This window comes from Haliotis cracherodii, unplaced genomic scaffold (genome assembly GCF_022045235.1).
Source record: "Haliotis cracherodii isolate W230 unplaced genomic scaffold, xgHalCrac1.p SCAF_4, whole genome shotgun sequence".
Lineage (NCBI taxonomy): Eukaryota > Metazoa > Mollusca > Gastropoda > Lepetellida > Haliotidae > Haliotis > Haliotis cracherodii.
This window is the reverse complement of record NW_027266297.1, coordinates 71,916,745-71,988,833: the sequence shown is the minus strand read 5'-3', so window position 1 is coordinate 71,988,833 and position 72,089 is coordinate 71,916,745. Positions and strand designations below refer to the sequence as shown.

The 72,089-nt window shown below is 42.4% G+C and overlaps 3 protein-coding genes across 3 annotated transcripts; 1 reads left to right on the top strand and 2 right to left on the bottom strand.

The window, feature by feature from the left end:
• Positions 1–27,624: 27,624 nt before the first annotated feature.
• On the bottom strand, positions 27,625–51,080 carry LOC139480420 (uncharacterized). Its single transcript, XM_071263488.1, has 8 exons — positions 50,783–51,080; positions 45,980–46,111; positions 45,059–45,261; positions 41,892–41,989; positions 40,752–40,965; positions 36,427–36,552; positions 35,676–35,862; positions 27,625–27,740 (listed from the first exon to the last, which is right to left on the bottom strand). The coding sequence occupies exons 1-8, from the start codon at positions 51,078–51,080 to the stop codon at positions 27,625–27,627; spliced, it is 1,374 nt and encodes a 457-aa protein (XP_071119589.1).
• A 6,921-nt stretch (positions 51,081–58,001) lies between these two features.
• On the bottom strand, positions 58,002–63,606 carry LOC139478763 (small ribosomal subunit protein eS21-like). The gene is made up of 6 exons (XM_071261377.1): positions 63,538–63,606; positions 63,371–63,440; positions 61,420–61,483; positions 60,664–60,735; positions 58,758–58,813; positions 58,002–58,079 (listed from the first exon to the last, which is right to left on the bottom strand). Exons 2-6 carry the CDS (start codon positions 63,418–63,420, stop codon positions 58,070–58,072), a joined length of 252 nt encoding a protein of 83 aa, XP_071117478.1. The 5' UTR covers positions 63,421–63,440; positions 63,538–63,606; the 3' UTR covers positions 58,002–58,069.
• A 936-nt stretch (positions 63,607–64,542) lies between these two features.
• On the top strand, positions 64,543–71,147 carry LOC139478594 (methylthioribose-1-phosphate isomerase-like). The gene is made up of 5 exons (XM_071261140.1): positions 64,543–64,725; positions 65,989–66,227; positions 67,552–67,721; positions 69,283–69,684; positions 70,113–71,147. Exons 1-5 carry the CDS (start codon positions 64,594–64,596, stop codon positions 70,247–70,249), a joined length of 1,080 nt encoding a protein of 359 aa, XP_071117241.1. The 5' UTR covers positions 64,543–64,593; the 3' UTR covers positions 70,250–71,147.
• The last annotated feature ends 942 nt before the right edge of the window (positions 71,148–72,089 follow it).

The window sequence follows — 72,089 nt, the reverse complement described above, 5'->3', positions numbered from 1 at the left end:
TAAATATTCACATAGATAGATATGTATCTTTCCTACAGATCTCTGTGAGAACATTGTCTTACACCTATACAATAAACAGCCAGGTGCAGCTGGGTCATATGGCCTACTCTCAGACAAACCGGTACATTTGATCAGATTTAACCGTGATAAAGTATTTATAAATGATATTTAAACTACGGTTGTGCGTATGTCTTTTTCATCTGATCACTGCGTATCCATGGAAACTATGTTTTAATATGTCAATATTTCTTCTCTTATATATAATTTAAGCACATTTACTTCAGGTTGTTTTTGAACGAAATGACACCTGGGTACAACGCTCAAGATGCTAATATCAGAGGTGAAGTAATATCAATCTTTAATTATAAGATCTAATTTCATTATCAATTAAATGATGCGAAATCATATGATTCAGCAGCAAGGTATCTGCATGCTACGACGAAGGCCAGCGAAGATTTGAAAGTACAAAGTACAAATACAATATACAAGTAAATTACAGGCTACTGTAAATGATACACCTTTATTTGCCCTTGTATTACTTTTGTATTTTCATATGCATCTCTCACAACTCGTAAGAGGCGCTTTGTACAAGTTTCAATGTATACTACTCAAAAGAAGTTAAGGATCACCTGATTCTTTCATATTACAATAGTTAATCTCTCATGCCATGAAATATGTAAGAATCGGGTGATCCTTAACTTCTTTTGAGTAATATATATATATGATTTGTAACTTGTAATCTCTCTACTCTTGCTTTAATGTGATATTTGTGATCATGCGTCGTCTACAACGTCATGAGCGCTGAAGGGCTACTGGCATGTTTCAACTTGGTAGAACTCAGCGAGAGGTTCAACTCATGTTCAATGTGTATCAGTCTGTAATTTGCAGACTTTGGAACAGATTTCTGCAGACACATAATGTTCACGATCGGCACCGCACAGTGTACCCTAGGTCAACACACAAATCCAGGATCGTATAATCAGGAACAAGGCTTCAAGAAATCGAGCCCAAACAGCCAATCAAGTCGCTGTTCATTAGCGCCATGCCATCGGAGCTCAAGGTACTGACCAGGTGATCATGCTCGGCGGTGTACTACCGTCGCCAAATTCTAGCCAGACGCCAAAGGTGTTTAGAGCGTAGAAACTATGGGAATCGCCGTTGGTCTCGTGTAATGTTTTCAGAAGAGTCCAGATTCACTCTGGACTTTCAGGATAGGCGTCGACCTGCCTCGAGGCGTCCTAAAGAACGTCACGCGAACGTCATGCAAACGTCAACGTAAGGTGACATGAGTGATTTGTAGGTGGGTCTGTAACGATATGTGTGTGTGTAAGGGGGGGGGGGGGGGGGGGGGGGGTCGGTCACTGGACAGTACAACCGAGACCGAGACATCATATTGTCGTCTATGGTTGTACCGTTTGCGCGCTAGGCTGTACCACGCTTTTATCTGATAACGTTCGTGCCCACTGGGGCATGATCGGGAAACGTGAGCGCTGTCGTCAAAGGCCACCCAGCCGGACTGGGCCAGGCGCTGCAAGAGGAGTGGTGTTCGAGAAAACAAATGATCAGTCGTTGGGCATTGCTCATTATTTGTTTGTTTGTTGTTTAACGCCGCACTCAGCAATATTCCAGCTATATGGCGGCGGTCTGTAAGTAATCGAGTCTGGACCAGACAATCCAGTGATTGACAACATGAGCATCGATCCACGCAATTGGGATCGATGACATGCATCAACCAAGTCAGCGAGCCTGACCACCCGATCCCGTTAGTCGCTTCTTACGACAAGCACAGTCGCCTTTTACGGCAAGCATGGGTTGCTGAAGGCCTATTCCATCCCGGATCTTCCGTGACGGCCTACTCAATATTAGTCAAGTCGTCACCTAAATCGTTCTTTTTTGACTAAACATCCCTATCGTTTGTCTTAGTTGTTTGCACCCTTGCAATACACCGCCAACATGTTCTTTTGATTGTCATGTTACACCTTGTCCTCCCTTTGACCCCCCCCCCCCCACCACCACCACCACCACCACCAATTACTAACGCTCGGTACGTGTTTGTATTTAGTCATCTGTTGTGGAATACCCCCAACGTTTCGGATATGTTTCGACGGAAAGTGGACATAAAAAAATTATGTCTTCAGGACAAAAGAGAGATTATTAGTTTTGAAATATATCCGTGTAATTACAACGAACCAACGGGATATTAATGGCCCCATTAAGGCATACACTTGTTAAAGATAAATGCATTTCTAGACGAGGCATCTTTTATCTTCTGATACATCAACCTGCTACAAAGGGTATTCTGTTAACCAGGGTGGCTGATTCCCACATTTGTATTAATCACGATGTAACAACGTTAACATTATACGTAGGTATACAAAGGGAGGTGATGCATCAAAGACCGCCATCGTGTTACTGCGGGGCCTTCACGTACACTGGTAATCTATTATAGCTAAATGGGTGAGACTGCAGACATGTTTTTGATGTCGGTAATGATGACACGTCAGTGACGAGTGGGAGTGTTGCGTTCGCGAACACAATAAGAATTGGGGCCGATTCTCAAAATGATCTTGGGATGGATATTCGTCGACGTACAATTGCTGGACAAACACTTCACAACTTTCACAAACCATTTTGGCATAGGTTCCTTTGTAAAAAATCTTTTAAAACTCTGATTCGCAACAAAAAGTATCGCTTAACGCTTGATCTGTATTGAACTGGATGACAAGCGCCAAATGTAAGTGGTAATCTTTAGTTTTCTGTTTCTCGTGTCAAAAACTTTAACGCAATAACAAGATGAAAAGTAAGCATGAAAATAAAATTGATGGCCCGCTGATTAAATCATGAGCGCTGTGTCAAGCGTTATCTAAATATACAGGTGATTAAAGGCAACTATAAACCCACACGCCTCAGAGGCACACGGATTCATATAAGTATCACTCTCATGGGAGGTCGAAAGAAAAGTCCCATTAAAACGGACGTGACAAATTCAGAGATCACGATTTATTTGCATTTTATTTTGATTCATTCAGTGACGTGTGAAACTGTTGATGAAACTGCTGCCCTCAACCCAGTGGAATGAAGATGAAAGACTCTGAATAGTTGTTACGTTACTGGATTATAGGCATGGACACATTGTCCCCATTGGCTGCATGACAATCTAGCATTCTGTTTGATGTGATACAGTCTTTCGTTCCAGGATCTGCTACAACAAACCCTTCCAAGGTGATCTTACATCTAAACACGCTTGTCATTATTGCTTCATTCGGTGGATATTTTGAAATCCCAGTCGTGGGAATGTCATGCCAATGATGTATTTAATTCATACCTTTGGATTAGTTGAACGGTACAAGGGTTCACGGGATGTTCAAGGACTAGATAAAAGGGTTTGACTAACACTATTAAGAGTTCACTTCAGTTCGAACCGTTTGAGCTTAACGTAAGATTGAACGCACGATTACCGCCAACACGCTAGAGACCCCTTGTGCAACAGTCCCAGCGGAGTGGCACAGGAATGAAATGCTCATATTAAACACATGACAAATACAAATGTGACAAGTAAATCAATGTTTCACCGTTTCCATTGTTTCGAACTAAATGTTGCTTCGTCTCATTGGACATGATGGAGATGAAAGAGACTTGGTAATGTTGGGGTGTCGAAGACTGGTTATATGCATCGATTTCCACACGAAGTAGGTGGCACGTACAATACTCTTTATTCAGTTAAAGAAACACTTTGGGTGGAAGGAGGTAATGCCTCGTGAAGGCCCTCCACACTTTTGTCAATGCTCACCTTCATCTCGAGGCCCCTCTTAAACCGACACGTGTTATATTAGGCGTATTATGAGATAACTTTTTTAAAAGCTGTGACAATCATGAAAATACACATTCAAGAGGTTTTAACTAGGGCATATTTTATTTGAGAACACGATGAAGCGTAGATGTCGGACTGTGTTTGCAACGTGCACGTTTTGGGCGTTACAAAATATTCAGACTGGTGTGCAACGTTGACGTATTGGGGAGCTTACATAAAATGCAACGTGAGCGTAAGTTGGGGTTTAGGCCATATTTAAGAAATAAACGACGAGTGGGAGTTGTCTATCGTACCATTAAACACTGCAGAGAGAATAAACCTCTGCATGCTCGGCGATCACGTGCTGTACTACCGTCGACAAATTCTAGCCAGACACCAAAGGTGTTTAGAGCGTAGAAACTATGGGAATCGCCGTTGGTCTCGTGTTATGTTTTCAGAAGAGTCCATATTCACTCTGGACTTTCAGGATAGGCGTAGACGTTCCTCGAGGCGTCCTGAAGAACGTCATGCGAAAGTCATGCGAACGTCAACGTAAGCTGGCATGAGGGATTTGTAGGTGGGTCTGTAACGATATTGGGGGAGGGGGGGGGAGGGGGGGGAGGGAGGGGGGGGGGGGGGGGGGGTATCAGTATGAGTGCCAGAACGCCAATGCCCATTTTCCATGGGCGGGTCACTGGACGGTACAAACGAGTGAACATACTGTCGTCAATGGTTGTACCGTTTACGCACTACGCAGGACCACATTTTTGCTTTCCAAGATGATGACGTTCGTGCACACTGGGACATGATTGGGAAACGTGAGCGCTGTTGTCAAACGCCACCCGCTACGTTAGCCGAACTGGGTCAGGCGCTGCAAGAAGAGTGGGCAAGACTTCCTTAAGTTGTAATTGGGACATGGATTTGGAGCAGGCAACGTCGTTTAAATATATTTCAAGGCCAGAAAATAATCAGCCTCGATTATTCCATGAAACAGATTGTTTTGGGCCTAAAAAGTCAAGTAACAGTGAAATTTTGTGTAAATAGGTCAGTAAAAATCGGTGATGACACCGGGTGTTCCCGAAAACGAGTCTTTTTTGACAACACGCACCTATCGTCTTTGACCCTTAATATTCTCTGCCAACATGTTCTTTTGATTGTCATGTTACACCTAACCCTTCATTTGTCCTACCCCCATTACTATCATTCGATACTTGTTTGTATTTCTGCAATCTTCTGTTCTCGAAAATCCCCTACGTATTTGGAGAGTATAGTTTCGACGGAAATTGGACACAAAGATTTTATGTCTTCCTGAAAATAGAGAGATGATTAGTTTTGAAATATATCCAACGGGATATTGATGGCCCCATTAAGGCATACACTTGTTATGGATAAATGCATTTCTAGACGAGGCATCTTTTATCTCCTTATACATTAACCTGCTACAAAGGGTATTCTGTTAACCAGGGTGGCTGATTCCCACATTTGTATTAATCACGATGTAACAACGTTAACATCATACGTAGGTATACAAAGGGAGGTGATGCATCAAAGACCGCCATCGTGTTACTGCGGGGCCTTCACGTACACTGGTAATCTATTATAGCTAAATGGGTGAGACTGCAGACATGTTTTTAATGTCGCTTATGATGACACGTCAGTGACAAGTGGGAGTGTTGCGTTCGCCAAAACAATAAGAATTGGGGCCGATTCTCAATATGATCTTGGGGTGGATATTCGTCGACGTACAATTGCTGGACAAACACTTCACAACTTTCACAAACCATTTTGGCATAGGTGCCTTTCTAAAACAAATATTTTAAAAAAATCCATTTTGCAACACAAAGTATAACGGTTTACACTTATCTGTATTGAACTGGATGACAAGCGTACAATGTAACTGGTAATCTTCAGACTTCTGTTTCTCGTGTCAAAGCGTTTTAAGCAATAACAAAATGAAGAGTAAGCATGAAACTAAAATTGATGGCCAGCTGATTTAATTATGAGTGCTGTGTCAAGCGTTATCGAAATAAACAGGTGATTAAAGGCAACTATAAACCCACACGCCTCAGAGGCACACGGATTCATATAAGTATCACTCTCATGGGAGGTCGAAAGAAAAGTCCCATTAAAACGGACGTGACAAATTCAGAGATCACGATTTATTTGCATTTTATTTTGATTCATTCAGTGACGTGTGAAACTGTAGATGAAACTGCTGCCCTCAACCCAGTGGAATGAAGATGAAAGACTCTGAATAGTTGTTACGTTACTGGATTATAGGCATGGACACATTGTCCCCATTGGCTGCATGACAATCTAGCATTCTGTTTGATGTGATACAGTCTTTCGTTCCAGGATCTGCTACAACAAACCCTTCCAAGGTGATCTTACATCTAAACACGCTTGTCATTATTGCTTCATTCGGTGGATATTTTGAAATCCCAGTCGTGGGAATGTCATGCCAATGATGTATTTAATTCATACCTTTGGATTAGTTGAACGGTACAAGGGTTCACGGGATGTTCAAGGACTAGATAAAAGGGTTTGACTAACACTATTAAGAGTTCACTTCAGTTCGAACCGTTTGAGCTTAACGTAAGATTGAACGCACGATTACCGCCAACACGCTAGAGACCCCTTGTGCAACAGTCCCAGCGGAGTGGCACAGGAATGAAATGCTCATATTAAACACATGACAAATACAAATGTGACAAGTAAATCAATGTTTCACCGTTTCCATTGTTTCGAACTAAATGTTGCTTCATCTCATTGGACATGATGGAGATGAAAGAGACTTGGTAATGTTGGGGTGTCGAAGACTGGTTATATCCATCGATTTCCACACGAAGTAGGTGGCACGTACAATACTCTTTATTCAGTTAAAGAAACACTTTGGGTGGAAGGAGGTAATGCCTCGTGAAGGCCCTCCACACTTTTGTCAATGCTCACCTTCAACTCGAGGCCCCTCTTAAACCGACACGTGTTATATTAGGCGTATTATGAGATAACTTTTTTAAAAGCTGTGACAATCATGAAAATACACATTCAAGAGGTTTTAACTAGGGCATATTTTATTTGAGAACACGATGAAGCGTAAATGTCGGACTGCGTTTGCAACGTGCACGTTTGGGGCTTTACGATACATTCAGACTGGTGTGCAACGTTGACGTATTGGGGAGCTTACATAAAATGCAACGTGAGCGTAAGTTGGGGTTTAGGCCATATTTAAGAAATAAATGACGAGTGGGAGTTGTCGATCGAACAATAAAACACTGCTGGATGAATAAACATTTTTATCGTTCAAGATGATAACGTTCGTGCTAACTGGGACATGATCGGGAAACATGAGCTCTGTCGTCAAAGACCACCCGCTACGTCAGCCAAACTGGGTCAAGCGCTGCACTGGGACACAAGACTCCCTAAAACTATCATTGACACATGACCGCGGGTGTTCGTGAAAATGAATGTTTGACCAATCGTATGGCATTACTCATTATTGACAAAGTCGTCACCTCAAATGTTCTTTTTTCACTACACAACCTATCGTCTTTCTTGGTTGTTTGCACCCTTAATATACACCGCAACATGTTCTTTTGATTGTCATGATACACCTAACCCTTCCTTTGTCTTATCCCCCATTACTATCATTCGATAACTGTTTGTATTTTTGTAATCTTCTGTTTTCGAATATCCCCTACGTTTTGGGAGAGTATAGTTTCGACGGAAATTGGATATAAAAATTGTATGTCTTCCTGAAAATAGAGAGATGATCCGTTTTGAAATATACTGAACCGCAAAGGAAACCTCACCCCAATAACATTGCATGAAAAGTTGTCATTTAAATATCTGGGTTATTTTTGTCAAAGTTTCCAAAATTTATCATTATCTTCTCCGGAAAAATGAAATTTGATGAAAAAAAAGCAGATGACAATAAAACCGATCGCCCTAACGCATCACGGCAACGGCCATTGTAACCCGATGCACGTGAGTTCTGTGCAAATTGAAATGCACATGCGTTCCCCTATTTCTTGCCCTATAAAAATCCACCCAGATCGGATAACATTCATTCGTTATTGAATTGCTGCCACATGCCAAGATTGACAAGAAATCAGCTACACCAAGCCCTTGGACGATTGCAAGCTGGACCAACCGCCCGGCAAGTAGCCAATGCATTTCACGTCCAAGTAAGAACCATATACTGGCTGCAGCAACGGTACCAGACCACCAACACTTCAGATGACCGACCACGTAGTGGAAGACCAAGGGTCACCACCCGACGTCAGGATCGTCAGATTGTGCGACAGCATCTTCAAGATCGCTTTGTTACTGCTGCGGAAACTGCTCGACAGACCATGTGGACACACAGGCGACACATCACTGCGGACACCGTGCGTCAACGATTGACGAGCAGACACCTCCACTGTCACAGGCCACACCGAGGACCCATTCTGACATTACGTCATCGCCGGGACCGTCTTCAGTGGGCAACACAGCACCAGCATTGGCGCCACCAGCATGGAGAAGAGTCCTCTTCTCAGACGAGAGCCGTTACTGTATCTCAACAGCAGATGGCACAGAGAGAGAGAGAGAGAGTCTGGCGACGCCGTGGGGATCGTGATTCGGATGCTTTTGTTGTTGAGGGACACTCGTGGGGTGGTCCGAGCATCATGGTTTGGGGTGTAATTGGTCTTGCACAGAGGGTTGGCCTTTTGGCCTTCCAGAACATCGGTCCAGGGAGAACCAAAGGTGTCACAGCAGCTCGATACATTGATCAAATCTTGAGACCACATGCCATACCTCATTTGGCACGTCGCCGCAACCGCAAGTTTCAGCACGATAAAGCCCGTGCCCACACTGCGAGAGCAACAAAAGACTTCCTCCAGCAGAATGGCGTCAGAACCATGCAGTGCTCTGACCTCAGTCCCGATTTAAATCCCATTGAGCACCTGTGGGACGAGATTCAAAGACGACTGAATGACGTCCGACCAATGCCGATAACTTCAGCTGAACTGCGTCAGGCGTTCCTCAGAATGTTGGCTCAAATGCCTATGGCCTTCATCAACCTCCTCATCCATTCCATGTGTCGACGTTGCATGGCAGTCATCAATGCTCATGCCGGACACATGAGATACTGACTTGTGATGCCATTTTCTCAGAGACTAGTGTTGTGTTTCACTTTAAGAACATTTGACACTTTAATTTCAACCTTGATGACCAGTTTTGCCAAGTTTCATCTTTTTAATATGTCTAAAAGTATGTTTACAGTGTTTGGACAAATAAGGTTTCTCATATATCTATCCATGTTGACGTTTTCTGCGGTTCAGTATATATCCGTGTTATTACAATGAACCAATGGGATATTAATGGCCCCATTAAGGCATACACTTGTTAAAGATGAATGCATTTCTAGACGAGACATCTTTTATCTTCTTATATATCAACCTGCTACAAAGGGTATTCTGTTAACCAGGGTGGCTGATTCCCACATTTGTATTAATCACGATGTAACAACGTTAACATCATACGTAGGTATACAAAGGGAGGTGATGCATCAAAGACCGCCATCGTGTTACTGCGGGGCCTTCACGTACACGGGTAATCTATTATAGCTAAATGGGTGAGACTGCAGACATGTTTTTGATGTCGCTAATGATGACACGTCAGTGACGAGTGGGAGTGTTGCGTTCGCCAAAACAATAAGAATTGGGGCCGATTCTCAATATGATCTTGGGGTGGATATTCGTCGACGTACAATTGCTGGATAAACACTTCACAACTTTCACAAACCGTTTTGGCATAGGTTCCTTTGTAAAACAAATATTTTAAAACTCTGATTCGCAACAAAAAGTATAACGGTTAACACGTGAACTGGATGACAAGCATACAGTGTAACTTGTAATCTCCAGTTTTTCTGTTTCTCGTGTCAAAGCCTTTAAAGCAATCACAAAATGAAAAGTAAGCATGAAAATAAAATTGATGGCCCGCTGATTAAATCATGAGCGCTGTGTCAAGCGTTATCGAAATATACAGGTGACTGAAGGCAACTATGAACCCACACGCCTCAGAGGCACACGGATTCATATAAGTATCACTCTCACGGGAAGCCGAACAAAATGTCCCAATAAAACGGACGTGACAAATTCAGAGATCACGATTTATTTGCATTTGATTTTGATTCATTCAGTGACGTGTGAAACTGTAGATGAAAATGCTGCCCTCAACGCAGTGGAATGAAGATGAAAGACTCTGAATAGTTGTTACGTTACTGGATTATAGGCATGGACACATTGTCCCCATTGGCTGCATGACAATCTAGCATTCTGTTTGATGTGATACAGTCTTTTGTTCCAGGATCTGCTACAACAAACCCTTCCAAGGTGATCTTACATCTAAACACGCTTGTCATTATTGCTTCATTCGGTGGCTATTTTGAAATCCCAGTCGTGGGAATGTCATGCCAATGATGTATTTATTTCATACCTTTGGATTAGTTGAACGGTACAAGGGTTCACGGGATGTTCAAGGACTAGATAAAAGGGTTTGACTAACACTATTAAGAGTTCACTTCAGTTCGAACCGTTTGAGCTTAACGTAAGATTGAACGCACGATTACCGCCAAGACGCTAGAGACCCCTTGTGCAACAGTCCCAGCGGAGTGGCACAGGAATGAAATGCTCATATTAAACACATGACAAATACAAATGTGACAAGTAAATCAATGTTTCACCGTTTCCATTGTTGCGAACTAAATGTTGCTTCGTCTCATTGGACATGATGGAGATGAAAGAGACTTGGTAATGTTGGGGTGTCGAAGACTGGTTATATCCATCGATTTCCACACGAAGTAGGTGGCACGTACAATACTCTTTATTCAGTTAAAGAAACACTTTGGGTGGAAGGACGTAATGCCTCGTGAAGGCCCTCCACGCTTTTGTCAATGCTCACCTTCATCTCGAGGCCCCTCTTAAACCGACACGTGTTATATTAGGCGTATTATGAGATAACTTTTTTAAAAGTTGTGACAATCATGAAAATACGCATTCAAGAGGTTTTAACTAGGGCATATTTTATTTGAGAACACGATGAAGCGTAGATGTCGGACTGTGTTTGCAACGTGCACGTTTTGGGCGTTACAAAATATTCAGACTGGTGTGCAACGTTGACGTATTGGGGAGCTTACATAAAATGCAACGTGAGCGTAAGTTGGGGTTTAGGCCATATTTAAGAAATAAACGACGAGTGGGAGTTGTCTATCGTACCATTAAACACTGCAGAGAGAATAAACCTCTGCATGCTCGGCGATCACGTGCTGTACTACCGTCGACAAATTCTAGCCAGACACCAAAGGTGTTTAGAGCGTAGAAACTATGGGAATCGCCGTTGGTCTCGTGTAATGTTTCCAGAAGAGTCCATATTCACTCTGGACTTTCAGGATAGGCGTGGACGTGCCTCGAGGCGTCCTGAAGAACGTCATGCGAAAGTCATGCAAACGTCAACGTAAGGTGACATGAGTGATTTGTAGGTGGGTCTGTAACGATATTGGGGGGGGGGGAGGGGGGGGGGGGGGAGGGGGGGAGGGTATCAGTATGAGTGCCAGAACGCCAATGCCCATTTTCCATGCGCGGGTCACTGGACGGTACAAACGAGTGAACATACTGTCGTCAATGGTTGTACCGTTTACGCACTACGCAGGACCACATTTTTGCTTTCCAAGATGATAACGTTCGTGCACACTGGGACATGATTGGGAAACGTGAGCGCTGTTGTCAAACGCCACCCGCTACGTTAGCCGAACTGGGTCAGGCGCTGCAAGAAGAGTGGACAAGACTTCCTTAAGTTGTAATTGGGACATGGATTTGGAGCAGGCAACGTCGTTTAAATATATTTCAAGGCCAGAAAATAATCAGTCTCGATTATTCCATGAAACAGATTGTTTTGGGCCTAAAAAGTCAAGTAACAGTGAAATTTTGTGTAAATAGGTCAGTAAAAATCAGTGATGACACCGGGTGTTCCCGAAAACGAGTCTTTTTTGACAACACGCCCCTATCGTCTTTCACCCTTAATATACACTGCCAACATGTTCTTTTGATTGTCATGTTACACCTAACCCTTCATTTGTCCTACCCCCATTACTATCATTCGATACTTGTTTGTATTTCTGCAATCTTCTGTTCTCGAAAATCCCCTACATATTTGGAGAGTATAGTTTCGACGGAAATTGGACATAAAGATTTTATGTCTTCCTGAAAATAGAGAGATTTTTAGTTTTGAAATATATCCAACGGGATATTAATGGCCCCATTAAGGCATACACTTGTTAAGGATAAATGCATTTCTAGACGAGGCATCCTTTATCTCCTTATACATTAACCTGCTACAAAGGGTATTCTGTTAACCAGGGTGGCTGATTCCCACATTTGTATTAATCACGATGTAACAACGTTAACATCATACGTAGGTATACAAAGGGAGGTGATGCATCAAAGACCGCCATCGTGTTACTGCGGGGCCTTCACGTACACGGGTAATCTATTATAGCTAAATGGGTGAGACTGCAGACATGTTTTTGATGTCGCTAATGATGACACGTCAGTGACGAGTGGGGGTGTTGCGTTCGCCAAAACAATAAGGATTGGGGCCGATTCTCAATATGATCTTGGGATGGATATTCGTCGACGTACAATTGCTGGACAAACACTTCACAACTTTCACAAACCGTTTTGGCATAGGTTCCTTTGTAAAACAAATATTTTTAAAAATTCCATTTTGCAACACAAAGTATAACGGTTTACACTTATCTGTATTGAACTGGATGACAAGCGTACAATGTAACTGGTAATCTTCAGGCTTCTGTTTCTCGTGTCAAAGCATTTTAAGCAATAACAAAATGAAAAGTAAGCATGAAACTAAAATTGATGGCCCGCTGATTTAATTATGAGCGTTGTTTCAAGCGTTATCGAAATATACAGGTGATTAAAGGCAACTATAAACCAGCACGCCTCAGAGGCACACGGATTCATATAAGTATCACTCTCATGGGAAGCCGAACAAAAAGTCCCAATAAAACGGACGTGACAAATTCAGAGATCACGATTTATTTGCATTTTATTTTGATTCATTCAGTGACGTGTGAAACTGTAGATAAAACTGCTGCCCTCAACGCAGTGGAATGAAGATGAAAGACTCTGAATAGCTGTTACGTTACTGGATTATACACATGGACACATTGTCCCCATTGGCTGCATGACAATCTAACATTGAGTTTGATGTGATGCAGTCATTTGTTCCAGGATCTGCTACAACAAACCCTTCCAAGGTGATCTTACATCTAAACACGCTTGTCATTATTGCTACATTCGGTGGCTATTTTGAAATCCCAGTCGTGGGAATGTCATGCCAATGATGTATTTAATTTATACCTTTGGATTAGTTGAACGGTACAAGGGTTCACGGGATGTTCAAGGACTAGATAAAAGGGTTTGACTAACACTATTAAGAGTTCACTTCAGTTCGAACCGTTTGAGCTTAACGTAAGATTGAGCGCACGATTACCGTCAACACGCTAGAGACCCCTTGTGCAACAGTCCCAGCGGAGTGGCACAGGAATGAAATGCTCATATAAAGCACATGACAACTACGAATGTGACAAGTAAATCAATGTTTCACCGTTTCCATTGTTTCGAACTAAATGGTGCTTCATCTCATTGGACATGATGGAGATGAAAGAGACTTGGTAATGTTGGGGTGTCGAAGACTGGTTATATCCATCGATTTCCACACGAAGTAGGTGGCACGTACAATACTCTTTATTCAGTTAAAGAAACACTTTGGGTGGAAGGACGTAATGCCTCGTGAAGGCCCTCCACGCTTTTGTCAATGCTCACCTTCATCTCGAGGCCCCTCTTAAACCGACACGTGTTATATTAGGCGTATTATGAGATAACTTTTTAAAAGCTGTGACAAACACAATGAAGCGTAAATTTCGGACGGTTTTTGCAACATGCACGTTTGGGGCGTTACGATATATTCAGACTGGCGTGCGACGTTGGCGTATTGAGGACATTACATAGAATACAACGTGAGTGTGAGTTGGTGTTTAGGCCATGTCTAAGAAATAAACGACGAGTGGGAGTTGTCTATCGTACAATAAATCAATGCAGGGAAAATAAACCACGAGGGGCTATAAACAACGACCACGAGTCGTTTATTTCTTATATGAGATATACATTATGTACAGCCTCTTTTAGGATGTTGATAATGTACAAGCTTTACAAATAGTTACCTTAACTTTAATAACAATGACTCCATGAATAGAATCAGACCAGGTTCACATTGTATATGACAACAACCTTAACGATACGACTGTCGTAAAATGTTCAGGTATGGGAGTTATGGTCACCTTAGCGCTAGGATCGCTTTGTACAACGCCACCGAGATCCCCGTTGCACATAACGTTGAGACTGCCTTGTAACGTGAACGTGTTGGGGGCGTTACATAACGTTCAGACTGTATTGTAACGTGAAAGTGTTGCTGGCGTTACATAACGTCCAGACTGCCTTGTAACGTGAACGTGTTGCTGGCGTTACATAACGTTCAGACTGCCTTGTAACGTGAAAGTGTTGGGGGCGTTACATAACGTTCAGACTGCCTTGTAACGTGAAAGTGTTGGGGTCGTTACATAACGTTCAGACTGCCTTGTAACGTGAACGTGTTGGGGGCGTTACATACCGTTCAGACTGCCTTGTAACGTGAACGTGTTGGGGGCGTTACATAACGTTCAGACTGCCTTGTAACGTGAACGTGTTGGTGGCATAACATAACATTCAGACTGCCTTGTAACGTGAACGTGTTGGGGGCGTTACATAACGTCCAGACTGCCTTGTAACGTGAACGTTTTGGGGGCGTTACATAACGTTCAGACTGCCTTGTAACGTGTACGTGTTGGGGGCGTGTTACATTACTTTCAGATCTGCCAACGGGCCCGGCTGTCTGGATGAATCAAAACAGACCATGAATATCGATAATAGTGGACATTCTAAATAAGTGGTATTGTGTTACCAAACTGTTACGAGAAGCTGTACTTTACTAAAAAAATGTTATCCCAAATATAACAGTTGTTGTAGTATGTATAGTCATGGCGAAGATGGGCAAGTTTTCATGAATAAACACAGATTTCAAGATTTAAAGAATCTAGCCATCTGATCAGTCAGTCGGCATTTCGTAAATCCCATCTGGCCTGAGGTGTGTTGCAAAAAGCCAATCGCTTGCACGCGATGTACAGCGATTCGCCTTAAAACTTTCATCCGCTTGCAATCGCACCAAACGTTTGTTGAGGTCGCTTTGTTCTTGAACCAAAATGGCGGCTGACTGAAATTCGAGTTTGACAGCGGAACAAATTATTGTTGACTGGATCAGCTGCGAAATGGGCAAAGGCAGCTAACATCCCTGCATCCCCAGTCTACTTCACATCTTAAAAGTAGTCATCAAAGTCATAACTTTCAATTACGTTCTTCAGTTTGGAAGTGATCAAATTGCTTACTCTGAGTGATTCGTATGCTTGCAACGCGCCCCTGTAAGGATAGCAAGGCGTAATAATGTTCGCAGTGACGTCACTTGCTTGTCACGTCACAATTGACCCTAGTCTTGCTTCATGTTACCATACTGAGTCTGACGGCAGTCATGGGACAGATTTAATTTTATCATCCAAAACTCGCTCCCACATGAGATATCGCCTGGGTGAAATCAAGCGGTATCTACATTGTAGATATCGCTGCAATGAAATTGCATCACAATGCTTTGCATACCATTGTGACGTAATTGTTACCATGACGTCACAATCGAATAACATCACCAATGCCTCTGCTGCTGAAGCTGTTAACAGTACCTGTTACTATAAACTGAAAAAGTTGGAAGAATGATGTTGGATGACATAGAGAATCTCACCCGAGATTCGTTTGATATCAAATATATTAACACGAGTTGATAAAAGTGGAAAACTCCCGAGGCTTGCACAACTATGACTTGTAACTTGTAAAATTGTAAGTAGCCAGTTCAGCTTGTAAAATCACTCAGACTCCTCATAAGACACGTGTACCTCGTATCCTTACCGATGATAAACATACTGTATTTAGTTTTATCTCAGAATTGTGAATGTAGTCTGGCAGTGTAACAGCTTTTCCAGGTTAGCGTCTGTCCACAAACACATGAGGTCTTCAGCACCCATGCTTGCCGTAAAAGGCGACTATTCTTATCGTAAGAGGCGACTAACGGGATCGGGTGGTCAGGCTCGCTGACTTGGTTGACGCATGTCATCGTATCCCAATTGCGTGGATCGATGCTCATGATGTCAATCACTGGATTGTCTGGTCCAGACTTGATTATTTACAGACCGCCGTCATACAGATAGGATATTGCAAACTGCGGCGTTAAACAACAAACAAACAAACATGAACAAACAAACACATGAACATTAACCCATGTCGTTTACCCCCGCACGTGACGTGTCCGTTATGTGCTTGCAATATTCTTACAAACGACAACTGATAGCGTGCAGTTTACATGCTGTCTGCATCTGGATTATTGCTTACATTTTTATATGTGGTGAAACAAAGTGGAAAGGATTCAACAGGGTCACTGCAGAACCGGTATGTGACCACTGTTATGGAATGTGTTCATACCCTGGTTCTATAGATCCGAGGAACAACAATTTCACAATGTGGAATAAAGCCTGTGTCTTATGTACGACAAGGTGCAGTCGGGTAGCCTTGTGGTTTAAGCGTTCACTCGTCACGCCGAAGACCCGTGTTCGATCCCCACATGGGTACAATGTTTGAAGCCCATTTCTGGTGTCCCCAGCCGTGCTATTGCTGGAATATTGCTAAAAGTGGCGTAAAACCTTTCTCACTCACCGTTTTGTTTTACTCACCTTGGTCTTCTTAAAGAACACATCTTCCCGAGGCAAGGGCGTTTACTGACTATAACGTCCAGTGTCCTCCCTTGCCGAACTATCCTGGAATTTCTAGGATCGATCGTAGCGCCACCAGTGGCTATTACGAGTTATGCCCCTTCTATGTCCCTCCTATTGACAAATCACATTCGACCTCTCATATCAGTTGTATTTGCTTCAAACAAAATGGCGGGGCACTGTCAAGACGATCTGATCGATAATCAAGATCAATATTGTAATACCTCGCGAAGTGCATCAGATCACTTGAGCATCTTGATTAAAAGATTTGCAAAATATCTGTCGAGGCCCAGTTGGCGACACACATGCTATGCAAATCGCTCAGGCGACCGAAATCTGCACGTTGAAATCCATGCTTGTGGACCGGATGTCTAGTTCGTGACGCGATTTTGATTGGACTATACATAGACACGTTAGTCCAGCCAAGCCAAAATGTTACTACGAATTTCCAGCCTAGTTCGGTAAGTGTTGAAAGTGGACTTTTATATTCAGTTAACGCCCTTGCCTCGGGATGATGTAAAAAACCAATGCTTTGTGAGATAAAAGTGATCAAATTACGCTTGAATCTAACTCTATGTATTATAGATTAAACTAACTTCCTGGAGTGTGATGTTTCGGGGAATTGATGTGTATATTCTTTATGAGATGACATCGCTGTAATGACCTCATATTGTTCTATTATTACTGAGATCATGGGATCAGACAAAGAATTGCGGCTACTGGCAATGCTTGAAATAAACTTTGCTGTGATAATTGGAATGTGTATGACATATATCAGGCCACATATATACTCCGATACTGTGTGGGATGGCGACATCGGCTCCAGGTCTAAGCCTGCATGCTATACCATGGGTTCCAATATGGCCGTCGGCACCATGCGTCATTCTCAGATGTGTTTTATCTTTTATGCAGAGCATCATGCCGTGTAGCGATGTTAAATACCCATAGAGTCACGGATACCGAGTCGGGGCATTTGGAACACCGAGAATTGTCATTATCTTACTTCTTGCCTATCAGCTGCTCCACTTCAAATGTTCCTTCGTGATTCGCTCCTGGCAACGTGGCGCAACGTGGTTTCGCCTATACATTGCCTGAGTGTGTGAAATTTCTTAGCGAGGTGAGGTGAAATGGGGTTTAACGTCGCGTCCAAGATTAAGGCATGCGTGCGTGCGTGCGTGTGGCTGCTTGAACTAGTCCGGACTGATGCCGATTGATAGTGCTAACCCACTGAGGAACAATGCTGCAGTTTTACAAACACACGACCAGTCCTTGTTTTACCCCCTTAATGCCGAACGTCACGCAGGGTAACATAAGTATCTTTTAACGTCTTTTGGTATGACGCGGCCTGGGATCAAACCCCGGACCTTTCGTTCTCCCGGCTGACGCTCTACCACTAGACCACGGAGGCGGTCTTCTGAGCTGAGGCCCACATGTGACCACATCTTCTTAGAAAAGAAAATTTGGTGATTATTGGGTAACCTACTAGCTGCTGGGAAGAACGAATTGTCTGCCCCTCGTAATGTTACTGTCACGTGACTCGAATAGGGCCTCATTCATTATTCATGACGTCACATAAAATCTAGGTGATATTTATCATACAGAAGATAACGTCGAGACTCACTGGGGATATACGTTGACTTCTGGTTTCTCTAGACAAGCTGATGCTCTCTTGTTCAAACTATTCAATGACACAGGGTTTTGTGCACTGTTACACAAAACCCTGTATCATTGAGTAGGTTGAACAAGAGTGTTCAGCAATAAGGGGATCCGTCCACGCAATGAGACCCCAGATGGCATTAGCCTCAGATTGCCCCAGATGTGTCAATACTAGGACTTGGAGATAGTTTTATTTATCCAACGCGTGTAAAGCCATTGGTAATACCACGAGTTCCGCCATAGGCAACCTTGATCGTCTGGCATTTAGTCATGGCGGCACGGTCTGTTGGTTCGCGAATAGACGGGATATACTCATTTCCCGCCTCAACGTCAAGTGGTTGACAGAGCTCTCCATCCTGTCGGGACGATCCATCAAAGCCAGCTGGAAGCATTCTCTGGCTCGACTCTTGGGCAGGAAATCCTCACTTGCAGAAGCGGATAATCTTGTGTTTTTATGTGTTGGATAATGTATCTCTCTGATCAAGAGTACACACAAAAACAGATGTATTTCAATGGAACAGACATGTGTTTTTACTGTAGATCAATCGCGATGTTTCAGTCTGCGCGATATGCACCATTGCCTCTTCAGAGCTCTCTTTCAGCCCTCCAGTTAGTAAATACATAAGGTCTGATCTTAACGCGCAGGGTCTGATTTGCATAACTATTTTCATTACCATATTTCTATATGTAATAAGAAATTTTTAAGTCTTCATTCGTATAAATCAGATTCAACATACTCGCACACCTTTGACATAAAGGGAAGGTTGACTATTTGGTTTGTTGCAGTCATCTGCCTTGTTAAAGTCTTGTGGATAGTTTTGGTCACTCATGGGAATTGGGAATTGGCTTTTTGACCATTTTTAAATGACATCAGATCATCGATATACAAGTACCTGAAGCTTTAAATAAACATTTTGGCCAAATTCCCTTGTTGGGATTTTGGTAATCCGAGCAGAAATTCCGATTCATACGCATAAAGAATCAGCAAGAACGTGAGCTCAATTAGTATCCAAGGAGATGCCTACTTTTTGCCTAAATGTCTTATTCCCCCATGTCACACACATGTTATGAGTGAGGAAATCCAGCATTTCACATAATGTTTTTTAACCAAACATGGCATCAGCTTTCATATTTAGTACGGTAACAAATGCCCCTGGATCAAGGAATGAAGTTTTTCCTTTAGTTTGTCGTGTGGGGTAGGGGTGTACAAAGTTAAAAAATATACGTGGTAGTAATTCCACGTCTTAAATATTTTCTGCGAATATAGACAATATATAGACAACAGTGCATTCAGCTCCAGTACGTAATGTTCAGGGATAGGCGAAAGGCTCATGGGTGTACTTTTTGCGACAAAATGGAAACTGCTGACAAACGCCATTAAATCATGCCAAGAAAGTGATGCGCCGTTCAAGTTTTTTTTGGCGAAAGCTTCTTGCATTGATAACATGAAAGCAGCAAATGACATGAAAAATCGTTTTAAAAATAAAGACGTAGATATAAAACACAACCTAGTTCACTACACCACATTAGCTAATATATAGTCAATTTGCGAAATGGACAATGACATATATCAACGAATAAATTAGAATGAACACAAACGAAGCCGAATTTATATTTATTTGCCAATGATGTGCCTATCCTGCCTTGACCAAAGATGTACCTATCCTGCCTTGACCAATGATGTGCCTATCCTGCCTTGACCAATGATGTGCCTATCCTGCCTTGACCAATGATGTGCCTATCCTGCCTTGACCAATGATGTGCCTATCCTGCCTTGACCAATGATGTGCCTATCCTGCCTTGACCAATGATGTGCCTATCCTGCCTTGACCAATGATGTGCCTATCCTGCCTTGACCAATGATGTGCCTATCCTGCCTTGACCAATGACGTGGCTATCCTGCCTTGACCAACGATGTGCCTATCCTGCTTTGACCAATGATGTGCCTATCCTGCCTTGACCAATGATGTGCCTATCCTGCCTTGACCAATGATGTGCCTATCCTGCTTTAAGCATAACGAAATCTCTCCCAGCACTAACAGCCTTACTTTCAGACATTGCATGTCAGTGCAGCCATAGTTGAAGGTATACCCAAAACTCAGCTGCTATATTAAAAAAGAAGAATATATCATAACATCAAACGATTGTAATAGACAGTCTTCCACCAAACATTTTTTTCTTGCTCTTGTGAGAATACAGAATACCGCCTTTGATGCTAGTTCTTTTAATATTTTGTGCTTTTAGTGGGGGTTGAAAATATTCGTCTTTGAAATGTTGACAGTAAGTTTCTATTTTTTAGCAATTTGAGTTATCTCTCCGGTGCAGTTAAATGCACCTCGATGGGATCCAAAAGGTGAAGTGAGGTGAGGTGAGGTGAGGTGAGGTGAGGTGAAATTGGGTTTTATTGCACTTATATAGCGACGTGCATGCACGTGTGTGTGTGTGGCTGCTTGTAGTAGTCCGGACTGATGCCGACTTATAGTGCTAGCTCACTGAGATATCATGCCGCAGTTTAACATGAATACCCAGCTCAGACAAAGTATACTGACTCCGAACCGACCAGTCCTTGTTTTAGCCCCTTAATGCCGAGCGCCAGACAGGGTAACAACAAGTACTGAGTGCGGCGTTAAACAACAAACAAACAATCGCTGGATTGTCTGGTTCAGACTCGATTATTTACAGACCGTCGTCATATAGCTGGAATATTGCTGAATGTCGCGTTAATCAACAAACAAACAATCACTGGATTGTCTGGTTCAGACTCGATTTTTTACAGACCGCCGTCATATAGCTGGAATATTGCTGAATGTCGCGTTAAACAAACAAACAAACAAACAAACAAGTTGGGGTCTCGTCTTGTCAGCTGCGAAGCCATGAGATAACCACAGATCTGTTCAGTGCGGCATTCAATAACACGTACATGTATTGAAAATAAAGGTTGTGATAAACTTCGGGAACAAACCAAGGATTGGGTTACACATTACATTGGGAATGAAAGGAAGGGCTTTATCAGGTCGTGTTAAACATCGGGAGCTCGAACACTGCTCTCCTGAAGACTTAGCTTCAGTCACGTCTGTACATGCAAAATATCACTTACCCTGCAAATTTGGAAAAATGAAAACAGAAAAACACTTACACGAAACTATCTCCTTCACGCGGTTCTTTTAAAATGGTAACAAGTTTGCACATCGTTACATGAACTAGGAAGGAGCTACCTACGAAATTATTACTTTCAATGTTCATTTCATCACAAATGATTTATTTCTGTCTTATTTTTAAACATGCCAAATGTGTCTGGCACGTTATCACAAACGTGATATATCAGGAAAAGCGAATTAATTTAACTTCACTCACTGATATCGTTCTGTCTACGTTAAAAATATGTATGTATATAAATCTATTCTTCTTATTTCTAGATGCGAATGTCTACGTCGTGTCGGAAGTTAGATTGATGTCCCCGACGAGTGTCAAGTTGACAGCTTATGTAAATATACATGCAAATGCATTCATTTATATAACACTTATGTATATCACTGTCGTGTCCTTTTCTTATTAATTTGTAATATGTATGACCGGGTCCACAAAAACAAAATCTGTTTCTTGAAACTACTTTGGGAGATCCTGACGGAAAATATCATATTATTAATCCCGAGGAAATTGGTTAGTCTAATGGTAAGGAGGTTCGCCAACAATTTTCCGAGACAGCTTAGTGATTGTAGCGGGGCGTTAAGAGTGAGGGTTAAGTGGCTCAAAGGATAAACTGTTTCAAAACTAATTATTTTTTGGCATTTTATCTGCTTGAGAGCCATCCCGACTTATTCCACGGTTTACGGAGTTTCCTTTAGATTGGGGAGGTCATTGAGAAAAGGAAATACAATTGTGTAGTTCACGGAAGCCCGCTAGGGTATGTCCATATATATTATTGAAATTTCAACAACTAAGTATAAGATCCATGTTGCTATCTTGAAAATTGAAGTTATTATGTTGAAAAACCAAATTATTAAGTGAAGAGAGTATTGTTTTACGCCGCGTTTAGCAATATTCCAGCAATATCACACGTTGTACCCATGTGGGCAATCGAACCCGGGTTTCCAGCGTTACGAGCGAACGCTTTAACCACGAGGCTACCCCACCGTCCCAAGTAGAAAATTATCTTGAAAACTATCTTTCATCATATACATCAGTAAGTTTTCTGAAGTTGAAAAATTGATGTTTTCATTGCAGTGAACATAAAACCTGATATTCTACTGCAGTGAACATAACACTTTGACGGAACTATTGTCTTAAAAGAGATACCTCCCCGCCAATGATCTCCCTTTTTGTTGTAAGTGTCTTGGTCGTTCACACACTGTTAAACTTCCTATTTACCTAAGTCCCACGTTGATATGGCAAAATAAGGACAGATGGTCATTTATGGAGTTAATTGTTCTCTTGAAAATGTTTCGTTATAAACGGTACATTTCACATTTTACTCGTCAAACAAGACTGTTCGTTTCGCAAAGCGCCATTATTGTTACTTGACCAGCGTGTACTTTTTCGCTTCCAACAGCGGTGTCGTTGATTTAAAGAACTTATTTTGTTGATTGTGTGTAGATATCTAAATGTATGATAAAAAATTTCATTGACATCAAAAATGTTTTGTTACTTTTGCTTATGTTTACGATTTTGCAAACACGGAACTACTTTTTCAGTCGCAGTTACAAGAGGTGGTGAACGTCACTGCGTGTTATGCATTGAAATTATTCAATTTTCCGGTAGACAGCGACACAAAAAGTATATGATGAATAGGATATCACATGTGTCTCGTGAATTAGCCAGTTTCTCTCAACTCGTGACGGTGGAAGGAATATTTTTCCCGTCACGTGAGAGAAACATAATATTTCACTCGACTCATGTATATCCTCTGTATACTATCCCGAAAATTCTATTTATCAAAACAAAACCCATTATTTTATAGTATCTACAAAATTCAAGATACTATGTTTATGTTCCAGACAAAAAAATAATGCGGCCCGAACGGGGTTCCGTGGTAGCTTGATATGTGTTCTATTCTTTTAATAAGAACCTAATAAAGATAGGGTGGTGACAGTTCCCAGACTGTTATTACATTGCTGTCTGTGGCATATAACTGCATCCACACCTTCTGCACGTACTTATGAACCACCCATTCTTGCCGTAAGAGGCGACTATGCTTGCCGTAAAAGGCGACTATGCTTGCCGTAAGAGGCGACTATGCTTGCCGAAAGAGGCGACTATGCTTGCCGTAAAAGGCGACTATGCTTGCCGTAAAAGGCGGTTATGCTTGCCGTAAAAGGCGACTATACTTGCCGAAAGAGGCGACTAACGGGATCGGGTGGTCAGGCTCGCTGACTTGGTTGATGCATGTCATCGTATCCCAATTGCGTATATCGATGCTCATATACATCACTGGATTGTCTGATCCAGACTCGATTATATACAGACCGCCGTCATTTAGCTGGACTTTTGATGAGTGCGGCATTAAACAACAAACAAACAAAACTTTTGAACCGTTTGACACACTACGCGTAATAAGCGTGAAAAGTGGGCGGGCGCGTGTGGCTTTACATTCTGTTGACATTATTTCAGCAAGAAAAACGTGCAATTTATGGTTTACTGCATATAGCGACGTCTTGAGGTAGATTCTTACACCGGTATCGAGCTGGAGTGACAACAACCAAGTGATGAGAGGTAAATATGCATGACATGTTGTGATAGGCAGCAGATTAACACTGACAACATGGGTAACAGATAACAAAGAGCATACAGATAATTGGGTGAAGTCATTAAGTAAAAAAAACACACAGCACACAGGTAATGAAGACAGACGTACAGTAAGGATAAGGATTAAAGGGGTTATACAGTTGTGACAAGCTGATTGGATCCTAATTAAAATAGTCTATTGCTTAATTAGATCTTCATAGGCAGGCGAGATATAATACACTTGACCTCTGTTGATCCTAAGTTCGTGGCTGCGATTTTCTATAGCTTCTGAGAGCTTTCAACATCAAAACGTCGCTATATACCAGAAGTTGTTAACCATAAGTTGTACGTTTTTCTTACTTATTTGCCAACTTCTAGAATGCCAATAAAACAGTTATTATTCCAGCAATTTCACGACGGAGGACACCAAATGGCTTCACACAATGTATTTATGTGGAGCATTGGACAAGAGTTCGATTCCCATCAAGGGTACAATGTGTAAAGCCCTTTGGTGTTCCCTGGCATGACATTGCTAGAAAATACGAAAAAGGCGTAACACTTTACTGATATAAAATTGAGTTGGGTTTAACACGCCTTGAGCAGTGTTCCCGTTATATCACAGCGTGTCAGTTTGATGAGGGGGGAAAACCGAAGTGATGCAGGTCTCAGACGTTGATGAAACCCACAAGCACGGGTATGGTGCTGACAAACCAAGAAACAATCGGGGCGAACCGGGATTCGAACCCTCGGTTGCTTGCGTGCACATCGAATAGCGGCGTCTCAGACGACTGGGCCACCCGTGTCCCCCACTGGTCAACGTGAATAATAGTGAGTATAGTTTTATGCCACTTTTAGCACTATTCAAGCAATTTCAAGCCCAGAAATGGGCTTCACCCTTTTTGGGAATCTTAAGCTGGTTTTCGGCGTCTCGAGCGAACGCTTTAACCACTCGGCTACCGGACCGCCCCGAAAGTCAATAATAAATAGCACCACAACAATAATCGATGTGTTTATAAGCGTCCACAGTAGTTTCTGTCTGTGCGGTGATTCAGTCATCCATAGGCAATTGTCGCCGGCGTTGAAGCGTTAAAGCCTCGTGGTTTGTATCGCGTGGCGACGATCACATATCCCTATCAGGGCATTGAAGAAAAGCTTCCGTGAAACACATTAAACTTAGCGATACAAAGCATCCTACTGTTTTCCGTAATTGCCGCACCACTTAATCAATGTTATTGCTGGGGTATCGCACATCGATATCGATTAGCCGTCCATTATAATTGACGTCGGTGTTTATAGCTTTCGTCGTCACGCGAGACAATTCACAGTTAAAACACATCTCTATATGAACAGTGCTTAAAGCTGCCAGTTTCGCCCAGATTAACTTCCTGTATACTATTTGTGAACATGTTAACTATACCTCCAACACGTGGGATGACATATCGTGACAATACTATCTTTCACATGCTTTTACAAATAATTTTCAATTACACATTTCTTTTTTAACTTAAAAACATGAAATGTGAGAGACAAGTTAGACATCACGAGACTTAAACGTTTGTTTACGGCAAGATGTTTTTCAGTCAATTCTTCAAGAGACAATTCTTCTGTTTAGGTTGAAGTTTGTTTGTTGTTTTAACGCCGCACCCAGAATTATTCCAGCTATATTACGGTGGTCTGTAATAAAAGAGTCTGGACCAGACAATCCGGTGATTGACATCATGAGCATCGATCTATGTAATTGGGATACGATGACATGCATCGACCAAGTCAGCGAGCCTGACCACCCGATCCCGTCAGTCGCCTCTTACAAGCAAAGTCGCCCTTTACGGCAAGCATGGGTTGCTGAAGCCCTTTTCTAACCCGGATCTTCTCTGGTCTCCTTAGGTTGAAGTCAAACAATGTTGTTTCACCCTAAGCACAATAAGTTTCAGAACAACCAGCAAATCCAGTGAACGATTTTTCAATTGAGAAAAATATGACAACTTATATTTTCAAGGATTTTCGGAAACTGGCTTCTCCCCGAGGCAAGGGAGTTAACCAACTTTCAAAGCCCAGTTTCAACGTGCCCCGGGGAAGATGGGGAACTGGGGGTCTTTTGTTACCCGGATGTAAGTCACAATTATGAATAAATGAGGATTTTAGGTGGATTCAGTCATAACGCGTCATGCGATGTATCAATTCGTTAAGTTTGTTTGTTTGTTGTTTAATGCCGCACTCAGCAATATTCCAGCTATATGACGGTGGTCTGTAAATAATCGAATCTGAGCCAGACAATCCAGTGATTACCATCACGAGCATCGATCCACGCAATTGGGATACGGTGACATACATCAACCATGTCAGTGAGCCTGACCACCCGATCCCGGTAGTCGCCTTTTACCTGAAGACCTATTCTACCCCGGATCTTCACGGGCCGCCAGCGAGTGAGGAGGTGGGAACACTCCCTGTAAAGTTAACAGTAGCGTGAACGGAACCTGCCCCACCTTCGGCGTGTCACAAACACATGCAAAACCAAGTCAATTGTTCATCCGAAAAAACACGGGAAGATGTAAACCATCCGCCCGCATGGGCATCGGATAACTCCAAGATTAAAAAAAAACCGGTTGTTTTTATGCGAGTGAGTGAGTGAGTATGGTTTGACGTCGCTTTTAGCAATATTCCAGAAATATCACGGCGGGGGACAACAGAAATGGGCGTTTTGATTAAGCTTGGTTAAACGGCAAAAGTAACGTCCTGAAGCGAGAAACGTCCCTTTTCTCACTGTTTGTGTGCAACGCATGTTAATCCAGCTCAGTTTTCTACCACGAGTGACAGGCCCACAACACGCCAAGCCTTGTTGAACTGGGCGGGAGTTTGATGACAAACCACAAACAGTCTCAATTAACAATAGAGATGTTTATTGAACGTAGAATAGTTTCTTATGTAGTTTACAAAACGTTGTTCCGTTTTGACAACAAACAACACAGCTAGCTACCATGTCGTGTATGCGTCAAATGGCGGACTACAAAAGGTTTTTGGTCAATAATAAAAGGAATATCTGCCAGGGAAACACTTAGTGCTACAACAAAAATAAACAATTTTGCAACATATTTCAAAACCATCCATATTCCATTGTAGCTAAAGTGGATTGGGTATTGAAAGATTACAAACGAAAATAATTTTGTCCGTTGCACAGTCTTGACTCTACAGGTCGCAACCTCCTGTTAACAGTTGTACAGGAAGTAGTATAGGAAGAATATATTCACCCCTCTTCCCATATAACAAACAAATAGCGCGGAAAACAAAACAGTCATAAGTTATGCAATGAAAAAAACCCTTTTTAAATGAATTGTAAATAACATATCAAAATTCAATGAAGTCTGAAGCCACGCATCTTGGTCAACGTCCCATGAAAACACGTGGTCATATACCATTTCATTTGCTATGAGTGTAGGAATAGTAATTATGTTTATTGATTACATTTTCAACTTTTGCTTGTTGACGTGTCTGATGTTCAGCGGATGGACTTGGTGAGCTGGAGCGGCGAGTCGTGATCGGAGGAAGAACTCTTTGGTGTGGGCGATGGGAAGCATCTCCATAGACAGAGATTCTCGTCTGCTCCCAGGGATGCTGAAACCAAGGACACATGCATTGCAGAGTGAGTGAGTGAGAGGTGAGGTGAAATGGGGTTTAACGTCGCGTCCAAGATTATTGCACTTATATAGCGACGTGCATGCACGTGTGTGTGTGGCTGCTTGTACTAGTCCGGACTGATGCTGATTGATAGTGCTAGCCCACTGAAATACCATGCCGCAAGTTTAACATGGATACAGACACAGTATACTGACTCCGAGCCGACCAGTCCTTTGTTTTAGCCCCTTAATGCCGAGCGCCAGACAGGGTAACAACAAGTACCATCTTTTAACGTCTTTTGGCATGACGCGGCCGGGGATCGAACCCCGGAGCTTCCGCTCTCCGGGCGGACGCTCTACCACTAGACCACGGAGGATATCCGTGTGAGTGGAGTGGAGTGGAGTGGAGTGGAGTGGAGTGGGCGGAGTGAGTGAGCGAGGTAGGTTTTCCAGACCTATTGCGACGGGAGACTCAAAGAAACAAATTCACATATTGTACCCATGTGAGGCCTCGAACTTCGGTCGACATCGCCACGAGCAAAGGTTTTAACAAAATTTTACCAGGCAACTACTACTTTCTGTTTGAAAGTTAGCCGCCATTGTCCTGGTGCGTTGTACAAGCTCCCAGTGCTGCAATATCTACACGCACTAACAATAAGCTCCATACATCAGAGCTTGCGGCTGTATCAAAATGGATACAAATCTCACCACCGGGGCGGACACATAACTCGGATGCCATCATAGCAGAGCAATGATGACACAATGATCTCCTCCTTCATTTGATAAACTCTTTAATAAGTCTTTATGTTCTACGGGGTTTAAATTAGTATTTTTGGAAATATTTGTATTTAATTCCAGCGCAATAGATAGTTCCAATATGGCGAGTCTCAATCTACTGACATTTTCGGCCACTTTCCTCATTCAGTTTCATTTTGACAATCACATCCAGATTTCCGTTATAATGGTTAATAATTTGAGAAGATAATGTTTCTGAGCATGGCTTCTGATCAACACGGTAATGAAACTAATGATCATTTAAAGAGAAAGTTCTACAACTTGTTTTATCCGCCTTCTGTTCCACAAGGTTTTATAGTTAATCTGTCACGGAGTAGTGTATGTTCTGTACGTGTGGTAGGCACGTTGATGTGAGGTATATGTTCTGTACGTGTGGTTGGAGTGTCGATGTAAGGTATATGTTCTGTACGTGTGGTAGGCGCGTTGATGTAAGGTATATGTTCTGTACGTGTGGTAGGCGCGTCGATGTAAGGTATATGTTCTGTACGTGTGGTAGGCGCGTTGATGTAAGGTATATGTTCTGTACGTGTGGTAGGCGCGTTGATGTAAGGTATATGTTCTGTACGTGTGGTAGGCGCGTTGATGTAAGGTATATGTTCTGTACGTGTGGTTGGAGTGTTGATGTAAGGTATATGTTCTGTACGTGTGGTAGGCGCGTTGATGTAAGATGTGTTCTGTACGTGTGGTTGGAGTGTTGATGTGAGGTATATGTTCTGTACGTGTGGTAGGCGCGTTGATGTGAGGTATATGTTCTGTACGTGTGGTAGGCGCGTTGATGTAAGGTATATGTTCTGTACGTGTGGTAGGCGCGTTGATGTAAGGTATATGTTCTGTACGTGTGGTAGGCGCGTTGATGTAAGATGTGTTCTGTACGTGTGGTTGGAGTGTTGATGTAAGGTATATGTTCTGTACGTGTGGTTGGAGTGTTGATGTAAGGTATATGTTCTGTACGTGTGGTTGGAGTGTTGATGTAAGATGTGTTCTGTACGTGTGGTAGGCGCGTTGATGTAATATGTGTTCTGTACGTGTGGTTGGAGTGTTGATGTAAGTTATATGTTCTGTACGTGTGGTAGGCGCGTTGATGTAAGGTATATGTTCTGTACGTGTGGTAGGCGCGTTGATGTAAGGTATATGTTCTGTACGTGTGGTAGGCGCGTTGATGTAAGGTATATGTTCTGTACGTGTGGTTGGAGTGTTGATGTAAGGTATATGTTCTGTACGTGTGGTAGGCGCGTTGATGTAAGATGTGTTCTGTACGTGTGGTTGGAGTGTTGATGTGAGGTATATGTTCTGTACGTGTGGTAGGCGCGTTGATGTGAGGTATATGTTCTGTACGTGTGGTAGGCGCGTTGATGTAAGGTATATGTTCTGTACGTGTGGTAGGCGCGTTGATGTAAGGTATATGTTCTGTACGTGTGGTAGGCGCGTTGATGTAAGGTATATGTTCTGTACGTGTGGTAGGCGCGTTGATGTAAGGTATATGTTCTGTACGTGTGGTTGGAGTGTTGATGTAAGGTATATGTTCTGTACGTGTGGTAGGCGCGTTGATGTAAGATGTGTTCTGTACGTGTGGTTGGAGTGTTGATGTGAGGTATATGTTCTGTACGTGTGGTAGGCGCGTTGATGTGAGGTATATGTTCTGTACGTGTGGTAGGCGCGTTGATGTAAGGTATATGTTCTGTACGTGTGGTAGGCGCGTTGATGTAAGGTATATGTTCTGTACGTGTGGTAGGCGCGTTGATGTAAGATGTGTTCTGTACGTGTGGTTGGAGTGTTGATGTAAGGTATATGTTCTGTACGTGTGGTTGGAGTGTTGATGTAAGGTATATGTTCTGTACGTGTGGTTGGAGTGTTGATGTAAGATGTGTTCTGTACGTGTGGTAGGCGCGTTGATGTAATATGTGTTCTGTACGTGTGGTTGGAGTGTTGATGTAAGTTATATGTTCTGTACGTGTGGTAGGCGCGTTGATGTAAGGTATATGTTCTGTACGTGTGGTAGGCGCGTTGATGTAAGGTATATGTTCTGTACGTGTGGTAGGCGCGTTGATGTAAGGTATATGTTCTGTACGTGTGGTTGGAGTGTTGATGTAAGGTATATGTTCTGTACGTGTGGTAGGCGCGTTGATGTAAGATGTGTTCTGTACGTGTGGTTGGAGTGTTGATGTGAGGTATATGTTCTGTACGTGTGGTAGGCGCGTTGATGTGAGGTATATGTTCTGTACGTGTGGTAGGCGCGTTGATGTAAGGTATATGTTCTGTACGTGTGGTAGGCGCGTTGATGTAAGGTATATGTTCTGTACGTGTGGTAGGCGCGTTGATGTAAGATGTGTTCTGTACGTGTGGTTGGAGTGTTGATGTAAGGTATATGTTCTGTACGTGTGGTTGGAGTGTTGATGTAAGGTATATGTTCTGTACGTGTGGTTGGAGTGTTGATGTAAGATGTGTTCTGTACGTGTGGTAGGCGCGTTGATGTAATATGTGTTCTGTACGTGTGGTTGGAGTGTTGATGTAAGTTATATGTTCTGTACGTGTGGTAGGCGCGTTGATGTAAGGTATATGTTCTGTACGTGTGGTTGGAGTGTTGATGTAAGATGTGTTCTGTACGTGTGGTAGGCGCGTTGATGTAATATGTGTTCTGTACGTGTGGTTGGAGTGTTGATGTAAGTTATATGTTCTGTACGTGTGGTTGGAGTGTTGATGTGAGGTATATGTTCTGTACGTGTGGTTGGATTGTTGATGTAAGGTATAAGTTCTGTACGTGTGGTAGGCGCGTTGATGTAAGATATGTTCACAGTGTTGTCAGGTTGCCGTAATGCTGTACAGCTTTTTAATGATGCAACACAACAGTAACAACAAACACAGTGCCCACCGACTCCAGGAGGGGCATCAGCGGGTCGCAGTCCCAAATGGGGCTTACAACAATTGACTTGTTACCTCTTAATCGAGTATATCGATTCAACAGGAGTACCTCCGATATACATGTAGAAGCTTACCTTAAATGGACGTCTCAAAACACCAAAGCAGGATTTAAACAATACTTGAATACTGTGAACTCGCTTGTGATTGTCTTTGCACGACGTTCTAGCCACCACGTGTTCAATATGAAGCAGTCAAATTTCCCATTTACCTAGGACTTGTCAAGCATTAATTATCAGCTTGAATTATTGAGAGAATAATGTCTTCAAAAATTCAAATAAATTTTTTTTTTTTTAGATGAAAAGTTTAATATCTTTAACATTTTCAAAAATAATTATTTGACTATCTCATGTTTATGCGTTAGTGCATACAGGCATCAACCGACCCGTGAAGATCCGGGGTAGAACAGGTCTTCAGCAACCCATGCTTGCCGTTCAAAACGACTATGCTTGGATCGGGTGGTCAGGCTCGCTGACTTGGTTGATGCATGTCATCGTGTCCCAATTGCGTGGATCGATACTCATGATGTCAGACAAACTATTGATGGGTTTCACGAGAGAAATATCTCAACAGGGTACATATAATGTGTCTTAAGTGATTGAAATATGTAAATTTACATATTCAACCAACCCTTTTTAAAAATGATAAATCTTCTAAATATAAATTGTCAGTGCAAGAGAAGAACCATCCCAGGTTTTCTGCCGTAACAGATTTCACTTGGCGTAAAGGGCAAATAGCTGTGGAAAGTATATGAATGGATCACTGAAAATCAGCGATGACACCAGGTGTTCGCGAAAAGGGTAAGCATGTCCTGCCCTACCGGTAGCACCCGCAACGTGCAGTGAATGATTGAATGTGTCAATGAACTGGCCACATGAATCATTTTTTACAAAATTCCAGATGCATGTCATCGATCCCATTTTCGTAGATCGATGCTCATATTAATCACTGAATTGTCAGGTCCAGACTCGATTATTAACAGACCGCCGTCATATAGCTAGAATATTGCAGAGTGTGGCGTTAAACAGCAAACAAACCAACTACAACATTCCCGATAACCTACTTGACCATGATAACAGATTACTTTATCGTCGAATAAAACATAACACACTAGTTTCCCTTGTTTATTTCTGGTGTTGTAAGACTATATAGATCTAATACGAGTACAGTTAATAAATATGTGTCTAATATACACATGTGTATACGCCATTTACTGCTGTAGGAAAGGAATTAAGAAATATTTATCCGTCAAAACGAACTTGTCTAATGCAGGTGAAGGTGAGGTGAGGTGAAATGGGGTTTAACGTCGCGTCCAAGATTATTGCACTTATATAGCGACGTTGTCTAACGCAGATAAGGCGGGCGTGTGTTGATAAGGCGTGTGTTGATAAGGCGTGTAATGCGAGCCTTCATGGGTATCCAAACGCATATGTTGAAACCTATCGATCGCCACCAGCCATCCATTACTTACAAAGCGCGGGGGATTTTATCATTTCCGGTTCATCTCACTTCCGGTCGTAGGTGAAAATCTTTATTGTAACGACTCGCAATCAGGCGAATGTTTAACGTTCGTGATCAATTAACACGCCATTTTAAACACATACCATACATGTCTGGTACCACCTGCAAACGGTGTTGACAAACCTTTGGCCGACCAACCTCATCATTTTCATGCTGTTTACAACCCAAGTGATTTTTCTTTAAAGCTTGGGACAAAAAGGTCAAAGCCATTTCATTGTGTTTACAGTAGGAAAGAACAAGATGATCCCAATACGAACTAGGTATTAGGTCACACGGTCGTTGTTTGTGCGATGTGTGTTGGATTAAAGCGCTCGTCATTGCTTGGGATTTATCGTTCGGAAAAGCACTTTTGATGACCATGCGTGATTAATGCTAATGCTTTGGAAAACAGTATCTGTAATCAAAGTGTTCGTCAGTAGTCCACACTGTCCGTCCACTGCAACAGATCACGCCGTCGGTCGATTTCATTGGTCAACGAACGCCATGATTTGCCATGACAGTAAGAGCATGCAGCCCGGGTTGCGGACTGGCCCGAGGTGTGATGACAGGGCCTGGCTGTTGTCATGTTTGTAGACATACATGTGGATTGAGTACTGAGTTGGGACATTTCGCCCACTTGAGCAGTACTTCATCTAGCTCCGTATCAGGCGACCATGCTTGTCGTAAGAGGCGACTAACGGGATCGGGTGGTCAGGCTCGCTGACTTGGTTGATGCATGGGATCGTATACCAATTGCGTGGATCGATGCTCTTCATGACAATCACTGGATTGTCTGGTCGAGACTCGATTACTTACAGACCGCTTTCATATAGCTGGAATATTGCTGAGTGCGGCCTTAACAACAAACAAAGGGAACTTCAGCTTGATAGCTATGTATCCCAGCATCTTAATATGCCAAGGAAGTTGGTATTACACGATTACCACTTTGAAACACGCGCTAAGCTATGGTGTCTTACAGACCGAATTATAGTATGGGGGCTTATTCAAACCCATGATAGGAGAGTTCTAGTTGCTTTTCCAAGCAAATACAGTAAGTTGCATTGTAAATAATATTGTTCATCTTCCCGAGACAAGGGTGAGGTGGTGAAATTGGGTTTTACGTTGGTCCAAGCTCTTACGTGTGTACGGCGTGCGTGTAGGCGTGCGTGTGCGTGTGCGTGTGCGTGTGCGTGTGCGTGCTTGTACTAACTAGTCTGGACTGATTCCGATTTTAAAGTGCCAGTCCACCGAGATACCATGCCGCAAGTTTAAGAATTTTGAAGAAACACATTGAAACTGACCATGATTTACGTGTTACAAAGTACAAACTATGGCAGCTGTTGCATACATTTGGTTACAAATACAAAAAGATAACTGGAGAAAATAGGGCTGTGTTGTGTGAACGGTCGGACATTGTTAGTCTCCGAAATCATTACCTTCGTACCATCAAGCAGAAACGTGAAGAAGGATATGAGCCCGTCTTCTTAGATGAGACATGGGTAAATGCGTCACACACAGCCAGCAGTCAGTGGGTACCCAGTGGTGACTGTAAGGAGTCTGGTAGAAAGTTACCAATGGGAACGGGTGGAAGACTCATAGTTCTCCATGCTGGCATGCTAGTCAGGGTTTTCTCCCAGACTGTGACCTCGTCTTTAGAGCCAAGGCCAAAGACAACAGGGACTACCACACAGAAATGAACGGCAATGTATTTCTGGAGTGGGTGAAAGATAAATTAGTCCCTGCTTTGCCTACCAAGTCTCTCATTGTCATGGACAATGCACCGTATCATAGTGTGCAGGATCCAGAAAGCAAGACTCCAACCTCTAATAACCGTAAAGGAGACATGGTTACTTGGCTGCAACGGAGGAACATTACCTTTCCTTCTCGAGCGACGAAACCACAGCTCTAAGAAATCTTCAAAACTATGAAACCTGACCCCGTGTATAAAGTTGACAGTTACATCAAGGGTCAGGGTCACGCTGTCTTACGACTGCCACCTTATCACTGCGACCTGAATCCAATCGAGTTGGTATGGGGCATCGTCAAGGGTGACGTTGGACGATCGAACACAACGTTCACATTACGAGACGTTGAACAACTCGTAAAGGAATCCCTTGGTCGGGTAACAGCAGAAACATGGAGGCGTTGTGTGGCCACAGTCGTTGACGAGATAGAGCCACGTTATTGGTCACGAGATGGACTACGGCCAGCAACAGTCCAACCTATAATAGTAGCTGTCGGTTCAGGCACCAGCAGTTCCCACGACGAGATCTATGGCATGAGCGAGTCAGATTGCGACTGAAATTATCATGAGACGGCCCCTCTAACGCTCTGTCATTTCCCCTACCACAGAACGTGCAGTACATGCGTGCTTGCGATGTGCCTTCCACGGTTTGCAATTCATCGGACTGTACCATCTTTTAACGTCTTTTGGTATGACGCGACCGGGGATCCAACCCCGGACCTTCCGCTCTCCGGACGGACGCTCAATACAAGTGACATCAGAGGTGGAATCTGATTGGTCAATAGGAGGGACATAACTTGTAATAGCCACTGGTGGCGCTACGACCGAATCCAGAAATTCCGGCCCAGTTCATCAAGGGTGGAAACTGGACTTTTACCATCCGTTAACTCCCTTGCCTTGGGAAGATGAATAGTGTTTATATAAAAATTGATAACAAACCAGAGGTTATCTGGTTATAAAGTCACAAGCTGAACTCACCCAGAGTTGTCCCGTCGGGGCTGATTGCCAGATGCAGCGGTCGTCTGCTGTGCTGCTGCAGTCGTGTCGTCTGCTCCAGTTTCATCAGACGTGTCCGCCAGAGGTGGATGCTGTTCTTGTCGGCATTCGGCACGCCATGACTGGACACCAGCTCGTGACACACAGACGACCACATGAGGCTGCACACCTGCGCACGAAAACTGAATACAACCGCGTGCTAAGGCTGGCCATTGAAATTTAACAAGTTCTGACAGTTTGACATTTCACGTCGCAAAAATCGGATAAAAATATGAAAATCGAGAGCATACTCATCCTGTCACCGAGCTAATTAGATATATCATTGGTCTACGCGCATTTGACTTCGCTGACTTGGTTTATGCACGTCACCGTATCCCAATTGCGTAGATCTTCAGTGATATTCAGTTAAGTACAAATCCCCAGTGTTATAGTGTTGGTCTTTAAAGACCGCAGCCCATCCAAGACACTGCATTACGTTGGTCATCTATTCTAACAAACAAAACACTGCCATCACATAACGCGGATTGTGAGGAACTGACTTAGTATATGTTTATCCATACATCTGTCCCAATGTCGGGGAGGGGGGTGGGAGGGGGAGGGGGGGGGGGGGGGGGGGGGGGGTGGGGGTGATTGACTGAACCAGGAACTGAACTTCCTTCTTTTGGCGCAAAAAGAGTGAGAACACATATTTCATCAAATTCAGATCAAACTGTAAGCGTCGGTGACATCTCACCTGAGATTTCGTATCCACCTCCGTCAGTTTTTCTCCGGTATGCACGTGCCACAGGCGGATGTGACCATCATTTGAACCGCCCCCGCTCGCTATCACACTCGGTCGCCATGGACACCACGCAAGTGCCTGTCAACAGAAAGTATGACATCAAGGACCGGTTTCTTCATGTTTCATTACCGCAATGTAGGCTAATGAAGTACTTAAGTTAAATGGCTAAGTTTAGAGGACAGATCTAAAGGTTGAATTGCCAACCATTGTTTCAATCGTACAGTGGCCATCAGTAATGGTCCAAACTCACCACTTAAACTTACTATGCCCGCCATCTTTGTTGGAAACTACTTCCGGTTAACAACACAATGGCGGTTTCCAAACAGATCACCATGCACTTTAACACTTTATTGTGATCTGTCGGAGCGAGATACCGAGTCCCTTTCCTTTCAACGGATATTGTATTTAGGGTGAAGTCAGTTAAACAAGTCTGTTTATAGTGACAGATTAAGCCAAATACCTGAAGGTACTCAATACTTGAATTTAACCGAGATGAAACACGTTAAACACAGTAATAAATTCCAAAGTTGAACATGGTACTCCTCAAAGTTTTGTACTTATACTCCCCTCCTTTGTCCTGAACGCAGAGGGAAGGATTCGTTTAACATCATTAGGGACCGACCATTTGATATTCGGGAAGATTATTGTTTGTTTGTTTGTTTGTTGTTTAACGCCGCACTCAGCAATATTCCAGCTATACAACGGCTGTCTGTAAAATAATCAAGTCTGGACCAAACAATCCAGTGATTGACATCATGAGCATCGATGCACGCAATTGGGATCGATGACATGTAACAACCAAGTTAGCGAGCCTGACCACCCGATCCCGTTAGTCGCCTTTTACGACAAGCATAGTCGCCTCTTACGGAAAGTATGGGTTGCTGAAGACCTATTCTATCCCGGAATCTTCACGGGTCGGGAAGATTATTGAAAAAGATAATTATGCTCCAGGCTGCAGAAAAAGAAACAAATCGCCTGCCATAAAATTGACATTGTTGCAAGGTGGTTTTCTTTAAATAAAATTCAAACTCCTAAATCTAAAATATCTGGGTTTATGCTGAAGCTGAAAAAAATATTCTAATCTTGATATTGACTTAAATAAACGCAAAATCTATGTAAATCAATTCCTATTATTTCCGCGTAAATAAAACCGCTCTCCGGACGGACGCTCTCCCAATAGACCATTGGGAGTGTTGATAGTTCTGGTCTGTGTTTTGAAATTTGATGTACTCGTAAGCCCACTGTAGGCAAGACACCTCTGAATTTAATATGGCGTATTATGGGCGTTAAATCTGGCTGTAGGGTAAGAAACTTACATTGACTATCACACTTTTTTCTCTTGTGTACGGTGGCCCATAAAGGACATGGAGTCTGTTTTTCAATATTTTGACATTTCACTTACGTTTATGGTAACCTTTTGCAAATTAACCCAATTTGTCATACAAATATGTGATAAATCATGCATAAAAACAACCGAAAACATGGAAAAGGTACTTTCAAGTAGCTATAGAATCGCTGAAATGTAAAGCGAAAATTAAAAAAAACTAAATAGGAAAAGTCCATGTCTCTAATGGGCCATCGTACTTTAAAAGTTAAAAGTCTTGATTGAAGACTATGAAATCTTATTCACGTTATGTTGGACCTGGTGTCAATATGCCAACGTTAAATTCATCAAATGTTCCATCTGCGTCATCCACTGTCACTGCTCTGTCTGAGCACTTACCTCCTTAAGGTCAGATGAGAAACATGATTGCTGATTGGTATACCCATGACGCTAACAATACATAGCGACTGGGCCACCCGTGCCCCCTAGAGGCGAAGTGACATAGGGATAACGTCGCATTGAAGGAAAGTGCATTCACATAGCGTGTGTGTTAGTGTTTGTTGTTTAACGCCGCACTCAGCAATATTCCAGCTATATGACGGCGGTCTGTAAATAATCGAGTCTGGACAAAACAATCCAGTGATTGACATCATGAGCATCATTCCACGCAATTGGGATCGATGAAATGCATCAAAAAAGTCAGCGAGCCTGACACCCGATCCCGTTAGTCGCCTCTTACGACAAGCATAGTCGCCTTTTACAGCAAGCATGGATCACTGACGACATATTTTACCCCTATTCTTCATGGGTATTTTTAGGTTGAGTATTTTTTCATCATTGGCGAGACATTGCTGCAGATGTGCCCAAATAACAGGTTGGACACGACGGTATGAACCGTATTCAGGAATTATTTTTTGAAAATGTGATAGGTATGAATCTTACTAAGTATGCTAATTTTGCTCATACATTAAACGGTTTTGTGTGATGATTGTTTAACACCGCACTCAGCAATATTCCAGCTATATGACGATGATTGTAAATAATAATCGAGTGTTGACTAGACAATTCAGTGATTGATATTGTGAGCAACGATCGACGACATCGGGGTACGAATACACGCCTGACCACCAGATCCATTTGGTCACCTCTTACGACAAGCTTGTGCGTGCAAGCGTGTGCGCATGTGAAGCATGACTCCGTTATTTAAATAACTCGCTGTTTCCAGAGGGTCGTCAGGACGTGGCCATGTCGCATATCATGTTTCAGTAACGAGTCGTGATTGAAGAAAAATGAGTGACAAATCAGATTCCACCATTCATGTCAGTTGCATTTGCTTCAAAACAAAATGGCGGTGCCCAGCCAAAACGATCTGATCGATAACCGGGACCTCTATTGTAATAAAACGATCTGATCGATAATCAGGACCTATATTGTAATAAGACGATCTGATCGATAATCAGGACCTATGTTGTAATAAGGCGGGTCTTACGCCGAATCAAATCACTTGAACACCTTGATTAAAAACATGAAAATGTTTGTAAAATATCTGTATACATGCTTTGGAAATCCTGCCCTCGACGGAAATCTGCACGTTGAAATCTATTTTGGTTTGTTGTTTAACGCCGTACTCAGCAATATCTTAGCTTTATGACGGCGGTCTGTAAATAATCGAGTCTGGACTGAAATCTTTTTAGTGCGTTACGTGATTTTGATTTGGTGAGTGAGTTGGGTTTAACGCCGCTTTTAACAATATTCCAGTTATATCGCGGCGTGTCAGCTTAATGTGGAAAGCCCGAAGTGATGCAGGACGTTTACCACTTCACGGTCACGGGTCACGGGTTTGGTACTGACAAACCTAGAAACATATTCGGGGCGAACCGGGATTCGAACCCACAATCATAGGTTTCTGGCGTGCCCAAGGGACGCAACTCAGCACAGCGAATCGCGGCGCCTTAGACGACTGGGCCACCCGTGCCCCCTGATTTTGAATGGACTGTGCATTGACTAGACAGTCCATTCAAAATGTAACTCTGGCATACCAGCGTTGTGGAAACAGCGAAGGGTGGAAACTGGACTTTTGTAGTCAGTTGACGCCCTTGCCTCGGGAATATGTAGACAGACCAGTCGACAATAAAAGTTGGTCAAAGTTCACGTCAGTTACGGCAAGGCCGAAGTTCGTTTCATAACTCATACAAATCCGTTTATCTGCCATAACACACGCACAGCGCCTCATTGAGGGTAACCATGTAGGCTGCAGTGGAATATGTGTTCATCGGAATCGATTTGTCCCGAAAACATATTTATAGGGCTATCCTGATTAGGAAGTTATTCCTATATTAAGCTACTTAAGTAGATGACAAATAACCCCAGAGGAAAATTCGAACAAATATTTTTCTTTTGTCATACGTCATGAAGCTTTAATGGAACTGCACAAAGAGTGAGTGAATGAGTTCGGTTTAACGTTGCTTTTAACAGTATTCCAGTTATATCGCGGCGTGTCAGCTTGAGGAAAGCCCGAAGTGATGCAGGTCTCAGACCTTTACGACTTCGGTAAAACCCACGAGCACGGGTATGGTGCTGACAAACCTAGAAACATAGTTGGGGTGAACCGGGATTCGAACCCACAATCATAGGTTTCTGGCGTGCCCAAGGGACGCAACTCTGCACAGCGAATCGCGGCGCCTTAGACGACTGGGCCACCCGTGCCCCCAACGCCACAAAGAAGTGAGATGATGGTGAGTGAATATGGTTTTACGACGCTTTTAGCAATATCCCAGCAATATCACGGCCGGAGAGAGATGAGATACATTTCGCAGTTTATAATGGCCACCCTACTCTGACACAGCATACTGCCTCCGAGTTGACCGATCCTTGTTTTATTCCCAGAATACCCAGCGCCAGGCAGGGTAGCAAAAAGTAACCTCAAGTGCCTCTGGTTTTGGGGGTGACCAACCTTTGCGCAGGCCTTGTGCGACTCAATCCGTCTGTAGACGCAGTTGTTGCGCATGCTCCAAATGTTTACAATCCCATCATCCCCTCCGCTTGCCAGGAATTCTTCATCCGGGGACAACTTCAGATTCGTGACGTCACGCTTATGACCACTTAAACTGCTGCACACCACGGGGTCACGTGGGTCGTAGATTGAAATTCTACCCTTGCGCGATCCACTGAAAATGAATTGAAAAAATATGTAGTTATGTTTAGTCCCACTCAGTTTTTCATCTGCAGACCCCAGTCGTCTCTTACGAAGTACATCAGAAGAATGAAACTTAAAGAGTCACGATATATTAGTTAAGTTTGCCATTGTTCTTATCTTCACACATAAGAACAATATTTGATGTCACAACATGTTTTTATATTGCTTTGTAGAGGACCAAATGTATTTGTTTGCAGATGGTGACAAGAATAACATACACAGTATTGTTCCAGGGCGAGAAAGCAAGAATTGAGCTATAAATAATCAACTGGGTCAAGAAGGAATGAGCAAAACCCCATGTAGGCAGTATACGATGACGCACATGCCCACTATTATCACACCCTTGTCGGCTCATTTGGCAAACAGGGTACTGTGGATCATGGGTTCCGTAGAGTATGGGGTACTGTGGATCACGGGGTACTGTGGATCACGGGGTACTGTGGATCATGGGGTACTGTGGAGTATGGGGTACTGTGGATCACTGGGTACTGTGGAGTATGGGGTACTGTGGATCACGAGGTACTGTGGAGTATGGGGTACTGTGGACTATGGGGTACTGAGGAGTATGGGGTCCTGAGGAGTATGGGGTACTGTGGAGTAAGGGGTACTGTGGAGTATGGGGTACTGAGGAGTATGGGGTACTGAGGAGTATGGGGTACTGTGGAGTATGGGGTACTGAGGAGTATGGGGTACTGTGGAGTAAGGGGTACTGTGGAGTATGGGGTACTGAGGAGTATGGGGTAATGTGGAGTATGGGGTACTGAGGAGTATGGGGTACTGTGGAGTAAGGGGTACTGTGGATCACGGGGTACTGTGGATCACGGAGTACTGTGGAGTAAGGGGTATTGTGGAGTATGGGCCGGTACTGTGGATCATGGGGATGCATTTTATTCTCACCTTATCAGCTTATCTCTGGACCAGGACAGACTTCCCACGTGGCAGTGGTCACGTGTTCGGAAATTCTTGACAACTTTCATACTTGTAGCATCCCATAGCTGCAAGACGAAGGAGGAAGCTAGTCAGAGCTGGTGGTAGGGAGCCCAGGGTATTATGGGGTGATCCCCTGTTATTTGAATATCTGATACATATGCACATGAAACTTGATTTGAATAGATACTTGAATTTAAACGAACTGCATTATGTTGCTACCAAAGACTAAGTCTTCCATTAAATAATGAGTGAGTGAATATGGTTTTAAGCCGCTTTTAGCAATATTCCAGCAATATCACGGCGGGGGAAACCAGAAATGGGCTTCACACATTGTACCCATGTCGTCCATTAAATAGATCTTGATTACCCAATTTAGGGGAAATCCAGCACATACAGTACTAATAAGTAAGTGAGTGAATATTGCTTAACGCCGCATCAGCAATTTTGCAGCTATTCGCGGCGAACAAAAACTAATACGAACAAATGATTCATTATAACAGTGACAACATTAACAGGAATGTTTCGCCTCTTACTACAAGCATGAGTTGATGAACATCAATTCAAACGCAGATCTTCACGGGTTAGAATTGGTGGAATGATCTCTCAAAGATCTTATTTCACAAAACATTTCAACAATCGTGCAGTTTATCGTGATGCCATGTCCATTATAGAATATATGCAGGCTGAAACGTCTCAGACAAAACGTTATGTGGCAGCAAATAAGTGAAGCGTTAGTAAATTGTTGAGTGAGGTCGGTGACAGGAAGTCATCAGAGTTACCTCCCCTGGTTTAAAAAGACGCGTCTTGAACTTTTGAGAACTTTCGTATTGGGGCAGTTCTAACAGGATAACGATTCGAGTCCTTTACGACCCAAGCTGTATGTTATCTACTTGCGAATTGGACACATTTGTCACCACTCGCGCCTTTCCGTAACCTGCAAGAAGAAGACTCGCCCCCATCTCGATGAATGTTATGTGCGAAAGTACGACAAACCAATCAGAATGCACGTATGATTTCAAGTTCTTCGTCAAGGAATCCCTCAGAAATAATTTTTGATTTTACATGTCTTGCATCTAAAAATATACCCAAGACACAGTTAAATGTGTTCAATCATACTGTATAATTTCGCATGGCTCGATGTGCTTTAAATTGCATTGGAAATATATATATATAATATATGGGGAAATATATGTGAACCATTACGCAACGAGTTGACAATTTTTTAGGTATGCCCGTTTGCGCCAAGACGGAACTCGGTCGCAAAAATGGCCACGAGAGGGCCACGAGTCGCTATTCGGCTTGTCCCGGAAAAACGCGAGTTGTTCACAAATGGATTGGACAGTTACCTGTAAACACCGAATTCCTGCCAACTTCCAACATTATTCCAGATAATCAATAACATATATTTTAATTATATTCTATTGATAAATTCGGCGAGTGTACTTATTGCTGCTGAAAAGTATTTGACCCCTTGTATTGCCTGTTTGGATGGTAAACATATTGTGTTGCAATATCATGTATTAATCATTCACTGATCTTGTGTGATGATTAACATACAATTTAGTTCTGTACGTGACGATTTCGGTGTTACCCTTTGCGTTTCAATCTGGAAAGCATCTCGCAACACTAGACGCAAATTAAACTGATCATATAAATGTCTTGATAACAGAAAGTTAACTATAATTAGGGCATGGAGTACATGTCGTGACAGAGTCGAAAATCTGTTCATTGTCTGCACAACAAATCACTTGTCAGTCATCCAAGGTAGCTGTGTTCACGATGTGCATTGTGATACAAATGAATCCCACACTGCCGTCATATCTGAGAGGAAATAACCCCACACATCACACAAGGTTGTATAAAGAAAAGTAGGCAGGATTATTATTTGTTACAAGATGTTAAATAGGAGCACGTGTTTCTTTAGCCTCTGAGAATAGGTAGAAAACCTTTCTTTTTTAAACAATTGAACAAAATAACATTTTATATACAGCGATACAATACTCAGTGTATATCATCAATGTGGCATATTTGTGTGTGAGTAAAGGTTGCGTCGGCGTTGTTCCGACAGTAAAGCGACCATGGTTCGAAGACAATGGTAACTTCCCTACCAAGACATTGTCTTCGGGACAGTCGTCGCGCCAAGATCGCACTGTGGAATGCGATAGATGGATGAAAGCGGTCTGAAACACTGATCCTGGACCAGACAAACCAGTGACAGTGATAACCCCAACTCATGATAGCATGAGTAACGACCCGTCAGGGTAAAATGACATAGTGAGTGAGTTGTGTTTAACGCCGCTTTTAACATTATTCCAGTTATATCACGGCGTGTCAGCTCAGTGTGGGAGGAAAGCCCGAAGTGATGCAGGTCTCAGACGTTTGCAACTCTGCACAGCGCATTGCGGCGCTTTAGACGACTGGGCCACCCAAGTCTGGACAAAACAACCAAGTAATGGATATTGTGAGCAGCGATCTGCAATGTCGGCTACGTACTCAAACATGTCATGGACCATGGCCACCCGATCAATTTGATCGCCTTTCACGACAAGCACAGACGGGAACTATCGACAACGATTATACTACGGCCCAATAATTAATTTCAAGAGTCCTCACAGGACATTTCAGGCTCCTGTAAAGTTATGGAATGGTGTCGTGCGCTGTACTATAAACATGGTAAAATTTGATAATTACTTTCATTACAGAGCGGCTACATATTTCCTGTCAATCTGATACAGCGAGTAGTATTGTGTTTGTTTGTTTGTTGTTTAAGGCCGCACTCAGCAATATTTCAGCTATATGACGGCGGTCTTTTAATAATCCAGACTGGACCAAACAGTCCAGTGATTGACATCATGAGCATCGATCCACGTAATGGGGATGCGATGACATGCATCAACCAAGTCAGCGAGCCTGACCATCCGTTCCCGTTAGGCACCTCTTACAAGCCTAGTCGCCTTTCACGGCAAGCATGGGTTGCTGAAGGCCTATTATAATCCGGATCTTCACGGGGCGAATATTATTGTGCGTCACCCGGATGCAATATATTTCCTTTTTGCGTCCATTCAATACATGTGTGCGTACTGGGCGCACATTTCTGCGTCACGTACAACCCTGCTGAGGGCGTGTGTACTCACCAGGATGTCCCCCTGACACGTCCCTATGGCCAGCGTCTCCCCCACCTTGCTCCAGGCCACGGAGGACACGTAGAAGTCGTCTAGCTCGGGCAGATGTAGGCGAAGTCGCTTGCACTCCTCGTTCTTGACGTTCCACACGTAGGTGTTGGCTCCCAGTGCTACAGCGATGCAGCCGTTGGGACCCCAGTCTAATACGTTACAATCTAACCATGAAATTAAAATCTGTATTAAACTTGCATTCCAATAAAGCAGTTCATTGGTGTATACTTTTACGATACAGCTCACGTGCAGTCTAAACTCATTAATGTGTGGGTCTCAAAGGCAAGCCGTAATGGAAAAACAACGGAATTGGAAATATTGGATACATGTTACATTCATCTTCCCGAGGCAAGAGAGTTAACTGACTTTTAAAGTCCTGTTTCCGCCCTTGCCGAACTAGGCTGGAATTTCCAGGCTTGATTGAAGCGCCACCAGTGGTTATTACGAGTTATGTCCCTTCTAAGCCTCTCCTATGGACCAATCAGATTCCACCTCTCGTATCACTTGCATTTGTTTCAAACAAAATGGCGGCCCCATGTCAAGACGATCTGATCGATAATCATGATCTATATTGCGATAAAGCGGGTCTTACATCACGAAGTGCATCAAATCACGTGAGCACCTGATTAAGAACATGAAAATATCTGCTGACAACGAGTTGGCGGTGCACATGCTTTGCAAATCCTGCAATCGACCGAAATCTGCACGACAGTTAACGAACCGGATTTCGATTGGACTATGCATAGAATCGTTGGTCCAGCCAAAATGTAACTCCATAATAACCAGTCTAGTTCGGCAAGTGTGGAAACTGGACTTTTTTAGTCAGTTAACTCTCTTGCCTCGGGCTGATGGTTACATTAAACCCCAAAAAGCTAAACTTACAAAAATCATCTCTTAGGCCAGGCATGTCTAACACTCTGTCCGGGGCCGTGGCCACGTGACGCTTGACAGCCCGGGGGGCAGGGGAGCTGAACACCTCGTCTCCCAGGTCCATCATCCAGGGGGCAGAGGACCCTATTGCAAAATGAATAATTTGAAATCCTTACCTTCGCCTTTTTAGTAATTCTATCACAATTGAGTTCTTTTACGACCATAATAACAGTACTAATGGGGTAAACAAATAGTTTGATGAATACCAGCAACCCATGCTTGACGTAAAATAAAAACTACTTGTCGTAAGGGCCGACCAACGGAATGAATGGATGAATATTGTTTTACGCCGCATCAGCAATTTTCCAGCTATTCACGGCGAGGCCGACTAACGGGATCGGGTGGTCAGGCTCGCTGACTAGGTTGATGCATGTCATCATATCCTAATTGCGTAGATCGATGTTCATGATGTCAATCACTGGATTGTCTGGTCCAGAATACTGGAATATTGCTGAGTGCGGCGTTAAACAACAAACAAACAAATCTGAGTTTCATGACCGCAATCAGTCACTGGGTCTCACCATCTGGTCATATATATGTATAGTCGACGCCCTCGACAATAATGAGGTACCCTTGTTTTCTTTGAAAATAAAAAGTGTACTGGTATTTTATTTGACCCGAATACTGGTGTAATACATACGACTTTTAAAATACATTCTTTTAAATTATAATTTAAGCATTTAAATATCGGATTCTTTGCCTTTTACAATGATTATTTTTATTACCAACATAATCTGTACAGTTGTTTGAAAAGAAATCCACATCAACTTAGCTAGTTTTTATCAAAGTACAAATAAAATCACCATAAAATAACCGTACAGTGTCTTGAAATGAGTTTCAGTATACAGTTACGAGATTGGTCAATCTATCACGTCATATAATAATTATCTTCATCCTTATATTCTTTTAATTATTTTTTTATTTAACCGGGTAAAACAATTGATGTGCTTGCTGACATACTATCCCTACCCTATATTTCATTAACACCATGTTGTTTACACAGATGGGTCCTGTTAGTATTACTTATTGCCAACTGTTATGTAATGCAACTAATAATTGTAAAGATTATAAACATTTGACATCGACGTGGCAGCAATATAATCATACAATACTGTCAGCGAAATACGGCCTGGCACATCCATCAGGCTTGACGGAAATTGTCGAGCATAATATTCAGCAAAACAGAGTAAGCGTTCGAAGGGAGGTAACTCTTAGTTTGGTTGCCATATAGAAGCAGATGTAATCTGGAAACCAACTGCAAAAGTAGGTTTTCGTTGAAATAATTTTCACATCATTTCATGCAAATTGTGGCGGACGTAACGAGCATATAAAATCTTCGATATAAACATAAGGCCATAATGAATTAAATGTATGACATTTTCATCCCCGACCGCCTCACGGCCAAACTCCCCGCCTCGAATAATGTTATCAACCCCAAGTACCTACGGACGAAGAAAGTCGCTGCATGTTTTCCCTAATTTCCTTGAAATACACCATACACCTAGTTCTACCAAACATCCATGCGAATCACACCCGTCGATAGTTAATATGCACAAAGGGAACACGGGTGGCCCAGAAACCTATGATTGTGGGTTGGAATCCATGTTGTCCCCGATTATGTTTCTAGGTTTGTCAGCACCATACCCGTGCTCGTGGGTTTCACCGAAGTGGTAAACGTCTGAGACCTGCATCACTTCGGGCTTTCCTCCCATATTAAGCTGACACGCCGCGATATAACTGTAATTACATACTGTTAAAAACGGCGTTAAACACAACTCACTCACTCACTCACTAATATGCACAAAATATGAATAATAGAAGCCTTACGCACCATTTCAAAACAAGCTGAACCAAAAATCTACTCTTCTTTAAAATGTGTACAGGAAGAATAATACGAACAGCTATGTGTTGTATATGCGTCTGGCGAGCGGGCACCAATGTTGACGGCTGGTAATTCGGCTGGTAAGAGTGAGTGAGTGAGTATGGTTTTACGCCAATTTCAGAAATATTACAACGGAACACCAGAAATAGGCTTAACATATTGTACCCATGTGGGGGAATCGAACGTAGGTTATATAGAGACCCGTGAAGATCCGGGGTAGAATAGGTCTTCAGCAACCCATGCTTGCTGTAAAAGGCGACTATGCTTGTCGTAATAGGCGACTAACGGGGTCGGGTGGTCAGGCTCACTGACTTGGTATCCCAATTACGTAGATCGATGCTCATGATGTCAATCACTGGATTGTCTGGTCCAGACTCGATTATTTACAGACCGCCGCCATACAGCAAGAATATCGCTGAGTGCGGCGTAAAACAACAAACCAAACCAAAACCCCTGGTTATATAGAAGCTTCGTTATAACACCTATTTTTTCGGAACCCCATCCAGAATGAACAGGGTGTAATAATAGATGCGACACTCCGGTACGATACATAGACCTTTATCTCCAGGTTGCTCTACCAGTTTGAAACTGGATGAGTGAGTGTGGCTGAACGCCTCTTTGTACAGAGTTCCTGTTAAATCACGGAGTTTGCATGGGGTTATGGCACGCCAAAGGGACCCAACTCTGTGTACGCGTGCACGCTTATTGAGGGTTCGTTGGTTACCGCTGTCACTCGGAAACACCGGAAACCAGCGACATTAAAGGGACGCAACTCGTACCACACGTGTCTCCTGACGGAGCGTATTAGAGGCTAATTAGAATAATCACGTCATTGTTCTGGTCCTATCTGTGAGCAGTAAATATATACTTGAAAGAGTTTACAACTTTTAGTTTACTAATACTATTCTGAAAAAAAATTCGTTAAAACAAATAGCAAAGTTCAAACAATGCAGTTATCGGCTAACTTATCCCAAACATCTAGAAAACCAAGTAATTTTAATTAGGACCATTTCAAGCAACGACAGCAACAACTAACGTACACAGACTTAGACAACAAGACAACACTAGTGATCCCTAAAGAAGACAGTGTCGGTGACAAATAAGATGAAATCGTTATGGGATCCATCGTTACTACTCTATAACACATATATACACACTTCACTTCATTCAATACAAAGTCAGTATCATTTTACTTCATTAAAATAAAACACCAAGATAAAACGGGTCATCATCAAAAGAATTATTCCTTTGAATTCATCCTCAATCAAAAACAGTTTCCAGCATCCAGACAATTAAGGCTTACTCTACTTGACATAGGAATCGGTAATAACTAAGGTCTTTAGATATTTAAGTTTTGCAAGTATGGCATTAAGAAATGTTTGCCCCAAAATACCAGACATGGTCTAGCACAGGTGCAATGTGGGAATTTCCTTTCACAATGCTATTCCCGTTAATCAATCACAGACGTGTGTGCCTTGCAATAACTTCAACAATCTTTCTGATTTGAATACATTAGTATAAATAAATGCAATTCTACACAATGCAATTCGTCAGCACACACATTAGCACCACAATGTTTTCAATAATATTTATTTCGCAATAAATCTATTACTGTTGGAAAACGTATCGGAGTACAAACACTAATTAATGGTCTTCGATTGAATAACATTTCCACTAAAAACAAGTTTCGTATTCAAATTGGGCAATTAACTGAGCAATCTAATAGAAAGAAATTGAATTTATGAAGCTACATTGTACATCAAAACAACATGGCCTTCTAGATAATATATCACAAACTCAAAGAACTTTGTAAATCGCACTCCCAGGTATAACTTTCAAGTTGTCTCGAATCCATTAAAATTAAATAGGCCGGGGATAACCAGAGATCGTTAAAATACATCACATCGAATACTAAAAGTTATAATTCTATTGAGAATTGTTTTTGTTTTTGTGGTTGTTTTTTTAAAGTTCTTATTTTTTTAAATTAGTAGGTATTTTAACATTGCTTTGAATGCAATAACGTAAAATGCGTATTAGAGCCTTTGTAGTCCCCTGCATTGGCCCTGTTTAGTGCAATTTTGTTTAATTCCAGTACTTACTGTGTACGTAAAGTATTAAAACATTTCTGCAAAATAACTTTCAACTAAATATCAAATGAAAAATGAAGGACAAACCACACATGGTGTGATTTCGGAGAGGAGTGGAATTAACACGTTCATGACGGTGTCACCAAATATTCTCCGATTGGGGTTTTATAAGAATAGTGCAACACCATGACCAACGTACAATCCCTCGATCTTTTGGACTTGCTTCATTATAGATACACCCGAACAAAAACGATCTTCTACATATTATGTCCGAGGAATGAGGGTGATGTTATACGTCGATTGGCGTCAAGCGAGAATGCAGCGTTGTGGAAAAGGAATGGAGAATTCTATGATTTGGAAATTTGCATGTAAATGTATAGTGAGGGTGAATGAGTTGGGTTTAACGCCGCTTTTAACAGTATTCCAGTTATATCGCGGAGTGTCAGCTTAATGTGGGAGGAAAGCCCGAAGTGATTCAGGTCTCAGACGTTTAACACTTCGGTGAAACCCACGAGCACGGGTATGGTGCTGACAAACCTAGAAACATAATCGGGGCGAACAGGGATTCGAACCCACAATCATAGGTTTCTGGGCCACCCGTGTCCTCTTTGTGCATATTAACTATCGACGGGTGTGATTCGCATGGATGTTTGGTGAACTGATATAAATGTCTAATTCACTTTAAAAGAGGGAGGGGGGCATCCGTGTACAAAGACAATAACCACCCCTCTAGTATGGGGTGCGCGAATGAACCCTTGTTATACCCGGCCTGTGTTCAGTACTTACTTCTTGTGGTCGTGGGTCGACATGGCGAGTTGCACGTTGTTCCACACCCGTGGGTCGGGAGAATTCCGTGCTGTTCATTTAGAACCACGGACAGGCGCCGACTGTATTCCTTCACCCCTGGAGATTCGACCCCACCCTGCAAAGTCTTCCCATTGGGGCTACGAGCAAAAAGCTGCATGTGCGCGCTCTCCACATTGAGCTCTGGTCGATAGGGGATGAACCGGTCCATGAAGTTCCCTTGCTCATGAGAGCTGTTTCGAATAGATCCTTTGCCAAACCAGTTTTCACAACGATCCATTATTGATAAAGTTTCAGTGTTAGTTGATGTCGTTGATTAACAGTCTGAGCACTTGTTTTACGTGTGTTTAACCAACCCAGAGGTCAGGACCGGCCATGGTGGAGTTTCTGTACAATTAACGAACAATGACACACTACCTGTTACAAGCACAGCGCGTGCCACACCAGACGCACGTGCTTCTTTCATTGGCGGTTAAATTGGTGCATACAAAAGGCCTTCTTCTAACTGGTGAAATGTATACATGTTTGACAAAATTTATCCAAAATGATTCAAAGGTTTCTGAATTTGTTATCATGTCCAAAACGTGGCAAAAGATGAAAAAAATATGATAGCTGTATAATTCTTTAACGCTAAAAGACAACTTTCGTGATGATTGCTAAAGGTACGGCTCATATAAAAAGGTTTTAATAAGGTTAAATATATGATGTATGGATAAACTTGTAAAACAAGATTTCATTAGACTTCCGAGCGAGCCTGGCCACCCGATTCCGTCAGGCGCCTCTTACGACAAGCATATATTGTCGCCTTTTACGGCAAGCATGGGTTGCTGAAGACCTATTCTACCCCGGATCTTCACGGGTCGGAAAGTTGTGTATTTATTTATTAGAGAAAGCGATAACCAGATATGAGCTCATCAACCAAACACAGCAAGGGGCAAGTTCATATTACTGACAACTTGGAATGATTTTCTTCTGGGGAAAGCTCAGGTCTGCGACATTTATTCGTATTATTCTGTAAAATCTATTTTGACAGTCAAACGTGTTGTCAGTAGCAACAAGAATTTTACGTTGGCTGCTTTTGAACTAATTGATGGAGAACAGAACCGATAGTTATTTTTTTTACAAGAGTCAGATTTCTTCTGTAGATCTTGCTGAAAAAATTGGCGTTTTAAATGAAACTGTACTTGCTTTGACATTTCACGTTAATACGTTTCTGTACAAGAGTTCTTTGGTCAGAATATTCAGTTAGCGCCTCAACGTACATTGAGTGAGTGAGTATGGTTTTACGCCGCTTTTAGTTATATTCCAGCGATATTGCGAGCCGTGAAGATCCGGGGTAGAATAGGTCTTCAGCAACCTATGCTTGCCGTAAAAGGCGACTATGCTTGTCGTAAGAGGCGACTAACGGGATCGGGTGTTAAGGCTCGCGGACTTGGTTGATGCATGTCATCGTATCCCAATTGCGTGGATAGATGCTCAGGATATCAATCACTGGATTGTCTGGTCCTGACTCGATTATTTTACAGACAGCCGTCATAGAGCTGGAATATTGATGAGTGCGGCGTTAAACAACATGAAACAAACAAACAAATAAAGCAATAACGCGGCGGGGGACACCAGAAATGGGCTTCACACATTGTGCCCACATGGGGAATCGAACCAGCGTGACGAGCGAGCGCTTTAACCACGAGACTACCCCTCCGCCCCTCAACGTACAAAGGGAGAAAGAGCTCTGAAACGTTGAGATGACAACTTATATTTGGGTGCAATGTGGAGAGTATAGATGACATCTCTGCTACATTTATTTATAGGACAGAGTGAGTGAGTGGGGAGGGTTTAACGCCGCTTTGATCAGCATTTCATTTGGTTACGGCGTCTCAGCGGCATATTTGCGGTGTAAAGCTCGGATGTCTGCAGGAGGTCTGAAACATTAACCCATTGGTTAAAACCACGGCGTTCGGTCCTGCCAAAGTTAGGATTATAATATGGGTGAAGTTGGGATCCGAACCCAGAATCGGAGAATCAATGCATGCCTGAACGACACAACGCTGCACGTCGAAATACGGCGCCGCATCCGCAATGACGCTCCAAATACGTGACTGATGTGATGTGGAGATTACAGCCCCAACCCCTCTCGTACATATCCCTGCCTACCCACTGACTTGGTTGATGCATGTCATCGTATCCCAATTGCGTATATTGATGCTCATGATATCAGTCACTGGATTGTCTGGTCCAGACTCGATTATTTACAGACCGCCGTCATATAGCTGGAATATTGCTGAGTGCGGCGTTAAACAACAAAGAAACAAAACAAAATCATCAACTCATAATAGACCCCAATCATTCATAATCCTTTTTTATACTACTGGCCTGTTCTTATGTTTATACTTCGCTCGTCACGCCGAAGACCCGGGTTCGATTCCCGACATGGGTACAATGTGCGAAGCCCATTTCTGGTGTCCCCCGCCTTGATATTGCTAAAAGCGGCGTAAAACCATACCCACTCACTCACTCACTCATATGTTTATCTTATTGCAACTCTTTTAAGTACATACAGGCTTCTCCACTCCAGTGCAACTTCATCCTAATCTACTCAACTGTATAAACACTGCCTCATAGCTGTATATATGCTTATCAACCAAACTCTGTACATCACTAGCTTGATAACGGTGTTAGAACCTACACCCAAACGTCGCTCCTAATTGTAATAAAGGAGTTGTTCATCCCTATATCTTTTCCTTACTTACTTACTGAAGTTGATTGGTCACGATTCAATCACGAGTGCGCCATCCAAGTTATACATGCTGTCTGTGTGGGAGTGACGGGCCAAAACGAATGTCAAGATGACCTCTCCCCTGTCGAGGTGGTTGACCGGCGGTCCAAGCTGACCTTCCCAGCAATCAGTCAAATACCTTGTCATACAACACTCGCGAGATGCGAAAAGCCGTCGCCTGCTGCTAATCCCTCGCCCACGTTGTCAACGTCGATGTCGTGGCACATGGCCCAAAGAAGCCGCGCTGCAAGGGGACAACAGTCAGTTTCTTATCTCCCGTCACTTCTGACTACAACTTTGAAAGACTAATTGGATTATATGTAACTTTCTGTTGACGTTGAATTGGTTTTGTGTCAATATATCGGTAAAGAGGATCAGCGTTTCAATTTAAATTTCTCCAGTAAAGTTGTATTTTTGATAATCGTGTAGAGCGGTAAAACATGAGCGACATTGTCTAGGTGTGGGTGCCACGAAGACACAGCTGGGGATCACGGCACTGCAAGCGCATTGGGATTTTTTTATATTTGTAGAATCAAGCAGGATATTGTGTAATATAAGATTTCAGAGACTTAATGTTAGTCTAGCGGTGCCACTCTGTCTGTGGATATCATCTGCGTACCTCCTTGATCCCTTAACACAACACGCTTGGGGGCTCGATTCGATAACCATATTATATAATAGTGATTATTTTAGTGTGAATGGGTGACAGTGGTTTCATGCTGCATTTAGCAAAATTCCTTACATATCACCAACATAAACACCAAGTACATTGTGACATGTAATGAACTAAACGCCCAGATGATTTAAATAATACAATAATAAAGATGTAACAGAAAGATGTAACAGAACGTGTACACAACCATCAAGTATGTCAAGGGTGTTTCAAGCAGCAGCTACACATGTTTTTGTCCCAAATAAACCCGCGTGGACGAGCCAAACCAGTTGATCAAAACACGCGTTCCAACCCACGTGGCCGGGTACACTCAGTCAGTCCGATCTCGTATCTAGTTGGCATGTAAGTCAAACGGGAATACTGCCCCAAGAATCCCCGAAAAAGGATGCAGCTTGGATACTTTGGACCTATTCTGGCCTGGAGTCCCCAAAAGATATAGGGGAAGTAATCTGTCCCATGTGTGAACTGTCAGGAGCCCTGTGTGAACTGTCACAATCCATGCGTGAACTGTCTGGTCCCATGTGTGAACTGTCAGGAGCCCTATGTGAACTGTCACAATCCATGCGTGAACTGTCTGGTCCCATGTGTGAACTGTCAGGAGCCCTATGTGAACTGTCACAATCCATGCGTGAACTGTCTGGTCCCATGTGTGAACTGTCAGGAGCCCTATGTGAACTGTCACAATCCATGCGTGAACTGTCTGGTCCCATGTGTGATCTGTCAGGAGCCATGTGTGAACTGTCAACGGCCATGAGTGAACTGTCACAATCCATGCGTGAACTGTATGGTCCCATGTGTGAACTGTCAGAATCCATGTGTGAACTGTCACAATCCATGCGTGAACTGTCTGGTCCCATGTGTGATCTGTCAGGAGCCATGTGTGAACTGTCACAATCCATACGTGAATTGTCTGGTCCCATGTTTGAACTGTCAGGAGCCCTGTGTAAACTGTCACAATCCATGCGTGAACTGTCTGGTCCCATGTGTGAACTGTCATGAGCCCTGTGTGAACTGTCACAATCCATGTGTGAACTGTCAGGAGCCCTGTGTGAACTGTCACAATCCATGCGTGAATCCAGGTGTGAACTGTCAGGGGCCATGTGTGAACTGTCAGAATCCATGTGTGAACTGTCAAAGGCCATGTGTGAACTGTCAGGAGCCATTTGTGAACTGTCAAGGGGCATGTGTAAACTGTCAGAATCCATGTGTGGACTGTCAGGGGCCATGTGTGAACTGTCAGGGGCCATGTGTGAACTGTCAGGGGCCATGTGTGAACTGTCAGAATCCGACGTCTGAACTGCCAGGAGCCATATGTGAACTGTAGGAATCCATGTGTGAACTGTCAGGGGCCATGCGTGAACTGTCCGGTCACGCATGGATTCTGACAGTTCACAAATGGCTCCTGACAGTTCACACATGGCCCCTGACAGTCCACACATGGCCCCTGACAGTTCACACATGGCTCCTGACAGTGTGAACTGTCAGAATCCATGTGTGAACTGTCAGGGGCCATGTGTGAACTGTCAGGAGCCATGTGTGAACTGTCAGAATCCGACGTCTGAACTGCCAGGAGCCATATGTGAACTGTAGGAATCCATGTGTGAACTGTCAGGGGCCATGTGTGAACTGTCAGAACCCACTGCTCCCATTCAATTCAGTGATCGAGTCCAAATTTCAAAAATGAATTTAAAATACATTAAAAATGCAGAGGTAACCTAAATAGCAAAAGACACATCGCCACCATATGGTGAATGTGTGTACCAAGTCTTGTAAAGATATCTCTTATGCTGTCAGGGTTCTGCTCAAGAAATGAAACGTGACAGACGGATGGAGCCGGTTTCTATTCCCTGCCAACCGTACCAGGGCTGGACTTGTGAAGATCCAGGGGGGGGGAACAGATCTTCAGCAACCCATGCTTGCTGTAAAAGGCGACTATGCTTGTCATAAGAGGCGTCTAACGGGATCAGGTGGTCAAACTCACTGACTTGGTTGATGCATGTCATCAATTCCAATTGCGTGGATGGATGCTCATTATATTAATCACTGGATTGTCTGGTCCAGACTCGATTATTTAGACCACCATCATATAGCTGGAATACTGCTGAGTGAGGCGTTAAACAAACCAACCAATCACTGGAGCCGTGGGTAACAAAGGAGTCTTGTGCAGAAGTCAGTGGCAGATCCCATTGAAACTATCTACTAGTATGACCTTGATGGTACACACTAGTATTGAGTGAGTTTGGTTTTACGCCGCTTTTAGCAATATTCCAGCAATATCACGGCGCGGGACACCAGAAACGGGCTTCACACATTGGGCCAATGTCGGGATTCAAACCCGGGTCTTTGGCGTGACGAGCGAACGCTTTAACCACTAGGCTACCTGACCGCCCCGTATACACTATTAAGGTCAAATGCATGCTCATACAACCATCGTCCCTCCAAGCAAAGGAATTTGCATATTTATTCAGTGCAAAATGGCAGAGAAGTTGATCCTGGTTACATCTTCACAAGATCCTGGTAACATATTCACTTGCTCGAAAGTAGGCGAGGTGAAATGAGGCATATGTCAGCTCAAGATTATTGTGCTTATAAGAGTGATATACTTGTATGTGTGTCTGGCTGATATCCTAGTTCAGACTATTGCCCGTTTTATTGTGAAGGCAGCTGATTTACCATTTTACTGTTTTAACATAGATACAGTATACTGAGTTGACCAGTGCCTTACTGCCGAGCGCCAGTCAATTAACGAGAAAACATAATTTATAATGTTGTCTCTGAATGTTCAACCATTTATTCAGGGATTTATCTATCACTTCAAACAAAGTGCCCCTGACGGGCAATTTGGGAGAAATGTTATTTTGTTCAAAAACTGGCATTTTCTTAAGTTCATAATTTCTTGAATTCAGAGGTATTTTAACATTCATTTTGAGATTTCATTTAACTCAAAAACGTAAATTTAAGCAATCAGACCTCTTCATCTTTGTTGGTCTTGTAATCAGTGACATACAGGTTACCTCTACAGAGTCGTAAAATTAGCAAGGATATATCTCGACCTGTTCAGAGGTCGAATGTCAGGCCTATGTCGGCAAGAAATGTGATTACAAATGCCCAAATTGGAATTTTAAAATTCCCAGTTCAAGTTAATACATGCATAACTAATAACTAATTTTACTACTTTGTAGATGTAACCTGTTCTTCACATGCAATGGGACTCATGAGGAGGAAGTGTTTCATATCAAAGCATTGAATGCAATCTCAATATACAATGATAAAATTGATCTGAATTTGAGAAATAAGACCTTAAAATGATATTTAGTTTTTCAACAGTATATTTTATTTTGTGAATCGCACCCCAGAGGCTCTTAGTTTACAATCCTAAATTAATCCCTATATTAACAATTACAGGAACTTCGAAGTATATACCAATCTGGGAATTCTAAGTGGCGTTTGCTGCACAGGTCTAATTGAATCCTGTTATACCTATACTTAATTACACCTAAATTTCATCACGAAGCCAAACATTGGGAATGGCTAAACGTTTCACGACTTGAGACCTCAAAGTTGCGACTAAAATAGCTATTTGATAAAAGATAATTTAAAATGCTTTTGACTACCTAAATTTTTGGCTTGTCTTGTTGATTTTATAAGTGGCTACCTGGAAAAGAGTACTTGTAGTATGGCTACTAGTTAAAGAAATTTAACTTTGAGGCCTGTGACTTAGTAACAGATGACTGATCAAAACAATGACACTGTTTTGCACCTGTTATGTTTTATTCAATAACAACTCTACAGGCATTTGTTTTTCCCCATTTCTTCACCTTCAGAAGTTCCTGAAAAGAAAAAAAAATCAGTCACAAGATATGTTGACAGCAAAAATATCATTATCATGGTTAATAAATGAATACATCACTCTACTTGTGAATAATAAATATAATCTACATTCCGCAAGAAAATATGTGATCTAATTTCACAATGGGTGATCAATATTTCAGCAAAAATATTATATTATTAATGGGACTTACGTAACCATGGTAACATGCCATATCAACAGATAATGTGTGTACTTGATGACCAGTTACTTTTGTCAGAAAATGGCTTTGTTTTTTTTCCTTCTCATTAATTACAATTATAGAGTGACTGAGTGATTGAGTGGACATAGTACAGCTTTATGTTGCTGTCAGCAATGTCAACCACAACCCAGCAAGGAACACCAGGAATAGGCTTCACATGTATCTCATATTGAAAGATTCTTGTTTGTTTTTTGTTTAACGCTGCACTCAGCAATATTCCAGCTATATGATGGTGGTCTGTAAATAATCGAGTCTGGACAACTATCCAGTGATTGATATCATGAGCATTGATCCGCGCAACTGGGAACGATGACGTGCATCAACCAAGTCAGCGAGCCTGACCACCCGATCCTGTTAGTCGTTTCTTACAACAAGCATAGTCGCCTTTTATGACAAGCATGGGTTGCCTAGGACTCATATTGAAAGAAAACCACTCACTTTGCAACGATGCCGTCCCTCTTACCCAATCTGTTCAGGCAATCATCAGATTCTCCCTGCAACACAGATCCCACTAGCTACATAACAGTGTATAAACACGGCAAGCTGTCGAGACATTCAAAACAACACTGAGTATGAATCAACAAAAGTTATTGTCCAAAGGATGTGCTTATTGGGGTATCAACACCATGATCATTGCAGCATTTAGACAGTTATGTGAATCAGGTTTTATTCCATCAAGAGAAAAATGGACAGTTCATCTCTTTAATACCAATCCAGTCTGGTCCAGCAGAACAATCCTGCCAGGTTGCAACAAAAGTTCTACATGTACTTAGCAGGGTTTGAATTAATGTAAGTCTGCATGCAAGTCTTCAGGAACGGCTAGTGCAAAAACGTGTGAACAACAGTTTTCACTATAGTATTAGCTAAATGGCCAATCTGTATCATTTCTTTGTGTTTTATTGCCTCACTTGACCATATGATGACGGTCTGTACATAATCCTTCCAACCTTAACCATAGTGATTGACATCATGAGCATCAATATGTATGATTATGCAATCAACCAAGTCATCAAGACCATATGATCCCCACTAGTCACATAGTGGCTCACACATCAGTACAGCGATAGAGACAGGGCAAAGAATGACCCATCTTAATCTGGAAGCTTCAATCGCAACTTCTGTGGAAGTATTGTACTGACATGTCAGCATCACAGTTAGCTTTTGCTTCTTTGTTTGTTGTTTAACGCCGCACTCAGCAATATTCCAGCTATATGACGGTGGTCTGTAAATAATCGAGTCTGGACCAGACAATCCAGGGATTGACAGCATAAGCATCAATCTACGCAATAGGGATATGATGACATGCATCAACCAAGTCAGCGAGTCCGACCACCTGATCCTGTTAGTCGCCTTTTACGGCAAACATAGTCGCCATTTACTGCAAGCATGGTTGCTGAAGACGTATTCTAGCCCAGATCTTCACGGGTCCACAGTTAGCTAATTAGATGCAGTGATGCATCTTCAACTCTTCACAGGGTTGTATACTCCATGTTACTCCATCATGTCCATGAACACACAGACAAACTTGTGGCGTATTTTTAAACAATGAATCCAAGGCATTGTTCCAGCGAAAGGGAAACAAAAGAGAACTCAGACTAATGATCTCAGTTTACATATGCCAGTTTTCTTGGTTGGCAACGCAGTCATGGTGTATACACCATACACACACATTGAACATCAGGAAATGGTCTGCACGAGGATCAAGCACAGATTGTCTTTTGATATCAAGTATATCAACACGATTTGATAAAAGTGGAAAAACTCCAAGACTTGCCAAGGAGATTTTCCACTTTTATCAACAAGTGTTGAAATATTTGATATCAATAGACACGAGGGTGATATTATTTATCATCCAACATCATTTTTCCAACTTTTTCAGTTTGTAGACAGTAATAAGCAGTGTCTTAAGTGTAAAAAGTACTGCCAGCAGCTTCAGTAGCAGGGTCACTAGTGATGTCATTTGATTGTGACGTCATGGTAACCAATGACATCACAATGGTCTGCAAAGCATTGTGATGGAATTAAATTGCAGAGATATCTCTATAATGTAGATATCGCTTGATCTCCTGTGGAAGCCAGTTTTGGATGATAGATATGTGGCCTCATTACATCCTGTTCATCAGCTGAACACTAAAATGGATGCTTACATGTAAGTGCAGGTGATGGAGGAACACAGTGTACACATACACTTCATGTACTGAGGGATAGACACGGCTACTAGTCCCAGACTAGGAACAATCTAGACAGACTAGTTTTATCCCTGAAATCCAGATATTTGACATAACGATATGACAATGGTGTCTAGCCTTGAGCAGTGATGTGCAGATATATCCACGGTACTCACCATCCTCCTGATGGCCCCACAGATGGCATAGGTGGTGTTGGTGCCTGTCATGCGACCAGTAGAAGAATCAACCTGGGACAAAAAGACACAAATAATTTTTTAACATATGGCTACCTTTACATTTCAATTTTTGTCTTCAGATAACAAGAGTCAGAGGCAATTCTCAGTAGTGACTTGTGATGGTAATCGAAATACCTGATAATCAATGTATACAGGTATACTTGAAAAAAGCTGAAGTGGACATGGCGTGAAACGAATTATTTTGCCAGAGCCCCAACAAAGGCATGTAAAGACATCTTTTGGTTTGGGGGAAGTATGGTTTCACACCTAATGTTCCAGCACATCAGGAGAGACACCAGAAATGGGCTTCACACATTATACCCATATGGAGAATCGAACCATGGCGTTTGGCATGACAAACAAACGCTTTAAACACAAGGCTACCCTACCATGGCTTTTTGTTTGGAATGCAATACAGATGATATCAGATTACAAGCATTATCATACTTAGATTAAACTTTCAAAGATGGAAAGAATATTACATAACTTCCACTTACAACATGTACAAGAACACTATTTCTTGTCTACTAATTCAAGTTTTAAAAAAAATACTTTCAGAAAAAACAACATGCAGACTCAGCAAGGTATAGTTCATATTACAAGCAATACTGTGTCCGACGATCATGATTATGTCAGGCTCATTACCATGATTACTACATGCATAAAATGGCTTGATCTGGTGTCTCTTTCACTTACATTGGCGAGGTTGATCTGGATGGAGGCGTGGTCTTTTGCAGCAATGATGCGGTTGCTTGCAGAGCTGTAGAAAACAAAAATAACATTGACTCATCACTGTCAGGGTTCAGCATGCGAGGTAGTGAGAGTGGTTCAGGGGAATTACAGGTTTTAATTAACACTGCTGTGAGCAGTTTTTCGAGTCAGCAGGAAAAACACAACAAGAGGTAGCTTTGCAAGATGAAGATGACAGTAACAGGTAACTATAAGATTATTTTACATTGTAATAGTATTTACAATAAATATAGAAAATAATAAGCAAGATCATATTTATAATAAATCGTTTCTTTTTCCGTTCTATTTAGCCTGCACTCTCAACATGGCAGTATCCTGCTAGTGGTGCATATCATTGGCAGTGTGATTACTTTTTAGAAGGTCACAATCACCTGTATGGTGGTGAAGTGTGGTGTGATGTCACGTTCAAGATTATTGCACTTCTTCAGCAGCGTGCATGCACTTGTGTGCGGTCACTCGTACTAATCCGGACTAATGCCAATTTGATAGTGCTAGTACACTGAGATACCATGCCACAGTTTAACATGAATGCCCCACTCAGACACAGTATATGGACTCTGAGCCAACCAGTCCTTGTTTTAGCCCATTAGTGATAAGACCTGGGAACTTCCGGGGTAGAATAGGTCTGCAGCAACCCATGCTTGCTGTAAAAGGTGACTATGCTTTTCGTTAGAGGTGACGAACAGGATCGGGTGGTCAGACTCGCTGACTTGGTTGATGCATACCATCGATTCCAATTGCATGGATCAATGCTCATGGTAAGAATCACTCTATTGTCTGGACCAGGCTTGATTATTTACAGACTGGAATATTGCTGAGTGCGACATTAAACAAAAACCAACAACTTACTGACGAGTGCCAGGCAGGGTAAGCACAAGTACTATCTTTTAATGTCTCTTGGTATGATATGGCCAGGGATCACATCCCCACCTTTCTCCCTCCGGGCAGACGCTCTACCACTGGACCACAGAGTTGGATTGTACCACAACAGGCATCACATAAACATGATCAGCCAAATCTTAGGCTCGTGGGGATTCTGCATGCAAGAGTGACTGATTTTCGCCTTATACTGATTTGAAAAATATTTAGGCTGTATCGGTGTGTCAGCTAAGGTGATCCTGGTAGTAGATGTTTACTACTTTGGTGAAACTAACGAGTTTAGGCATGCTGCTGTAAAACTAGAAACACACACAGTGTGAACATCTGGAAATCGAAACCATGATTCTAGGTTCCTGGCACCCACAAGAGTTGCAACCCTGCACAGTAAATTCCAGTGACAATCTACCAGTGGGAGTAGTGCACTTTACCGGACTCACTTTGCAGATTTCAAGTAGTGATGTATGGCAAATCGAACTCACCTTGCCAGCTTGAAGCTAAGCTAGGCTAATGGGTTATCTAATTAACCAACACCCAACCTCAGGACCATTGGCGCTTCACAATTAATTTAATGCCTGTTTACCAAGTTATCAGCACTCAATTGATTACCTTTAAGCATATGTGCAGTAGCCATAGTCTCTGCAAAACTACAAAAATTGTCCCAAGTTTGCTCATAGTACATCGTAATAATTTGTGAAAAGAGATAGCTAACACATACCTTACCTTACAACATAACTCTAAGAATCATAAAGGGGTGTTCAATCGGAAAGGAGTGCCTAACCCTCAGGATATGCTTCATCAGTCACAACCCGTCAGTGTTCAAATGAATCAAAAACGTGTGAGAATATATTGGATAATGCCTTCCTCTGTTCAGTTGCCATGACGTGCTCTAAACGTAAGTTGCGTCGAAGTAGGGCTTATTTCATAATTTGTGTAGGGTTGGATCAGTGAAGTGCAAATGATCAAGTGATCAAAATATCAATGTCCTGAGACATGCTGCCTTTCACGACAATCCTCTTACCATTTTCTGGGGATGTACATATCAACGAATTCGCCTGCTTCGTTTTGCATCTTGACGTCTTATGTTTGACCTGGAATGACAAAACAATCTTCTGTAAATTTAGATCTTCCAAATAATTGACAATAAATGAGATACGGACTGTACAATCACAGGGCGATCGTGTATACCTGGGCCTCGCAATGGCTGAACCGGAAAGGAAGAGCACATGTCCTTCCCATAATTCCTCGCACCAAAGGGAATTAACTCTTAGTGATGCGCATGTAAAATATCGACGTTGCTCTTTATAAACTCCGAATAAACTCATTGAACACACTTATGAAAATTAGAGGACGTACTTTATGTATTTTTAGGATAGGTTCCTACAGAAACTAACAAAAGCTTCAGGGTATGACCGTTTCTAAACATATGTAGAATCTACGGTATCAGAGAAGTCTGTAACCCGTCATAATAACCTCGACCACTTTGTATGATAACTCCTATTTTATGCTGTATGTCAAACAGTTTTAGTTTTGTGATTATATCCATGAGTATACACAAATATGTGCAAAGATTAGCCAGTTTCTTAACCATTAGCGCTCCTTCTTACAGTAGCAACCCAACAGATAGGCGAATGCATGCAGTGAGATGTTGCTGAACATGGATCAAGGTAGACTAACATTTAGTCTCTGAAATCTTATATTACACAATATCCTTCTTGACTCTAAAAATAACAAAAAATTCCCTATGCTGATTTGTGGAATAGAGCTAGCTTGAGCTGGCTAGACTTGCTTTTGTATGCATTTCTAGATTATTATTTTTTCATAAAATAAATATATTCCACGGTCATGGTGCAGGACTAGGATCAAGGCAAAATGGCCCAATACCTTTAGATGAAGACTGAATATTCACCTGCTTCTAAATGGCGATCTAACACATAAATTATTATTTACATATATAAATATTGATCTTTTACAAACGATTCATGTAAAACACTAACTCTACCCCACCCTATCAAGCAAATCACACTAAACAATGTCAACAACGGAGTTAAAATAAGACAACGATAATGATCTTTGCAGGGTAACAATTATATAATACTATTAATTAGCGTTCGTAACGCGGCTTACGAATGATATTACAGTTTTACATCACTTCTATTATGGAAATGGTAACACGATCAATGGGAGGCAACTCTAAGTTTCCATTAACAATACACGTGTAGACCCTAGTTGGTTGTTGACAAAATGACACTGGTCGCCATCAAATATACACGTGGCAAACTGGAAATCTTAGACCAGTTATTGTTGCCAACACAGTCAGAATATATTCCAGTCAAAAATTCTGAGGATGGATGGAATGTCATCAAGAAAATGCAGGTGAAAAATATCATCATATGTGGGTCATTCCACAGGAACTCGATGATAGCGTGTAGGCCTATAGCATAATATATTCGTATAGAAAAGAAAATCACACCCCTCTATATATAGAGACTATATGTATATAGAGGGGTGTGAATTTTTTTCGATACGAATATATTATGCTATACATGCTGTCATCGAGTTCCTGTGGGTCATTCTCAGCAAATGTTCGAATCCCTTTTCTTCTGCCACCACTGCCAGTGGCTGATCCGCCATTTGTAAAAGGTATGGTTCCAAAAGCTTCTTGGTCCGTACCACAGGAACTCGATGATAGCGTATATAGCAAAATATATTCGTATAGAAAAAAAAATCACACCCCTCTCTCTCTCTCTCTCTCTCTCTCTATATATATATATAGAGAGAGAGACTATATGTATATAGAGGGGTGTGATTTTTTTTTTATACGAATATATTATGCTATACACGCTATCATCGAGTTCCCGTGGTCAGGACCCACTGGTGTCACTCTGCAGGTAGTGCCATCAGGAATCAGAAAACTTTATCAAAATCACCTCTTATACAATCCATTGGGATTCCGTGTAAACCTATTTTAGTCTTAAGAGGGGACGAATTGGATCGGATTGTCAGGCTCATTGAATAGGTTGATTCAAATACGTATATGTACGTCTTTGGTTGATTGTATGTCAATGTGTCCCAATTGCGTCATGTCAATCTCTGAATTGTCTGGTCCAGACTTGATGTTTTACAGACCGCTTTCATTCAGCTGAAAATTTGTTGAGTGAGGTGTTAATTTAAAAAAAGAAACTCTCTCTATTTTGAAGATTCTTTATCTCAAAATCAGAAATGGTGGGTCATGTGGACTTTGTAGTTTTCAATTCAACAAGGTTGTAATGATATCGATTCAAATATATTTCACAGATATTGTTTAATGAGTGAGTGAGTGAGTGAGTGATCGAGTTGGGTTTAACACCGCTTTTAACAGTATCCCAGTTATATCACGGCGTGTCAGCTTAATGTGGGAGGAAAGCCCGAAGTGATGCAGGTCTCAGACATTTACCACTTCGGTGAAACCCACGAGCACGGGTATAGTGCTGACAAACCTAGAAACATAATCGAACGGGGATTCGAACCCACAATCATAGGTTTCTGGCGTGCCCAAGGGACGCAACTCTGTACAGCAAATCGCGGCGCCTTAGACGACTGGGCCGCCCGTGCCGCCTGTTTAATGAGTATATGTTGACAGTATATGTTTCCCCCAAGGCCCGAGGTGCACCTGCTATAGCAATCGTGGGCTGTCTGAGTCTGGCCGTGGAGGTGGCTGAAGATCGGGAACACAGCACAGTGGATGACCTGGCTCACTTCATCTGTGACCGCCTACATCACCTAGTGACCGCCCGCCCCACTGCTGTCAACATGGCCGAGGCCTCAAAGAGACTGACCAGCCTCATGAAGGACATGGCAGCAGAGTCTGGACAAAAAGTGGACACTTTGAGAGAAAGGTAGGCTGACCCTGGCCACGCCTCTACTTTTTTGGTTTGCAGAGTATTGGGCCCGTTCCCCAAAGCAATCTTAGCACTAAGAGGATCGTAACTTCCATACTTAAAGATAGGCTAAAGTCAATCATAGCACGAAGATCACTTTGTGGAACGGACCCTGAGCAATAAGCTTCGTCTGTTCACAATAATACTAACAAGAAGTTTGTGTAGCTCAATATTTGTTTAGTTTGGTAGCAAAGCTGTGCTGGTTGGTCAGTTTAGTGGGAAAAAATAGAGGCTCATAGTACTGTTCAATGCCACAATGTTAGGTATTTTTACATCAATATGTATGTGTATTTACTGATGAAAGGGCTGTGTTCTCTGTGGAAGCAGATTGCTGATCACAGAGACAACATTCAATGCATTTGACAAATCATTGTTTAAAAAAAAGCTGACAGTTACTTTAATTTTGTATGATTTTTTAAGTTGTATCTTCATTTTTTCAAATGTATCAAAGATGGACCATTCTTGCGATGCACAAATGGGCGTCCAGTACTCACAAATGTGGAGAATGGACGAGAAAAAGAATATACTGCATCCTGAGAGATGCACAATATTTAATATTCATTGTACCTACAGCGTATGAAGAGCAGTTATGGGGGGTCTGTTATTTCATCCATCAATCATTACCACTGTCCACATGAGACCACCTATGTGATCTAAAGGTAGAGCGCCTGCCCAGAGAGCAGAAAGTCTGTGGTTCGATCCCTGGCCGCATCATACCAAAAGATGTGAAAAGATGGTACTTGTTGTTACCCTGTCTGGCGCTCGTTATTGAGGGGTTATTGAGTTCCCAGGTCTTGTCACTAAGGGGCTAAAACAAGGACTGGTCGGCGCGGAGTCAGTATACTGTGTCTGAGTGGGGTATTCATGTTAAACTGCGGCATGGTATCTCAGTGTGTTAGCACTATAAAATCGGCATATCACACATACACTCACACACACTCACCTCACCTCACCTCACCTCACCTCACACATGATCATTGATTCATTCCAGGCTCTAAACAAATGATCTGAATGTACACACACTACACCATTTCATTACTTTACAGGACACTCATATTGCCTGCAAGGACCCATAAAATTAATTATTGGGTGTCCACTGGACACTCACTTTTGTTAGTCAAGGTAAAACCCTTTGCAAATAATGAATTAAGACAATTTAACTTCTTTGAGTGGCATTTAGAAGTTGGAATGGTAACTAAGACAAAATTTTGTCTTACTTAAGACAATTTAGTTTAGTTTTGTTACCAAATTTTGTGAAAGGATGTATATGTTTTGTCTGTAGGTTTATCAAGGAATGTGAGGATATGCTGGAGAAAGACATTGCTGTCAACAAGAATATTGGAAAATATGGCGCCGACCATATACTGGCACAGTGCAAGAATAAACCAGTGAAAGTCCTCACTCATTGCAACACAGGCTCTTTGGCGACTGCCGGCTATGGAACTGCTCTGGGTAGGTGCTTCTGTCTACAGCTGGTACAATGTAGGCTGTGTAACTGGGCAGGTGCTTCTGTTTACAGCTGGTACAATGTAGGCTGTATCACTGGGCAGGTGCTTCTGACTACAGCTAGTACAATGTAGGCTGTGTAACTCGGTAGGTGCTTCTGTCTACAGCTGGTACAATGTAGGCTGTATAACTGAGCAGATGCTTCTGTCTACAGCTGAGGCAATGTAGGCTGTGTAACTGGGCAGGTGTTTCTGTCTACAGCTGGTACAATGTAGGCTGTGTAACTGGGCAGGTGCTTCTGTCTACAGCTGGTACAATGTAGGCTGTGTAACTGGGCAGGTGCTTCTGTCTACAGCTGAGGCAATGTAGGCTGTGTAACTGGGCAGATGCTTCTGTCTACAGCTGGTGCAATGTAGGCTGTGTAACTGGGCAGGTGCTTCTGTCTACAGCTGGTACAATGTAGGCTGTGTAACTGGGCAGGTGCTTCTGTCTACAGCTGGTGCAATGTAGGCTGTGTAACTGGGCAGGTGCTTCTGTCTACAGCTGATACAATGTAAGCTGTATAACTGGGCAGGTGCTTCTGTCTACAGTTGTTGCAATGTAGGCTGTATAACTGCCCTAGGCAGGTGCTTGTGTCTACAGCTGGTACAATGTAGGCTATATAACTGGGCAGGTGCTTGTGTCTACAGATGGTACAATGTAGGCTGTATAACTGCCCTAGGCAGTTGCTTGTGTCTACAGTTGGTACAATGTAGGCTATATAACTGGGCAGGTGCTTGTGCCTGCAGTGGGTACAATGTAGGCTGTATAACTGCCCTAGGAAGGTGCTTGTGTCTACAGCTGGTACGATGTAGGCTGTATAACTGCCTGGGCAGGTACTTGTGTCTACAGCTGGTACAATGTTGGCTATATAACGTCCCTAGGAAGGTGCTTGTGTCTACAGTTGGTACAATGTAGGCTATATAACGGCCCTAGGAAGGTGCTTGTGTCTACAGCTGGTACAATGTAGGCTATATAACTGCCCTAGGAAGGTGCTTGTGTCTACAGCTGGTACAATGTAGGTTATATAACTGCCCTAGGAAGGTGCTTCTGTCTACAGCTGGTACAATGTAGGCTATATAACTGCCCTAGGAAGGTGCTTCTGTCTACAGTTGGTACAATGTAGGCTGTATATTTGGGCAGGTGTTCGTGTCTATAGTTGGTGCAATGTAGGCTGTGCAACTGGGCAGGTGCTTGTGTCTACAGCTGGTACAATGTAGGATATATAACTGCCCTAGGCAGGTGCTTGTGTATTGAAGAAACATTTATACTGTTCAGTACTCATAACCTAAAACCACATTGAATCTTGGGTCTTCCCTGCTAAGTAACTTTTGTGATATTTTTTGCCCCAAAGTTTGTCCTTGCAAGGCCAACCCTTCCTGATATTCATTGAACAGTTCCCTCTCAGCAGTAGAAGCAAACTACCTACCAACTATCTCTGACAATGTCTTGACATGAATAGAAGTCTTGGTTCCTTCACTTACAGAAACAATGAACGATTATAATGAGACATTCTAATGTGTTACAGGTGTTGTAAGAGCACTTCACGAGAGAGAGAAGATCTCACATGCTTATTGCACTGAAACCAGGCCCTACAACCAGGGCTCAAGGCTGACAGCGTACGAGCTAGTCCATGAGAAGATCCCTGCTACTCTTATCTGTGACAGCATGGCAGCTATTCTCATGGACCAGCAGGATATTTCAGCCGTAGTTGTTGGAGCAGACAGAGTTGTTGCTAATGGCGACACTGCCAACAAAATAGGGACATATCAGTTGGCAATAGCGGCCAAACATCACAACGTGCCATTCTATGTCGCGTGTCCTTCAACAACCTTTGACCCGAACTTGACCTCCGGGAAGGACATTGAGATAGAGGAACGACCTAGCGGGGAGATGACAAGTGTAAAGGGAATCAGAGTAGCAGCTCATGGTGAGTGGGAGCAGTGTCCAGAATAACTGCTTGCCCGCCGGCCCCTAGCTAACAACTTTTCTGTTGGACTGCTTTAAATTTTCCTCCACCTGCCTGACTGTCTGGCAGACAATTTTAAGACTACTTATGTATTATTATAGTCGTAGTTTTATTATAACTCCTCCTAAATTCTATGTTCCTGTATATTGTTATAATTTGTATCTTTTAACGTAAAATATATTTGCAAATGATGTTTCACTTCAAAATTTATTGACAGAGTGGCGGAAGCACGGAAGTGTTTTTCTTTCAAATTATTTCCCCCTGTATCCATGATCACAAAATATCAGCGACTGACCATGCTGGGGAATATTTACTTAAAATCTATTCTGTCCCCCTCCACAAATAATAAGTGGCAAGTCCCTTTAACTCATGTTGTTTTTGATGTCCAGGAATCAACTGCTGGAACCCGGCATTCGACATCACCCCTGCCAGCCTCATCACGGGCGGTATCATCACCGAGTTTGGGGTGTTTTCCCCTGCCGACCTCAAGGCACAGCTGGCACACTGCTTGAAGACTGACAGCTGATTGGCTGAATTCCAGAGCATTAATCAAGAATATTTGCTTTTCGGCAGGGTCTTTGTGTTGTCATAGCATGGGTAACAGGTTTTACACGTTATGTTCAAGGTAAACAGAATTAGTTTCTCAACTTATGATTTTGGTAATTCTACTATAATGACAATAATTTCTACCTTTATGTGTATGAGTTGTCATATTCCCAAGACAAGGGAGTTGACTGTAAAGGACCAGTTTCCTACCAAGCTGAACTAGACTGGAATTTCTGGGCTCAATCGTAGTGCAACCAGTGGCTATTACAAGTTATGTCCCTTCTATAGCCCTCCTATTGACCAATCAGATTCTACCTCTCATATTACTTGCATTTGCTTCAAATAAAATGGTGTCGCCCAGTGAAGACGATCTGATCGTTACTCAAGATCTATATTGTTATAAAACTGGTTGTACTTTGCGAAATGCATCAAATCAGGTGATGAAAAACATGAAAAGATTTGCAAAACATCTGTTGATACTAAGTTGGCGGTTCACATGCTTTGCAAATCCTGCAGTCGACCGAAATCTGCACGTTTAAATCCATTCTGTAAACAAACCAGATGTCTAGTTTGTTACGCGATTTTGATTGGACTATGCATAGACTCGTTAGTCCAGCAAAAATACGACTCTGGAATTCCAGCCTAGTTCGGCAAGGGTGGAAACTGGACTCTTACAGTCAGCTAACTCCCTTATCTCGGGAAGATGAACAGAGAAGTACACTAACACTGAGGATAGTCCTGGATTTATGATTCCACAAATATTACCTAAATCTACCAGAGTATCAGATTGTGTGTAGCTGCTTACATTCATATGTGTTCATCTGTCTGTGTGTGTGTGTGTGTGTGTTGGTGTGTGTGTGTGTGTGTGTGTGTGTGTATGTGTGTGTTGGTGTTGGTGTGCGTGCATGTGTGTTGGTGTGTGTGTGTGTGTGTGCTCATGTGTGTGTGTGTTTGTGTGTGTCTGTCTGTTGATGACTGTTTCCTGATTGGCTGATATTAGAATGTGTGAGACATGTATTGCTTTTTTGCGCTGAACGATGTCACTGATTTCATATTGTTATCAAGATATTTTGTATGTTAATGATTAAATAAGAAATCTGTGCAGTTATCATTGTTTACATATTTTTTTAATAGGAATTGACATTTCAGTGAACACAAAATTAATTGCTTACTTAGTTTAATGGTCAGTGTGTTTAGTGTCCAGGTAAGAAAAATAATTCGAACAGAAGAGTCGCCCATTGATCTACATAACTAAGGGGGGTTGGAGGTACACAGTGACAGTGTTCCTCACAGCAGTCACGGTCATTGTACACTTCAGCAAAACTTCAGCACATTCTTTTATCGAAGTCTTCGATAGTTATTTATAACTTTTAAGAAGTTGGGAGAACATGAATACATGACACCTTTTCATGGATAGCAACTTCTTGTACTTTTTGTATGACATTTCATAGCTACTTCTTGCTCCTTCATCAGGTGAATGCTTAGTAAATGCGTAGAGTACTATATATACATAAATCATGGTGTTTACACAACACAAGGTAGGATTAAAGTACAAAGATATCACACACACACACACACACACACACACACGTCAGGTAGTATCTACACACTTACCAATCTCCTTCCAGATTGTCGAAAGTGACTTTGGCAATGACATTACCTCGCATACGGTGAGGTGAAATGAGGTTTAACGTCGCGTCCAAGACCATTGCACTTATCTAGCGACGTACATGCCCTTGTGTGTGTGTGGCTGCTTGTACCAGTCCGGACTGATGCCGATTTATGGTGCTTGCACACTGAGATACTATGCCGCAGTTTAA

What these genes read in the sequence shown, in the direction of transcription:
- LOC139480420 (XM_071263488.1), bottom strand. Translation starts at nt 51,080, where the DNA reads ATGGATCGTTGTGAAAACTGGTTTGGCAAAGGATCTATTCGAAACAGC. An exon ending in TCCAGAGATAAGCTGATAAG is followed by an intron (nt 40,966 to 41,891) that starts GTGAGAATAAAA and finishes ATTCATTTTCAG; the next exon opens with TGGATCGCGCAAGGGTAGAA. An exon ending in CCCCGACGGGACAACTCTGG is followed by an intron (nt 27,741 to 35,675) that starts GTGAGTTCAGCT and finishes CCTTGGTTTCAG; the next exon opens with CATCCCTGGGAGCAGACGAG.
- LOC139478763 (XM_071261377.1), bottom strand. Translation starts at nt 63,420, where the DNA reads ATGCAAAACGAAGCAGGCGAATTCGTTGATATGTACATCCCCAGAAAA. An exon ending in TCCAGATCAACCTCGCCAAT is followed by an intron (nt 60,736 to 61,419) that starts GTAAGTGAAAGA and finishes TTTTTGTCCCAG; the next exon opens with GTTGATTCTTCTACTGGTCG. An exon ending in GTGGGGCCATCAGGAGGATG is followed by an intron (nt 58,814 to 60,663) that starts GTGAGTACCGTG and finishes TCTGTGTTGCAG; the next exon opens with GGAGAATCTGATGATTGCCT.
- LOC139478594 (XM_071261140.1), top strand. Translation starts at nt 64,594, where the DNA reads ATGACACTGGTCGCCATCAAATATACACGTGGCAAACTGGAAATCTTA. An exon ending in GTGGACACTTTGAGAGAAAG is followed by an intron (nt 66,228 to 67,551) that starts GTAGGCTGACCC and finishes TTTTGTCTGTAG; the next exon opens with GTTTATCAAGGAATGTGAGG. An exon ending in AATCAGAGTAGCAGCTCATG is followed by an intron (nt 69,685 to 70,112) that starts GTGAGTGGGAGC and finishes TTTGATGTCCAG; the next exon opens with GAATCAACTGCTGGAACCCG.